The following is a 72,089-nucleotide window of genomic DNA, read 5'->3' on the forward strand; positions in this document are numbered from 1 at the left end:
CTTCCTCCCTCTTATGCCCAGCTCTGGTTAGGAACACTTCAAACAAGACTACCCCTGCTCCAGAACCACATGCTTCACTCTGTGACTAGTCAAAACTCATAGACTCTTGTTGTCAAAGCCCAGCACAAGACTACACCCTTTGGAGAGTGGCACAGGCTAATCTGAGCCCATGAGCCCTCTGACCTGGTGATGGTAATAGACATACAAGTCCAGGAAGTGCAGAGAGTCCCAAACAAGATAAACCCAGTAAAGTTCACACCAAGACACATCATAATGAAAATGCCAAAGCTAAAAGACAAAGAGAGAATCTTAAAAGTACCAAGAGAAAAGCAGTTAGTTACCTACAAGGAAGCTCCCATAAGACTGTCAGCTGATTTCTCAACAGAATCTTTGTGGGTCAGAAGAGATTGGCATAAAATATTCAAAGTGACAAAAAGCAAGGACCTACAACCAACATTACTTTACCAAGTAAGGCTATATCACTTAGAATTAAAGGACAGATAAAGAGCTTCCTAGACAAGAAAAAGCTAAAGGAGTTCATCAACAACAAACAAGTATTACAAGAATAAAAAGAGACTTCAAGAAAAAAGAGAGATAAAAAATGAATAATAAAATGGTAATAACTACATTCCTATCAATAATTACTTTAAATGTGATAGATTAAATGCTATAATCAAAGGACAGAGGGTAGCTGAATGGATGAAAAAAACACAAGACCCATACATATGCTGCCTACAAAAGACCCACTTCAGATGGAAAGACACACACAAACTAAAGTAAAGAGATGGAAAAAGACAGTTCATGCAAATGGAACTGAAAAAATGCTAGGCTAGCAATACTTAGAGAAAATAGACTTTAAAACAAAAGCTATAATAAAAGACAAAGAAGGGCCCAGCAATTATACCTCTGGGTATTTCTCTGAATAAACCCAAAACACTAATTCAAAAAGACATATGCGAGATGGCAGCGGAGTAGGCGGATGCACAGACACCCAGCTCTCAACACCAAACTGGAATACAAATCAATTTAGAAAAAATCAGCATGAAAAACCAACACTGAACTGCAAGAACAGCTCTCAAAAACCAAGGAGCAAAGAGGAAGCCACAATAATCCTGGTAAGGAGTGCCTGAATCTCCTCTGCTTACAGGAAGGGAAGGAGGGGGGTGAGGCTGAGAGCCCAGAGAGGATTTCACAGAGGAAAAAGAGCAGAAACTACTGCTCACAGCCACTTACCTGGCGACCAGGGAGCAAGGTGGGTTAAAAAGACCAGCTTATCTCCCAAGTGGAAAAGACAGGGAGAGGGACAGACTGTGAGGGGCTAAGGTATGCAAGAAACAAAATAAAAAAGCTGACTCATTCGTGCTGGAGGCGGCCATAGCTGGGGGAGGGACTGAACCTTTCACAAAACAGAGCTGAAGTGCTTCCGGATCAGAGATCTCCGGACATCTATCCAGCTCCAATCAGCACAACAAGACACAGCTGAAAACAAGAAGTGGGGAGGAGGGGCAGTAACTCAGGTCTCCATGGAGATCTGAGATACACCTCCCCCTACTGAAGCTGAGAGAAAAAACCCTGCCCCCAGTGAGATTAGTTGGAGGAAGAGACCTTCAGCGTCTCAGGTTACACCCACAGCATTCCTGGATACAGTTTCAAGGAAGCCCCCTGCTGAGATCAGTTAACAAGACTATCACCTGTTAAGAAAACAAACAAATCAAGACTTCAAAGCTGCCCAAATCCGAAAGTGGATTACAAATAATAGCTGATACCAACCCATGAAGACCTAAAAATAACACAATTGAAAACTGGAGGCAGACAACACCAAGCCTAGACTCAATCAACTCTACAAATAAAAAAAAAGAAGAAGAAGATGAGAAAACAAAGGAGTGCAATCCAAATGAAACCACAAGAGACACTTTCGAGAGATGAACTGAGTGATATGGAAATAATCAAACTTCCAGATGCGGAGTTCAAAATAATGATTGTAAGGATGCTTAGGGATCTTAGAACAACAATGGAGGGGGAGTTTGAAAACCTAAATAAAGAAATAGCAAGTATAAAAAAGAATCAGTTGGAGACGACAAATACAATATCAGAAATAAAGACCACAATGGAAGGAATTAAAAACAGGATAGATAGAGCAGAGGATCGAATCAGCGAGTTAGAAGACAACTGGAATGAAGGCATGAAAGCAGAGAAGAAAAGAGAAAAAAGACTCAAAAAGTCAGAGGAAACTCTTAGAGAGCTCTGTGACAACATGAAGAGAAATAACATCCGCATCATAGGGGTTCCTGAAGAAGAAGAAAAAGAACAAGGGATAGAGACTTTGTTCAATCATATCATAGCTGAAAACTTCCCTAAATTAATGCAAGAGAAACTCTCACAAATCCAAAAAGCACAGAGGACTCCATTAAAGAGAAACCCAAAGAAACCTACACCAAGACACATCATAATTAAAATACCAAAGCTAAGCGATAAAGAGAAAATATTAAAAGCTGCAAGAGAAAAAAAAGTTATCACCTACAAAGGAGCCCCCATAAGGATGACATCTGACTTCTCAACAGAAACACTTGAGGCCAGAAGGGAATGGCAAGAAATATTCAAAGTAATGCAGAACAAGAACCTACAACCAAGACTACTTTATCCAGCAAGGCTATCGTTTAAAATTGAAGGAGAAATAAAAAGCTTCCCAGACAAAGAACAACTCAAGGAATTCATTACAACCAAACCAATGCTGCAGGAAATATTAAGGGGCCTGGTGTAAACAGATAAAGTGGGAAAAGAATACAGAAAAAAAAAAAAGAAAAAGGAATGCACCTTTAAAGAAGAAAATGGCAATAAACAACTACATATCAATAATAACCTTAAATGTAAATGGATTAAATGATCCAATCAAAAGACATAGGGTAGCTGCGTGGATAAGAAAACAGGACCTATACATATGTTGTCTACAAGAGACACACCTTAGAACAAAAGACACACACAGATTGAAGGTAAAAGGATGGAAAAAAATGTTTCATGCAAATGGAAATGAAAAAAAGCTGGGGTAGCAATACTTATATCAGACAAATTGGACTTTAAAACAAAGGATATAGTAAGAGATAAAGAAGGCCACTACATAATGATAAAGGGAGTAATCCAACAGGAAGATATAACTATTATAAATATCTATGCACCTAATATAGGAGCACCCAAATATATAAAACAAACTTTGATGGATTTAAAGGGCGAGATCAACAGCAATACTATAATAGTAGGGGATTTCAATACCCCACTAACATCACTAGATAGATCCTCAAGAAAGAAAATTAACAAAGAAACAGCAGACTTATTGGAAACACTAGATCAACTCGATTTAATAGATATCTTCAGAACCTTTCACCCTAAAGCAGCAGAATATACATTCTTTTCAAGTGCTCATGGTACATTCTCTAGGATAGACCACATGTTAGGGCACAAAAGTGCTCTCAACAAATTTAAGAAGACTGAAATCATATCAAGCACTTTCTCCGATCACAACGGCATGAAACTAGAAATGAATCACAGCAGAAAAGCTCAAAAATTCTCAAACACATGGAAACTAAATAGCAGGGTGTTAAATAATGAATGGATTAAGAATGAGATCAAAGAAGAAATAAAGAAATTCCTAGAAACGAATGACAATGAGCATACAACAACTCAAAATTTATGGGACACAGCGAAAGCAGTGCTGAGAGGGAAGTTCATAGCACTACAGGCACATTTTCAGAAGCTAGAAAAAGCTCAAATAAACAACTTAACCCTGCATCTAAAAGAATTAGAAAAAGAACAGCAAGTAAAGCCCAAATGTAGTAGAAGGAAGGAAATAATAAAGATCAGAGCAGAAATAAATGACATAGAGGCTAAAGAAACAATACAGAGGATCAATGAAACTAGGAGCTGGTTCTTTGAAAAGGTAAACAAGATTGATGCACCTTTAAGTAGACTCACCAAGAAAAAGAGAGAGAGGACTCAAATAAATAAAATTAGAAATGAGAGAGGAGAAATAACAACTGACACAACAGAAATACAAAATATTGTAAGAAAATACTATGAAGAACTGTATGCCAAAAAACTAGACAACCTAGATGAAATGGACAAATTCCTTGAAACATACAATCTTCCAAAAATCAATCTGGAAGAATCAGAAAACTTAAACAGACCAATTACACCAAAGGAGATCGAAACAGTTATCAAAAAACTCCCAACAAAGAAAAGTCCGGGGCCCGATGGCTTCACAAGGGAATTCTACCAAATATTCAAAGAAGAACTAACTCCTATCCTTCTCAAACTATTTCAAAAAATTCAAGAGGAAGGAAGACTTCCAAACTCCTTTTATGAGGCGAGCATAATTCTGATTCCAAAACCAGGCAAAGACCACACAAAGAAAGAAAATTATAGGCCAATATCTCTGATGAATATAGATGCTAAAATCCTCAACAAAATATTAGCAAACCGGATCCAACAATATATGGAAAAAATCATACACCATGATCAAGTGGGATTTATTCTGGGGAGGCAAGGCTGGTACAATATTTGTAAATCAATCAATGTGATTCATCACATAAACAAAAAGGAGAAAAACCATATGATAATTTCAATAGATGCAGAAAAAGCATTTGATAAAATCCAGCACCCATTCATGATCAAAACTTTCAGCAAAGTGGGAATACAGGGAACATACCTCAACATGATAAAAGCCATCTATGAGAAACCCACAGCCAACATCATACTCAATGGGCAAAAATTAAAAGCAATCCCCTTAAGATCAGGAACAAGGCAGGGGTGCCCCCTTTCACCACTCTTATTTAACATAGTCCTGGAAGTCCTAGCCACAGCAATCAGACAAGAAGAAGAAATAAAAGGCATTCAAGTTGGAAAAGAAGAAATAAAACTATCATTATTTGCAGATGATATGATATTGTATATAGAAAACCTTAAAGTCTCAGTCAAAAAACTACTGGACCTGATAAATAAATTCAGCAAAGTGGCAGGATATAAAATCAATACTCAGAAATCAGAAGCATTTTTATACACCAACAATGAACAGTCAGAAAGAGAAATTAAGGAAACAATCCCCTTCACAATTACAACCAAAAAAATAAAGTACCTAGGAGTAAACTTAACCAAGGAGACTAAAGACTTGTACTCGGAAAATTACAAAACATTGATAAAAGAAATCAAGGAAGATACTAACAAGTGGAAGCATATACCGTGCTCATGGTTAGGAAAAATAAACATCATTAAAATGTCTATATTACCCAAAGCAATTTATAAATTCAATGCAATACCAATTAAAATACCAATGACATACTTCAAAGATATAGAACACATATTCCAAAAATTTATATGGAACCAAAAAAGGACACGAATAGCCTCAGCAATCTTAAAAAAGAAGAATAAAGTGGGAGGTATCACACTTCCTGATATCAAGTTATACTACAAGTCCATTGTACTCAAAACAGCCTGATACTGGCATAAGAACAGGCATATAGGTCAATGGAATAGAACAGAGAACCCAGAAATAAACCCACGGTTCTATGGACAACTGATATTTGACAAAGGAGGTAAGGAAATACAATGGAGTAAAGACAGCCTCTTTAACAAATGGTGTTGGGAAAATTGGACAGCTACCTGCAAAAAAATGAAACTAGATCACCAGCTTACACCACTCACAAAAATAAACTCAAAATGGATAAAAGACTTGAATGTAGGCCGTGAAACCATAAGCATCTTAGAAGAAAACATAGGCAGTAAGCTCTCCGACATCTCTCGGAGCAATATATTTGCTGATTTATCTCCACGGGGAAGTGAAATAAAAGACAGGATAAACAAATGGGACTATATCAAACTAAAAAGCTTTTGCACAGCTAAAGACAACAAGAACAGAATAAAAAGACAAACTACACAATGGGAGAACATATTTGACAATACGTCTGATAAGGGGTTAATAACCAAAATTTATAAAGAACTTGTAAAACTCAACACCAGGAAGACAAACAACCCAATCCAAAAATGGGCAAAAGAGATGAATAGACACTTCTCCAAAGAGGACGTACAGATGGCCAATAGGCATATGAAAAAATGCTCAACATCACTAATCATTAGAGAAATGCAAATTAAAACCACAATGAGATATCACCTTACACCAGTCAGAATGGCGCTTATCAACAAAACAACACAGAATAAGTGCTGGCGAGGATGTGGAGAAAAGGGGACCCTCCTGCACTGCTGGTGGGAATGCAGACTGGTGCAGCCACTGTGGAAAACAGTATGGAGATTCCTCAAAAAACTGAAAATCGAACCACCTTTTGACCCAGCTATCCCACTTTTAGGAATATACCCCAAGGACACCATAGAACGGCTCGAAAAGGAGAAATGCACCCGCATGTTTGTGGCAGCATTGTTCACAATAGCGAAGATCTGGAAACAGCCCAAGTGTCCGTCAGAGGACGAGTGGATTAAAAAACTTTGGTACATATATACTATGGAATACTACTCAGCCATAAGAAATGATGACATCGGATCATTTACAATAACATGGATGGACCTTGATAACATTATACGGAGTGAAATAAGTAAATCAGAAAAAAAACTGAGATGAATCCATACATAGAAGGGACATAAAAATGAGACTCAGAGACATGAACAAGAATGTGATGGCAACAGGGGCGGGGGGGTTGGGGGAGGGGGAAGGGGGTGAAGAAGGAGAGAGGGGTTAGGGGAGGGGAGGGGCACAAAGAAAACCAGATAGAAGGTGACAGAAGACAATTTAACTTTGCGGGAGGGGTATACAGCACAATCAAATGTCAAAATAATCTAGAGATATTTTCTCTCAACATATGTACCCTGATTTATCAATGTCACTGCATTAAATTTAATAAAAAAATATTAATATTAAAAAAAAAGACATATGCATCTCTACCTTCACTGCAGCATTATTTACAATAGTCAAGATATGGAAGCAAGCTGGGTCTCTATTGACAGACAAATGGATAAAGATGTGATACATGTCTACAGTGCAATATTGCTCGGCCATAAAAAAAAAACACTGAAGTCTTACCATTTGTGACAACATGGATGGACCTAGAGCAGTGGTTCTCAACCTGTGGGTCGCGACCCAGGCAGGGGTTGAACGACCAAAACACAGGGGTCGCCTAAAGCCATCAGAAATACATATTTTATTTAAAAATGTATTGTATAATAAATATGTATTTCCGATGGCTTTAGGCGACCCCTGTGTTTTGGGCATTCAACCCCTGCCGGGGTCGCGACCCACAGGTTGAGAACCGCTGACCTAGAGGATATTATGCTAAGTGAAATCAGAAAGAGAAACACAAATGCCTTGGTTTTACTTGTATGTAGACTATAAAAATAAATTAATTAAAAAACAAAACAGAAACAAACTTAGACACAGAGAACATTTTGATGGTCGTCAGATGGGAGGGTGGTTAGGAGGATGAGTGAAAAAGTGAGCGTCCACTGATTGTTCCAGAAGAAATGATGCTTCTCTGTATCCTTACCCATCCAAGCCCCATCAGTAAGCATGGACTAAGCGGTACTACGAAGCATCACTTCCGAGCAAACTGGGGCAATCTTTGCAGTTCGCTCCCAAGAGGAAAGCCATATCTAAAGCATGTTGAATATTCCTGAACCCTAACAGGCGCCTCTCCCACTTTTCACAGATAGTAACTCATCTCAGGCAATCCTGTCCTTAGATATACACATTCTTGTCAGTTTATCTCTCATTTGCCCCTTTTGGTTGCTTTGGGAAACCCTCCTGTTCTCTAAATGGGATCATATGAATGACCAGTTGCATCAGGGATTCCAAAGCAGTATTTTAAGGTCCATTTATAAAGCTGTGTTTAGAAGGGGAAAAAGTAGAATTCAAGTGTGGAAGAAAAAAATACAATCAGGAACTTTTTATTTTGAAACTTGAACCAAGCAGACAAAGTTATTGCTCTTAGTTTGGTTGATTCTATAAATCTTGATCAATGTTCAACGTAACCTAAAAGCAAAATAAAAAGTAAATATGTTTTAATACATTTAGAACTATGGACATGTATGAGCCAAAGAAAAAAGAATTTAGATAGTTTCTATGTGACTATGTAACCAAAGATTTTTCATAATTTCAAATAAAATCCAAATCAATATATTATAATAACTGTGTTCACTATGAATTTATAACTCATCCTTTCTTCTACTTCTCTTGCTATCCTCTGTTGATATCCTAATCCTTCTTGCAGGAGTCTTCTTCCTGTACCCATCCCTTAAATGCTGGCATTTCTAATGGTTTCATCCTGAGCGCCCCCACCTTTATTCTGCATGCTTTCCTAGGTGCCTACAGGCTTCACTTAGCATATATGCCCATATATGCCCATGACTGCTAAAGTCCCATATCCTGCCCAGATCTCTCTTCTGTCCTTCACACCTGGCTTTTGTACCTCAAGGGGCCTTTAGCTATTTTCACCGGCATGTCTGAGAGTCACCTGAAACTCAACATGTTCACAACTGAAGCCATTGTTTGCACAAAATCTCTCTTCTTATGTTCCTCATCTCAATACATGGTAAAACTCAAAAATGATCCAGCAGCCCAAGGCAGGTATCTGGGCATCATCCTTGATTTCTTTCTCTCTCTCATCCTCCCAGTGAGTATCTAATCCACTCAGTTCTACCCATTTCTGCCGTCTGCACCCTGGCCCTAGCCCCAGACTGGGATAACCTCCTAAGTGGTCTACTGTTTCCACTCCTGCCCATTTAAATCCTCCCTCCACTTTCTAAAATCACACACCTAATACTTAAACCCTTTCAATGACTCCCACTGCACTTCAACCCAAAATCCCTAGAGGACACAGAGAGCCCAGTGTGATCTGGCCTGTAGCACACTTCCAGCCCCACACCACTCTCCCACTCCATGCAACCCATCACCAGTGCTGACTGCTTCAGTTCCTTGGAAGCATCTTTCTGTGTCCTTCTGGGTGGATCTCAGGCTGATTTCTTAAATGTGCCTTGGAGACATACCCAGCAGGTCAGCTTTCCCCACTGCCCTCTCAGAATGCCCCCACAAACACACATACAAAGGGCAGCACTCAATTGTTTATTGTTTTCTTTAGAGAGAGAGACAGGGACAGAGAGAGGGACAGATAGGGACAGACAGGCAGAAAGGCAGAGAGATGAGAAGCATCAAGTCTTCATTGTGGCTTCTTAGCTGTGGCTCCTTAGTTGTTCACTGATTGCTTTCTCATATATGCTTTGACCGGGGGCAAGGTGGGGGAGCTACAGCAGAGCGAGTGCCACCTTGCTTAAACCATTGACCTTTGGGCTCAAGCCAACAACCTTGGGGTCATGTCTATGACCCCATGCTCAAGCCAGCAACCCCATGCTCAAGCTGGTGAGCCCATGCTCAAGCCAGATGAGTCCGTGCTCAAGCCAGCAACCTTGGGGTTTCGAACCTGGGTTCTCCATATCCCAGTCCAATGCTCTATCTACTGTGCCACCACCTGGTCAGGCCCAATCTGTTTTGTTCACTGGTATTTTCCAGCACCCTGCAGAGAACCAAAACATTTAATAAAACATTTTCCACTGACTGATTAGCACCCAGTCCTTCCAGCCTCCACTTTCCGAACAGCTTTTAAAAGCACCATTTGCTGCTGCAGGCCGTCAAGGTAATCTCTGTGTAGATTACCACATAGTTTCCTTCTCAAACCCATCACTCTATTCTCTTCTATACGCTGTAGCCAGATGGCCTTTCTAAACTGAAGCTTTGATCATGTTGGCCGCTACTGCCTTTATTTATTTATTTAATTTTTATTAACTTTAATTTATTGTGTTAATATGAATTCAAGAGTCCCACACAATATAACACCCTCACCACCAACCACATGCCCCCCATTATACCCACTTTGTCACCCTCCCCCTAGTCCCCCTTCCCTCTGTCCTGTTATCTGTATCTCTGTGTTATGTATATATAATTTCACTAATCCCTTCAATTTCTCTGATCCCATCCTCTTATCCCCCTTCCCTTTGACAGCTGTCTTTCTACTCCCTGTGACCCCACCTCTGCCTCTATTCCATTCACTGTGTTCATTAGGTTCCACATATAAGTGAGATTATGTGATATTTGTCTTTCTCTGCCTGGCTTATTTCACTTAGCATAATAGTCTCCAGGTCCATCCATGCCATCACAAAAGGTAAGATTTCCTTCTTTTTCACAGCCATGTAGTATTCCATTGTGTATATGTACCACAGCTTTTTAATCCACTCGTCCACTGATGGACACTTGGGCTGTTTCCAGATCTTGGCTATTGTAAACAATGCTGCCATAAACATGGAGGTGCATTTCTTCTTTTGAATCAGTGATTTGGTATTCATAGGATATATTCCTAAAAGTGGGACAGCTGGGTCAAAGGGCAGTTCCAGTTTTAATTTTCTGAGGAATCTCCATACTGTTTTCACAGTGGCTGCATAAGTCTGTATTCCCACCAGAAGTGCAGGAGAGTTCCCTTTTCTTCACACCATCACCAGCATTTATTGTGTGTTGATTTGTTAATGAGTGTCATTCTGACAGGTGTGAGGTGGTATCTCATTATGGTTTTAATTGCTGTTCTCTGATGATTAGTGACATTGAACATTTTTTCATATGCCTATCGGCCATCTGTATGTCCTCTTTGGAGAAGTGTCTATTCAGTTCCTTTGCCCATTTTTTATTGATCTTTTGCCTTCCTGATGTTGAGTTTTAAAAGTTCTTTATAACCCTGGCCGGTTGGCTCAGCGGTAGAGATCAGCTGGACATGTGGAAGTCCTGGGTTTGATTCTGGGCCAGGGCACACAGGAGAAGCACCTATCTGTTTCACCCCACTCCTTTCTCTTTCTCTCTCTCTTCCCCTCCCACAGCCAAGGCTCCATTGGAGCAAAGTTGGCCTGGGCACTGAGGATGGCTCTGTGGCTTCTGCCTCAGAAACTAGAATGGCTCCATTGCAATGGAACTACGACCCAGAGGGGCCGAGCATCGCCCCATGGTGGGCATGCCGGGTGGATACCAGTCAGGTACATGTGGGAGTCTGTCTCTCTGACTTCCCCTGTTTCTCACTTTGGAAAAATACAAAAAAAAATCAATTGACCATAAAGGCATGGGTTTATTTCTGTGTTCTCTGTTCTGTTCCATTGACCTGTATGCCTGCTCTTATGCCAGTACCAAGCTCTTTTGATTACAATGGCCTTGTAGGATAACTTGATATCAGGAAGTGTGATACCTCTCACTTTATTCTTCATTTTAAAGATTACTGAGGCTATTCGGGTTCTTTTTTGGTTCCATATAAATTTTTGGAATATTTATTCTATATCTTTGAAGTATGCCACTGATATTTTAATAGGAATTGTATTAAATCTATAGATTGCTTTGGGTAGTATAAACATTTTAAAGATGTTTATTCTTCCTATCCATGAACACAGTATATGCTTCCACTTGTTTGTATCTTCCTTGATTTCTTTTTTCAATGTCATAATTTTCCGAGTGCAAGCCTCTTACCTCCTTGGTTAAATTTATTCCTAGGTACTTTTTTTTTGTTGTTCCAATAGTGAAGGGGATTGTTTCCTTAATTTCTCTTTCTGACTTTTATTGTTGGTGTATAAAAATGCCACTAATTTCTGAATATTAATTTTATATCCTGGCACCTTGCCAAATTCATTTATCAGGTCTAGTAGTTTTTTTAATGAAACTTTAGGATTTTCTATGTACAGTATCCTGTCTTCAGCATATAATGATAGTTTTACTTCTTCTTTTCCAATTTGGATGCCTTTTATTTCTCCTTCTTGTCTTATTGCTGTGGCTAGGACTTCCAGAACTATGTTGAATAAGAGTGGTGAAAGGGGGAACCCCTGCCTTGTTCTGATCTTAAGGGGAATGCTTTTAATTTTTGCCCATTGAGTATGATGTTGGATGTTGATTTGTCATAGATGGCCTTTATCATGTTGAGATAAGTTCCCTGTATTCCCACTTTGCTGAGAGTTTTGATCACAAATGGGTGCTGGATTTTATCAAATGCTTTTTCTACATCTATTGATATAGTCATGTGTTTTTTTTGTGTGTGTGTATTTTTCTGAAATTAGAAGCTAGGAGGCAGTCAGACAGACTCCTGCATGTGCCCGACCAGGATCCACCCAGCATGCCCACCAGGGGGTGATGCTCTGCCCATCTGGGGCATTGCTCTGTTGTGGCCAGATTCATTCTAGTGCCTGAGGCAAAGGCCATGGAGCCATCCTCAGCACCCGGGCCAACTTTGCTCCAATGAAGCCTTGTCTATAGGAGGGGAAGAGAGAGACAGAAAGGAGAGGGGGAAGGGTGGAGAAGCAGATGGGCATTTCTCCTGTGTGCCCTGGCTGAGAATTGAACCCAGGACTTCCACACACCAGTTGGACACTCTACTGCTGAGCTAGCCGGCCAGAGCCTATAATCATGTGATTTTTATCCTTTCTTTTGTTTATGTGATGAATCATATTTATTCATTTGTGAATATTGTACCAGCCTTGCCTTTCTAAAATAAATCCCACTTGATCATGATGTATGACCTTTTTGATGTATTGCTGGATCCAGTTTGCTAATATTTTGTTGAGAATTTTAGCATCTATGTTCATCAGGGATATTGGCCTTTAGTTTTCTTTCTTTGTAGTATATTTACCTGGTTTTGAAATGAGGACAATGTTTGCCTCATAAAAGGAGCCTGTAAGTCTTCCCTCCTCTTGAATTTTTTGAAATAGCTTGAGAAGGATGGGTGTTCTTTGAATGTTTGGTAAAATTTGCCTGTGAAGCCATCTGGTCCAGGACTTTTTGTTTGCTGGAAGTTTTTTGATAACTGCTTCTATTTCATTTGTTGTAATTGGTTTGTTTAGGTTTTCTGATTCTTCTCAATTGAGTCTTGGAAAATTGTATATTTTTAAGAATTTATCCATTTTGCCTAGGTTGTCCGATTTTTTGGCATATAGATCTTCATAGTATTTTCTTACAGTCCTTTGTATTTCTGCAGTGTCAGTTGTTACTTCCCCACTTTTATTTCTAATCTTATTTATTTGGGTCCTTTCTCTTTTTTTCTTGATGAGTCTGGTTAAGTGTTCATCAATCTTGATTACCTTTTCAAAGAACCAGCTCTTGGTTTCATTTATCTTTTGTATCATTTTTTAGTCTCTACGTCATTTAATTCCACTCTGATCTTTACTATTTCCTTCCTTCTACTTCCTCTGGGATTTATTTGTTGTTCTTTTTCTAGTTCTTTTAGGTGCATGATTAAGTTTTTTATTTGAGCCTTTTCTTGCTTCTTAAGGTATGCCTGTAATGCTATGAACTTCCCTCTCAGGACTGCTTTTGCTGTGTCCTATAGATTTTGAGTTATTGTATGTTCATTTTCATTTGTTTCAAGGAAATTTTTTATTTCTTCCTTGATCTCATTGTTAATCCATTCATTATTTAATAACATGCTATTTAGCTTCCAAGTGTTTCAATGTTTTTCAGTTTTTCTATTATAGTTGATTTCTAGTTTCATGGCATTTCTACTGCCTTTAGATAAAATCAAATCATCTGAGCACAGATTATAAGTTCTTTCACAGGTCGGCCTCTACCTTGCCCCTACCTGTCTCATCTTCCCTGCTTCATATTCTCCATAGTCCTCCCTAGCGGGTCTTCACACTGGCTCTGCTCTTAGCCCCACCTCCCACTGAGGACAAGTAACCAACTCCATTTAGGAAGCCTTCAGGAGCAAGGTTCCTCAACTGAGAGGCTGTCCGACTTGTCAGTGCACACTGACTATGATGACCAAATGTACCTGTCTTCTAGGACAGTCCTGGTTTACATCTGCTAGCCTGAGTCATTATCATTAGCTCCTCCTTCCACTCTCAAACATACTGGTTTGGACAATAAATTGCCTGCTTACTTTAACAATGACTATTGCTTGTTCAGTCATCTGTTGCTCCTATAGACAAGGTAAAAAACTGTTTCATTTACAACAGGGTCAGGCACAGTGCTTGGCACATAGAAAACACTGTATGTTTCTTAAATAAAAACATTTAGAATCTGCGAAAGCATATGCTGCCATTAAGATTCTTATTTGGTTCCAGTGTTTGCTATTGAGAACCAAAATGTTGGCCCCCAAATTTAAAGATTATGTAGTTAATCAAATAATTTTAAAGCACATATTTTGAAAATATCAAAACCTAACTCCAAAATACATATCTCGCCCTCTGCACAAGACACCATACTGTTACCCCGACATGGGACTTCTGCCTCTGTCTCGTCAGCACTGATACATTTGGAGGAAGTCCAACAAGTGCCCTCCCTCACCCTGTGGCTGGCCATACATGTCCACAGAAGAGCAGAGGGCCAAATAAGGATTTGGTCAGCTCCCTGTCAGGGAACTGGTTTTCTTTCTATGAAGCAAAAGACCCATTTGCCAACCAACCCTGGCCTCCTGTGTACAAGGCTTTCCTAAAGTAAAAAATCTGGTTTTCATAAAACACTCTCCTAAAGATACTTACATCAGATAGCATTGACTCATCAAGCTCTTCCACTCTGCTCAGGTTAGGGGCCCCGTATCGATCACTAATCTCAGCTAGTGTCTTGCTCAATTCTGTTACCGTGTCCTACAATTGTAAAATTCATGTTTACTTTTAGATGAATTCAAAATTAATATTCATTTTCTTTCCATTTTGATAAAAAATTTCCAAATTACAACACTAAAATTCAGCATTGTTAATTAATGAAATGAACCATTACCTGTTAATGACACGAGAATTCTAGGAATAAATGTTAAAACCTGCTTTAAAAACACATCCAGAAATTTAAAATATGTCATTATAAGTAAGTAATCATGTGGCCAATATCTCACAATATTCTGGGTTTTAAAAATAGAAACATAGGCGCTGGCTGGTGGCTCAGCGGATAGAGCGTTGGTCCGGCATATGGACGTCCCAGTTTCAATTCTTGGTCAGGGCACACATGAGAAGTGGCCATCTGCTTCTCCCCTGCTCCTTCTTCCCCAGTGGCTCAATTGGTTTGAGTGTGGCCCCAGGCACTGAGGATAGCTCCGTTGGAGCACATCAGCCTCATGTGCTAAAAATAGCTCAGTACTTGAGCATTGGCCCCAGATAGGGTTGCTGGGTGGATCCCAGTTGGGGCCTATGCAGGAGTCTGCCTCACTATCTCAACTCCTCTCACCTAAAAAGAAATACAAACACAAACTGAATATCCAATATTTATTCATTTTGAAATTTTGCTTTAAAATGTAGAGCACATTATATTTGTGACCTGTTGTTACTAGTATATATATTTGGGCTATCAAGTTGTGTGTTTTTTTTTTCTTTTTTTGTATTTTTCTGAAGCTGGAAACAGGGAGAGACAGTCAGACAGACTCCTGCATGCGCCTGACCGGGATCCACCCGGCATGCCCACCAGGGGCGACGCTCTGCCCCTCCGGGGCGTCGCTCTGTTCCGACCAGAGCCACTCTAGCGCCTGGGGCAGAGGCCAAGGAGCCATCCCCAGTGCCCGGGCCATCTTTGCTCCAATGGAGCCTCGGCTATGGCTGCGGGAGGGGAAGAGAGAGACAGAGAGGAAGGAGAGGGGGAGGGGTGGAGAAGCAGATGGGCGCTTCTCCTGTGTGCCCTGGCCGGGAATCAAACCCGGGACTTCTGCATGCCAGGCCAACGCTCTACCACTGAGCCAACCAGCCAGGGCCTGGACTATCAGTTTTGATAATCTCCTTATTAAACACTTAGCAACTAATGTATCAAAATTAAGCTTTACATTCCAGGATACTCAGTTATTTCACATAACATAGAATAACTTTTTCTTCTCACCTCTGTATATGAAGTATCTTCATCCTTAGCTGTATGTTCCATTTTCATTCTCATCTCCTATAATATATAAAAAAGAAAAATACTTTGAATATACTTTTAATTTTGATTACATGTTTAATTTTCAAGCATTTTTATTTTTATATAATACTATGATCAATTTAACAGTGAAAATGTTACCACTCCTAACCCTTTGAGTAGTACGAATGTTCATGTATGTCCTTGTGCCTCCTGACAATTCAGAGTATGATCTTACAAAAAAATTTATTTTAAAAATGTATAAGCCAACATTTTAAAAAATGGTTAGCAAACAAACATGATTTTAACAAAACTGTAACTGAAACTAATTTTATATTTTGAAAAAAAACCTTCAGCAAGCATGAAAAAAACTCACTACTCAAAGGGTTAAATGAGTGATGTGAATACAATTAATACAAAACTGCCAATCAGTCTCTTTTTTTTTTCTTTCTTTCTTTATTTTTTGGTGAGAGAAGGGGAGGCAGAGAGACAGACTTCAGCATGTGCCCTGACAAGGGTCCACCTGGCAAGCCCACTAGAGGGCAATGCTCTGCCCATCTAGGTCCACTGATCAGTTGCAACTAGAGCCATTTTTTAGCTCCTGAGGCAGAGGTCATGAAGCCATCCTCAGAACCCTAGGCCAACTCACTTGAGCCAATCAAACCATGACTACAAGAGGGAAAGAGAAAGAGACAGAGAGAGAGAAGAGGGAAGGGTGAAAAAATAGATGGTCGCTTCTCCTGTGTGCCCTGACTGGAAGTTGAACCCAGGACTTCCACATGCCAGGCTGACACTCTACCACTGAGCCAACTGGCCAGGGCAATTAGTCTCATTTAATACTCTATGCTAATAGAAGACAACCATGTTTTGTTTATAATTAAATACAATTTAAAAAATAATAAAATGAGCTGAAACATCAAACCTGAAGCCAAATTATTAGCAAATATGAGAAGTGACAAAACAAAAATTTTAATAAACTCTTAAGAGATTTTACAGAGAACTTGCAGTTAAGTAGAACCGTACACATAGTAAGAAAGAGGTAAACACCTCTGAAAGAATTAATCTGGCCCAAGTCACTATCCAATGCACAAACCCTCTCATGTTCCTGAGCAATGCCCTCTATAATACTCTGAGCACATCAGAGGCCTTGTTCTGAATGTGAAAACATTATTCTAACCAACCAAGCCTCTTTGTGGCCTCTATCTCTTCATTCTAGAGCAGCAGGGTAACCTAACTGATCCTCAGTTGATTCATTTTGGCTGCTCAAAGATTAGTGATCATGTGACCACATAAATGATCATCGTAATTATAGGGGACATATATGGTATATTTCTCAAGGTTATTTTATTCTTCTGCAACAGCTCAACCTACCACCACATGGCTGTAGTAGGAAAGTCCATGTTCTAATGGGACCCTTTCTTTCAGCCAACAGATGAATATGTGACAGAAATTAAGCCAGTCAGAATTCCTCAAGATGCTTTTCTTAACTGAAACCAAACAAGGGAATCCACTCCTCTCAGATGGTAGGAGCCACAACATTATGAAACCCATAAGCTTTTAAGGGCCATGGCCCTCACCCCTATGGAGCAGACCAGACAGACCATTGAGAGAGAGACAGAGACAAACTAAGAGCCAGAGAACAGCAGAGGCAAGAACGTGGGTAGCATTTGTGCTGTAGTAATATAATGTTATAGTCATCAAATATAGAGAAATATAAAAAATATGGAAGATATATAAAAGTAATTAAGATATAATATTAAAATTAAGTAAGGAAATTAAATAAAGTTATGCCATCAAGGTAGGAATTAATATAGTGTATACAAATATGGTAAACAGACTGACTTTCAAGCAGAGCCCTGTTAGTGAGTGTGTGAAGTTATACATAGATAAGAAGTGGCTTTACGTCATAACTCTGTAAATCAACATAAACAAGAAGCTTCCCTAGAAACACCTTAAAAGTGGCTTGATGTAACTTTTCAGTGGATTAACATAAAAAGGGCTTCCTGCAAGAAACTTCCAAAAAGATGGTTTGAGGTGATAATCCTGTAGATCAGGGGTCGGGAACCTATGGCTCGCATGCCAGATGTGGCTCTTTTGATGGCTGCATCTGGCTCGCAGACAAATCTTTAATAATAATAAAAAAATAACGTTAAAAATATAAAACATTCTCATGTATTACAATCCATTCATTTCCTACCGCTCATGTTCATGATTGTGGGTGGCTGGAGCCACTCACAGCTGTCCTCTGGAACAACACCAAATTTTTATTGGATAATACATAATGTACACAGGTCATTGTGAGGTCAGGAAGTAAACTTCCCTCCTCTTAATCAAGTAGTCATCTAGCTAATTGCAGAAACCCTACTGACGAAGAAGATGGCTAAAAGAAAAAAGGTTGAGGAGTATCGTACTTTTCAGCAGAAATGGACAGAGGAATTCGCCTTTGTGGAGAGAGCAGGTTCTGCAGTGTGTCTAATATGCAATGATAAAATTGCATCAATGAAACAGTCAAATATAAAGCAGCACTTCGACACATGCCATACTACATTTGCATTGAAATATCCAGCAGGGGACAGCAGGAAGAAAGCATGTCAAGAGCTACTGTGCAGAGTGCAAGCTAGTCAGCAGCAACTCTCTGTTTGGACCCAACAAGGTGACTGAAATTCAGCTAGCTTTGCTGCTGCTTTAGCAAGTGTGAGAAACAGGAAGCCATTCACAGATGGGGAGTATGCCAAAACTTGATGTTGCTAATGAACTTTTTGATTACTTTTCGGATAAAGACAAGATAATCAAACGAGTAAAAGACATGCCTCTGTCGGCAAGAACTGTTCACGATTGTACTATCATGATGGCAAATCAAATTGAGGAAACATAAGTGAAGGACATAAATGCAGCACCATTCTTTTCTCTCGCTTTGGATGAGCAACAGATGTAAGCCATTTATCCCAGTTCAGCGTGATTGCATGGTATGCTGTAGGTGACACATTACATAAGGAAAGTCTTGCTGTTTTGCCTATGAAAGAGACAACAAGAGGGGAGGATTTATTCAAGTCTTTCACTGAGTTCGCTAAAGAAACAAATCTACCGGTGGATACACTTATATTGGTGTGTACTGATGGTGCTCCGTGCATGGTGGGGAAAAACAGAGGATTCGTAGCGCTTCTTCGTAAACATGAAAAGAGACTCATCCTAAGTTTTCACTGCATCCTACATCAGGAGGCACTTTGTGCTCAGATGTGTGGCGAGCGGCTTGGTGAGGTGATGTCACTGGTCATTCGGGTGGTCGACTTTATTGTTGCCTGAGCTTTAAATGATCGCCAGTTTAAAACACTGCTGGATGAAGTTGGGAATAATTATCCTGGTCTGCTTCTGCACAGCAATGTGCGTTGGTTGTCAAGAGGGAAGGTGCTCAGCCGTTTTGCAGCTTGTATGAGTGAAATCTGGACTTTTCTTGAAATGAAAAACATCGAGAATCCTGAGTTAGCTAACACTGAGTGGCTCCTGAAGTTCTACTATCTTGTGGACATGACTGAACATCTGAACCAGCTCAATGTGAAAATGCAAGGTGTTGGAAATACATTTTATCCCTTCAACAAGCAGTGTTTGCATTTGAAAACAAGCTGGAACTCTTCATCACAGACATTGAAACAGGTCGTTAACTACACTTTGAAAAACTGAGAGTTTAAAGATGCATGCACAGCAAGTGACCCTGCTCAACACCTTGATCTTCAGCAGCTAGTGGGCTTCACATCTAATCTCCTGCAGTCATTCAAAGCACACTTTGGAGAATTTTGTGAGCACTCGTCTTTTTAAGTTCATCACCCATCCACACGAGTGTGCAGTGGACAGTGCCGACCTGAATTACATCCCCAGTGTTTCCATCAGAGATTTTGAGCTATAAGCTGCTGACCTGAAGGCCTCAACCATGTGGGTGAATAAGTTCAAGTCACTGAATGAAGATTTGGAAAGACTTGCATGACAGCAAGCAGAGTTGGCGAGCAAACACAAGTGGGGAGAAATGAAAAAACTTCAACCTGCGGACCAGCTGATTGTCAAAACTTGAAACGCACTTCCCGTCACATACCACACACTGCAGCATGTGAGTATTGCTTTACTGACAATGTTTGGCTCTACGTATGCATGTGAGCAGTCTTTCTCACACCTAAAGAACGTTAAGACCAACCTCCAATCACGTTTAACAGATGGAAGTCTCAACGCCTGCATGAAGCTTAACCTCACCATGTATCAACCAGACTACAAAGCCATCAGCAAAACCATGCAGCACCAGAAGTCACATTAATGGTAAGAAGTATTTTATTCATTATTGGTTAGCAACAGCATAACAACATTATTAAAAATAATTCAGAGACTTATTGTACTTTAAAAGTGTTGTTCTTACATAAAATGCACACATTTATTTGTATTTGGTGTTAAATATATTGTATGGCTCTCACGAAATTACATTTTAAAATATGTGGCATTCATGGCTCTCTCAGCCAAAAAGTTCCTGACCCCTACTGTAGGTTGACTCCTGTTAGAAGGCATTGGCCAGAAAAGGTACTAAGCTGAGGGGCCCCCTGCTGCAGTAGTCACCCAGACTCCAACATTGATCTGGACTGTCTCCACACCGCTCTGAGCTTTGACCAAAAACAGCCAAGAGGATCACGCCGATGGGGCCCCTTTAAGCTGTACCCAGGCATGCCAAAAAGATTTGTGAGGAATAAATTGCCTGTGTGATTCTTGCAACTAACTTTGTGTGTTGGTCTCGTGTCTTTCCTCCGGTGGCAGCTAGTGTCGGCACTGGTAAAAAGAATCCTCATAGCCACCTCAAGAGTAGTCTCGAAGAGGCTGCCAGCCTGCTGAGAAGCAGCAGGAGTGTCCCACTGCACGGGGAAGTCGAATCAGGGATGCCTGATCGACATAGAGCATGGGCTCTACTGGGACAGTTTGGTTCTTGTGCTCCCAAGGGTCTGAAAGGCCCAACTGTACCAGAGCCCTTCACAATTTAGTTATCAAACCCTTTCTTCAACCCAGGATCCTTCCAGTAAGCTTTCTTTCACAAATGATAGTTTAAGTTGTATCTCTGCAGCCACCAGAAGGCCAGGGCAAAAAGACACAAATGGACTCATGTCTAAGCAATGGGTAAGACAGGGTGTTGGGCAAACAAGTGTGTTAGTTTTGCTAGTTTGTACTTGAACCACATGTGTATAGTCTAAGTACGCTGCCGGTGCTTGCCCTCAGGGCAGCAGATTGTAAATTGCAGCTTGCCTGCTGCCTTTGGGAGGGGCCATTGTTTGCTATTGTTTGCCAGGGAAGGGATTTTTCTCGTGGCCTGTTTTGCTTGTGAGCCCTGAAAGAGAGAGAAGCGGCTTCCCCTGCCTGCTTGCTCATCTGCAGTTGCGAGACTCTAATAAACAGAATGGCCCACTATCCTCCGTGAACCTGCATGGCCACGGCACCCGGCCTTACACTGGGGTACTTTACAGGAGAGAGCTGAGGGGTGATAAGCCAGTGGAAATGGATTGCTGAAGTTATTATGGCTCTAGTCATAAGGTCCGATGATGCCTGCAGATAGTAAATTACAAGTGTAACCCTAGGGAGCCACTAAACAGAGTCCAATCCCTCCTACAAATTATAGACTTTAAAACTTTCAAATATAGTGTGAACCCTGAGAAAAGAAAAGATAATCTACTTAGAAGGGCTCCTGGTGGCTAACTGGGCTCACATTTTAAAAAACAGAGCCTAGCCACCATTTCTGCACAGGGCCCTTTCAAGCAAAGTGCACTTCACGGAGAAGCCAGTTCTGAACTGTCTGCCTGCACTGTGTTTCTGCCTCTGAGCCAGCCCTTATAAAGGAGTTGCTGGAATCCTATTTCAACCAGTCGGACTGAGGCTTTCCCCATCCCATCAGAGCAGCTCAGAACATTCAGAGCAGCTCTATTCTGACCAACCAGGACAGTGCCTTTTGGGCCAATAAAACTATTGATATGAAGTTTTGGAGTCCTCATTTGTGTGAGGACAGACCAATCAGGGACCAGGGGCTGTGACTTCTATCCGTATAAGCCAGCTACTCTCTTGCTGGGAGAGTGCATTTCCCCTTTCCACCTAAGAGTGAAGACTGCATCTTCCTGGCTGAGCTGAAACACTGAAGATATCTCTCCAAAGCAGAGTGAGGCAAAAGCAGACCACTGCAGAGTGGAACTGACCAATGTAGCACAAAGCCGACTGGCATGGAGCAGAGCAGAGCTATATAGCTGGAGAGAGGGCTGGCCCCAGAGCTGTTCCACAGCCCTGCGGTATCACAATTGAGTTATTTTGCACTGAATAAAGTTTCCTTCTTCACCACACTGCAAATTGGGAATTCTTGTCATTGCTGATTGAGGGCAAACAACCATTGCTTGCCAACAGCAATCAGGCATTTCGATAAAAAATACTTTCAATTTTCTTACCATTTTGATCACTGTTTTCCTGATGCTTTTTTTCTTCTTCCTTTGTTTTATATCACTGAATCTCACTGAAGAGAAAGGTGGGCGGTATGCATTTACAGTATTTGTGTGTGTGTGTGTGTGTGTGTGTGTGTGTGTGTGCATGCAAGTATATCCATCTTCCTTATTATACTCAAACTAAGATAGCATCAGCAACTGTATATTTTAAAACTATATACTAGCCTGACAGGCGGTGGCACAGTGGATAGAGTGTTGGGCTGGGATGCGGAGGACCCAGGTTTGAGCTTGAGTGTGGGCTCATCGGGTTTGAGCAAGGCTCATAGAGTTAGAGCAAGGTTCACTAGCTTGAGCCCAAGGTCGCTGGCTTGAGCAAGGGGTCACTCGGTCTGCTGTAGCCCCACCCCACCCCCATCAAGGCACATATGAGAAATCAATCAATGAACGAACAACACTAAGGAACCACAATGAAGAATTGATGTTTCTCATCTCTCTCCCTTCCTGTTGGTCTGTCCCTGTCTGTCCCTCTCTCTGACTTTCTCTGTCTCTGCAAAAACAAACAAACAAACAACAAAACAAAAACAAAACTATATACTATAAGGCTTTGATTTTATCCTTTAAAAAAATTTTTTTATTCAATTGATCCTTCCAACTTTTAAAAGATTATTTCATATAATGATGCTCTCACAAGCTATTAATAAACATATTCTATAAAACTTCCTTCTGTTTTTATTTTAAATTATGGAATAGGAGGATAACATTTATATAATAGATACTGGCTATAAACATACTATATGAAATATCCTCTTGAAAAGTGTAACTCGGTCATTGAAAAGTTTGGTCTATATTATACATCCTTTTGAGATACTAGGAAACATTGGCCAAACTAGAGGCTTGACATATTATACAGACACAGTAAATGAAGATGGACTTTTTAAGTTACTGTACCGTTTACTTAACACAAGACATTAAAAATCCATAGTAATAACATTTGAAATATAAATTATTGTCGATAATACATGACACATGAAAAAAAGAGATGCACCCCTGTGTCAAAGATCAGAATTATTCCCAATATTATGAAGAAAACCTTCAACATCAACCACCATAATTAGAAATAACAATCTCTTAAATAAAATGTTGATATCTCACTATTAGAACTACTATCATCACTATTATAAAACTGCACAGAAAGCAGTTTTGCACACACTAAGATAGCATCTTATTTGATCCTTAAAATGACCCAATGAGATATTGCTAATAATATTATACTGTTATCTCTATTTTTCAAAAAGATAAACTAAGACTAAAAAGCTTCTAAGAATTATTTAAGTCACACAACCAATGTGTGTCAGGTCCTTAAACTATGAATCCAATGATAAAACCTCTAAAAAAACCAGCTTGGGAATTCTAAGAAGTTTTATCGATAAATATAACAGACATTTATAAAACTTCAAATTACCTTCTCTAATTGTTCTTGAGCTCTCCGTAGTTCTTCTATTCTCTGTCTCTCTTTTTCTTGCATTTCCAACTCCAGCTGGAAGGCCAGCTGTTGCTGAATATTCAGGAAAAAAGTAAGTGATGTTAGATCAATTGCAAGGAATTAACTCTATCACTTTGACCTGTCTCAGGATATTTCAGTTTACACCCACCTAAATTTCAGAATCTTACAAAAATAAATGATCAAAACCACTTAATACTTTAGCTTTTACAAATATTCTCTGAAATATAAAATAAAAAAAGAAGCTTCTTCAACTGCTAATTGTTGAAAAGCACAATTGGTACAAAAGCAAGTCATTTTCTCTGTTCTTGAAGCAACAAATGAGATTGCAATAATTTTTTCATATATCGATACAATCTCGTTAAGCATAGAAGGATGGTCTTCAAACAACCAAAACTTCTTTACAGAGAGTGGATGAGGAAATCCTAACTATATTATCTGAAAGCATTGATAATCAACAATATATTTGGTTCCAATTCAACATATATGCCACACTAGCATAGAGATCAACAAACTAAATTCTGTGGGCCAGATCTGCCCCAGCTCTGTACTGCCCACAAGCTAAGAACGGTTTTTACATTTTTTAATGGTTGGAAAATATCAAAGAATAATATTAATAATAATTGTGTGAAATTAGAATATCAGTGTCTATAAATAAAGTTGTATTGAAATATTGTCTTGGTCACTTGCTTGACTACTTTTGGACTAAAACAGCACAGCTGAGTAGTTGTAACACAAACCATAGGTGGTGCTCTCATCACTTTCCATCACTGCTCAGCACACTAGGCATCACAGTGACATCATTTTAACTGGATGTTTTGCAGTGTCACAATGCTACAATACCCCAACATTTATTTATTTTTAATCAGTGCGCTCTCATTATGTAAAAACAAGAAGTGGATTTTGAATGTTGCCCTTTTAAGACACAGTGGAGAGTGGATTATTGGATTATCAAATTAAGTGACAAAGGTTATTTTTTAAGCAGTAGACACTATACTGAAAAAAATACAATAAATATCAATATTGCCAGATTAAGTACCATCACAATACTATCAACTCATATGAAAACAAAGGTCAGAAGTATTTAAAAAGTTAAAACAATTACAGTGGTCCCTTGTTTATCGCGGGGATTAGGTTTTAGAACCTCTCACAATAGGCAAAAATCCGCAAAATAGCGAACTTATATTTACTTTATTATTTATATACAGTGGTACCTTGAGATACAATTTAATTTGTTCTGTAACTGAGCTTGTAAGTCAGTCAACTCGTATATCAAACTGCTGATACTGGACCTGTGCGCCAACGCACCAACTAGCTGCAGCTTCCAGAATCACGACTCGTATCTCAGAATTTCGCTTGAGTCATGTGTGTGCTATCATGGGGCCAAAGAAAGTGAGTGTAAAGGACAGTGGTGAGAAGAAGAAGAGAATGATGTCGATAGAAGTAAAACAAGAAATAAAGGAAAAACATGAGCGTGGTGTACGAGTGATTGAACTGGCAAGGCTGTACGACCGCAATACATCTACAATTTGTACCATCCTTAAACAAAAGGATGCCATCAAAAGCACAAACCCAGTGAAAGGAACTACAATTCTGTCCCAATTAAGGACAAATATCCATGAAGAAATGGAGAAGCTTCTGCTGGTGTGGGTGAAAAAGAAAGAGCTGGCAGGAGATACAGTGACAGAGATTGTAATATGCGAAAAGGCACATATTATTTACGGCGACTTGAAGAAGAAAAAACCATCAAGCTCAAAAGAGGCAGCAGAAGATACATTTAAGGCAAGTCACGGCTGGTTTGAAAAGTTCAAGAAGAGATCTGGCATCCACTCGGTGGTGAGGCATGATGAAGCTGCGAGTGCTGACGTTAAGGCAGCTGAGAAGTATAAGTATATCACACGTTTTGCTGCGCTTATCGCAAAGGAAGGCTACATCCCCCAACAAGTGTTCAACTGTGACAAAATAGGATTGTTTTGGGAAAAAATGCCCCAGAGGACTTTCATCACTGCAGAGGAGAAGAAGCTTCCAGGCCATAATCCTGTGAAGGACAGTCTGACCCTTGCATTGTGTGCAAATGCTAGCGGTGACTGTATAGTAAAGCCACTGCTAGTGTATCATTCCAAAAATCCTCAAGCCTTTAAGACTCACAAGATTCTTAAAGAAAAACTGCAGGTTATGTGGTGCACCAATGCTAGGGCATGGGTAACGCAGCAGTTTTTTATTGAATGGGTAAATCTCGTCTTTGGTCCTGCAGTGAAGAAATATCTTCAAGAAAATAAACTACCGACCTATGAAAGCATTACTAATCCTTGATAATGCTCCAGCCCACCCACCTGGTCTTGGAGATGACATTCTCGATGAGTTCAAATTCATGAAAGTCCTCTACCTCCCACTCAACACGACTTCAATCTTGCAAGCTATGGATCAGCGGGTCATTTCCAACTTTAAAAAGCTTTACACAAAGCACTTGTTCCGCTGCTGCTTTGAGGTGACTGAGAATACAAATCTAACCCTTCGAGAGTTTTGGAAAGATCACTACAACATCGTGATATGTTTACACATTATTGACTTGGCATGGCAAGAGGTTACAAGAAGAACCTTGAACTTGTCATGGAAAAAGTTATGGCCTGATGTTGTTGCAGACAGGGACTTCGAAGGATTCGAACCAGAGACTAAGACTAAGGTAGAAGCGTTGGAGGAGATTGTGTCCCTCGGAAAGTCGATGGGTCTGGAGGTAGATGAGGGTGACATAAACAAGCTTGTTGAGCAGGTGTCCCCAAACTATGGCCCATGGGCCACATGCAGCCCCCTGAGGCCATTTATCTGGCCCCCACCACACTTCTGAAAGGGGCACTTCTTTCATTGGTGGTCAGTAAGAAGAGCACTATATGTGGCAGCCCTCCAATGGTCTGAGGGACAGTGAACTGGCCCCCTGTGTAAAAAGTTTGGGGACCCCTCTCATTGAGGAACATGAGAAGGAACTCTCAACTGAGGAGTTGAAGGAGCTACAGATGATGCAACATACAGAGCTTCTGCAAGAGATTAGTAGTGAGGAGGAGGTAGAGTCAGAGGAAGTGATTTCTACAAGTGAAATTAAAGACATGCTGGCAATGTGGGAGAAGCTTTCAAGTTTCATTGAAAAGAAACACCCAGAAAAAGTTCCAACTGGTCGTGCTTTAGCACTTTTTAATGACACTTGTTTGTCACATTTCCATAACATTTTAAAAGGCAGACAAAAGCAAACCTCTTTGAATAGATTTTTATTCAAAAGTCCTGCAAGTGAAAGTGCCAAAAGTGCAGCCAAAAAGGCAAAAACAGGTGATGATTAAATGAAAAACACATAATATTAAGCTTAGGTTAAGTTTAAAGTTAAGAAAGTGCATTTTTTTACAATTAAGTTTTTGTGGTTTCATTTTAAGTAAAGAAAGTGCGGTTTTAGTTTTGTTTAAAGTAAATGCAGTTTTAGTTTACATTTAGTGTTAAGAAAGTGCAGTTTTAGTTTACGTATCTACAGTGCCTGCATCCCTTCCTCCCTCCCTCCTCTTCTGCCATTCACCTCTGTTAGCCGCACTCGTCTGTCTCCAAGGTAAGAATGCAGCACTAAATAACACTTTTTTCTTTTATTTCATATATTTTGTTATGCATTGGTAAAGTATACATGTGTGTTTCTTAATGAAAAACATGTCTTTTTCATAATATAGGATGGATTGGGGATGTTTCAGAGGGCTGGAACGAATTAAATCTATTTCAGTTATTTTAAATGGGAGAAATTTGTTTGATATACGAGTTGACTGGCTTACAAGCTCGGTTACAGAACAAATTAAACTCGTATCTTAAGGTACCACCGTATACAGAACACAGTGCTCTGGTTGGTCACCTTCCATCCAGCAGCCAATAGTGTTCCCTGTACGATCTCACGTGGGCAAACTAGCTCAAGTGGAAGCAGCCGTAGCTGCATTTTCCATACAGGGGAGTCTTTGTCTACCCATCTGCTGTAGACTGCATATTTTTTTTATTTAATATTATTTTAATATTTTAAAAATATTTTTATATTATTTTCAATTTTTTAGGTTAGAAAATGCTTATTTTACCTCAAAAATGATTAAAATAATAAATACATAAAAATACCTATATACCACAAAATCCTGCGATACAAAATTAGATATTTACAATTTAAAAATCCGCAATATAGTGAGACCATGAAAAGTGAACCGTGATATGGCGAGGGATGACTGTATTTCATCACAACAGAATTTCTTCACACAAATTAAAAATAAAAATGAGGCTGCAACAAAAGTAAGTTTTCAAGTAGCTCATTTGTTAGCCAAGCAAAGAAACACATTTTCCAAATGTGCTTTAATTAAAACAGGTTTGATTTCAGTATCCAGAAGAAAACAAGCTTATTTAACAGTCTTAGCCTTTGGGTGAGAACAGTTAGTTGCTCACAGAGATGATAACATTGAGAGCAATATCAATAGTCAATCAAATACAAGGTAATTCTGCGTGGTTTCCCTTGGCTTTTGATGAGTGGAAAAAGGTTCCCAACACTGCTCAGCAATTTTCTGCTCAGTCTGAAGTGACTGAAAAATCAGCCTCTAGGAATAGTCTTAATGGGACAACTAAAAGCAATGATATTTACAAAGAAGTTGAGAAACATTAATTCGGTACAACCAGAAGTGAAATCTGCTAAGATATGTTACAACAAATGATGACAAAAATATGCGTGGAACAGAAAAAAGCCTAATCAGACATATTTCCGAAGCCTGTGAAATTAGTGTTTAAAGCCTATTGTATTATTCAACAGTAGCTTCTCTGCAGAAAATACTCTATCATGTGTATTGGGCCAGCAGCGTCAACAGTGTCCTTCATTCACTCTTATGAACTTAACCATCATCAGCTATGTGAATTTTTGTCAGAAACAGAAGCTAAACAAATCTTGACTTCCCCTACCACAAGGCAGTTTCATGACTTAACAGTGGTAATGTTTTATTGTAAACTTTTTAGCTCAGGGCCAAGATTGAAATTTTTCTGAATGGGAAGACCCATTCTCAACCACTATTATCAAAGATTAAATGGCTCTGGAAATTAGCTTTTTTGCTACAGGCTTAATAATTTTTTAAAAATCAGTTCAAAAAAAAAAATCAGTTCATCCTAAAATTATAAGGCAAAACAGAGCTTACATGTAAAACTTACATTGCAGAACGATTATTGCAACAATTAATGTTTGAATCACAATGCCAAGCTGCTTTATAGGCTTCCAGAGCTGTCAAAACTCAAACAAGGTCCTAGCTCTCCATTCCCACACAAAGGAGTGGCAGATATACTCTCCAAGCTCACACTACAGTTCCAGAGTGTTGTTAGGCCACGATGTAAGGGACATTTCCATATTCAGAATCCATTTAACTGTGCAATTGAGAAGCTTGTGCTAACCTTCAACTGGGAGTGATTCATATACAATAACATACTAAAAAGCAAATATCAAGAGGAAAATCTAATAGAATTCTACAAATACCTTCCAGGAGCTGAACATGCTCAGAATTACATGCACAGGAACTGATACACGTACGTGGCAGGGCTCAAGTGTGAAGGGATACTTTCAAGGATGAGCACATAAAACCTCATTTCAGCTCAGCAATCACAGATAAACATTTTCAATCAATGTTGATGATAGGGAACATTAACTTTGAATGCCAACAAGTGAAATACTATCTTTAAAAATAAATTTAATTCTTCTCAGTAGTAAGCCTATATTACAAAAAAAATTCTATTCAAATATTATTTCATGGCCTGACCTGTGGTGGCGCAGTGGATAAAGCATCGACCTGGAAATGCTGAGGTCGCCGGTTCGAAACCCTAGGTTTGCCTGGTCAAGGCACATATGGGAGTTGATGCTTCCAGCTCCTCCTCCCTTCTTTCTCTCTGTCTCTCTCTCCTCTCTCTCTGTCTCTCTCTCTCTCTCTGTCTCTCTCCCTCTCTCTCTCCTCTCTAAAAATGAATATATAAAATAAAAAAAACAAATATTATTTCATCAATAAAACATTTGTGAAAATTTGTTTTCTTTTTTGCTATATCTACATAATATACCTACATAATATCCTGTTTTGCCTCTAGAGTTTGCCAACTCCAGCCAGAAAATAATTTCTCACCATCAATGCAGCACTACCTCATAAACAAACTAATATACTCATCTCAGTAAGAGCATTTTAAAACTATGTTTTTAAAAATAATACATTTTAACAAATAGAGATAAGAAATTGTGATTAATATTTATTCACAAAGGGCTGTTGCATTCCTATATTATCGCCACTAAGATAGGTAGCCAAAATTCAGGAACATACCATTCAATCAACTTTCAGACATTGGTGGAGGGATTGAAATAACTCTAATCTCTCAATAATAATGCAAAGTGCAGTTGTTAAATACCAACCACACTGGTCGACATAACCAGTTTCTTAACATGCTCAGAAAATTTTCAAAATCCAATTCCTTTCTTCACACAAAGAAAGAAAAATCATTAGAAAGGTATTCAAACAAAAAAAAACAGCTTTTACTTCCAAAATAAGCTCTTAAGTAGAAAACAATAAAAATACTCCCCTGTTCACAAGGACATGGACTTGCTGGAGAGTACCTAAATTTTCAAGAAATTTCAAGCATGTATTATCACTATGAGAACAACTACTCTTGGAATCAACAGCTAGGTGACCAGAGTCCTGAAACTCCAGCTCACTTGATCCAGGGGACACAGGGGAAGCCTCTCTGTTTCTCTTCATCTCAGCCTCACTCTCTTAAGCTTTTCTCTGCTGGTCCCTCTCTGCACATCTCTTCCCTTTCTCTCATCTTTGCCCACCAATCCACTTCTTACCCGGCCATAAAATCTTTTGCAGAAAATCACTATATCTTTCACTCCCAATACAATGCTTAGGATTCGACTGCTTTATGCTGGTTAATATGACACAGCTAGAGAAAGGTCTGATATTTAGTATTGACAAGTTTTATCTAAGTCAAGTCAAGTCGATGAGCTAAGGAAAGCTAGGTATCTCTACCTTTATGGTATAACTTGTCTTGGGGAAGGAGAACTGCTGAGAAGTTATCGTTACTCTGATAGACAGGGGATAGACACCAGTCACAGGAGCTGCAAAGAGGAAGGGCAGCAGCCATGTGCCTGTTTGGATGATTGTTTTACATCCAACTCAACACTTTGCAACTTCCCCACAAGACTAAGCCAAATGACTAAAAACTGATGACTCAGAAACCGTAAAGTTTCAACAGCTCTATCCATCTAATGTTCTACCCGGTATCAAGAATGAAAGATTAGATTAAAAAGCTATTTTCCATGTCTATACAGTATTTAAGTTTTTATTTACACATGCAAAAAGTTGGCTTCTTTCCCTTTTTTAAATGTGTAACTTGAGTTGAGACTGTAGAGTTAAGTATTATATGGTAGAACTATAGGAGTGACTTAAATTTAGTTGAGAATCTCTCCTAAAATTAAATTAGTCCAGAAGCCTCTCTGGAACTTTCCCCAATCTAGTTATACTCCATGACTCATCCCTCCAAACAGTCTCTTACCAACATCTTCAGCTCCCTGACCCTGCTACCCCAAACCCCCTTCAGTCAGAGGGTCTTCTGCCACATCTTCACTCAGCTATCTAGATCTAAGTGCAGAAAATCACATAACCACAAAACTGAATCAGATGGAAGCTTTATAAATGTTTGATCTCGACATCAGGGTACTCAATGCTACCAAATAACATTAAGTTGCCATTCTCCAAAGCCACCATTTCCAACCCTTCACCGCTCTCCCTATACCTCTTATTTTAACACCTCATTCTTGAAAGAGGATCATGGCCCCTACTTCATAAAGAGGAAACAGTTACACAGAGATAGCTTTCAACTTTGTGCCACAAAACCGATGCACTCACATGCACCAGTGCCATCCTCTCCTCTTTCTTTGAATCAAGGACTCACCAAAGTGCCCTTTCACTTGCCTAACCTATGTTCCAGACTCAGTTTCCTTTTTTCTCCATGGAAAGCTGACTCTAGAAATTATCCCCTCTATTTCTTAACATCAACCACTATGTTCCTTTAAATAAACAAACAAACAAAAAACTCCTTCCCTGAAAATCTGCTTGAAAGCATTACCCACACTGACCATCTCCCCTGCTATATACCCCGTGCTCACACTGTTCCCACCAGTCATCACGAGCAGCCTTGAATGAGCACTCTGCAGTCCTGCTCTCACTCAACCAGCAATGTACATGGCTGACCGCTGCCACACTCTCAGGGAGAGAGAACACGCTCTCTGCGTTTCCCTCCTGCCTCACTGAGGCTGCTTCTCCAGCAAAGACAACACTTATATGAAGATATAAGAATAACACACCTGGCCATGGCCAGTTTTCTCAGTGGATAGAGTGTCAGCCTGGTGTATGAACGTCCCAGTTTCAATTCCTGGTCAGGGCACACATGAAAAATTATCATCTGCTTCTTTCCCTCTCCCTCTCCCCCTACTCTCCCTCTTCCCCTCTGGCAGCCAGTGCCTTGACTAATCCGAGCATCAGCCTCAAGCACTGAGGATAGCTTGGCTGGTCTGAGCATCAGCCTCAGGCACTAAGGATAGCTCGGTTGATTCGAGCATTGGCCCCAGACGGGAGCTGCCAGGTGGATCCTGGTCAAGGCACATGTGGCAGTCTGTCACTCTTTCTCCTCTTCTCTAACTTAAAAAAAAAAAAAAATAAAGAATACCACATGAGTAACCAGAGATGGGAAATTTTTCAACATTTGCGTTGCACCACACTGAGGTTGACACTGCTAATTCCAGTCAGCTAGGAACTCTCATACTTGTCTCACCTGCTGAAACATGAGTTCCTCTGCTTTGAGCCTCTCCATCATTTCCTGCTCCATGAGAGCTAGTTCTCTTTCACGCTCCAAGTCGGCCCTTTCCCTCTGTCTCTAGCATTGTTTGAAAAAATATCACATGACTAATTAGAAGATAAAACAACTTGTAAAAACAATTTGGAAAGCATCTTAATCACCAACAATAGGAAAATGGTTAAGCAAATTATAGTCTATCCATTTGAAAACTTTATAACAATTTGGGGAAATATGTGTTTTATTTGACAGAGTACATAATTAAAATTATACATTGAGTAGGATCATAATTATGTTTAACAAAACCTACAGGTAAATGTGTAGAAAAACGACTAGAATAGCTAAAAAACTAAATAGAGGTCTTCTTTGGGAATTTTCTTCTTTCTACTTTTTCATGTTGTCCAAGTTTTTGTTTGTTAAACACATTATTTTTATAATAGAAATAATAATGTTGAACTCTTAAAAAGCAGACAAATGGGCCTAATTATTTTACTCTTCTAAATTTCTAAAAGAAGATCCATACTTACCAGTTCCTCCATGGTCACATTATCCTTATACTTGTAAATCCACAATGCTAAATATTCTATTGGATCCGCTGGGCGAATTCTTGCCACTTCTGCAAGACCTTGAGTTAGACATGTCCCAACATGCATTTGAAGATACACTGACTCCATTTCTAACTCCTAACTTTTAAAAGATAAATGTTCTTCCATTAATGCAGGAAAATTTCAATTGAGGCACAATAAAAGTAGAGTTCAGTGAGGCCAACAAAGCATAATATCCTGTCTCTAGTCACAGGCACCTCACATCAGGGATGGCACAAGCAAGCTGGCCCAGGAAACTTCTAATGGTTTCCAAAAAAGGTGCCACAGAAGTCACTACAACTAAAAGTTTCCAAAGCCTAAAGCACCCTCAAATCCAAGAGTCAGAAAAGGGATATAGTCATTACTGACTGTGAGAGCAATATGCCAAGCAAAGCATGTTTCACTTAATCCTCACAACACACCTGAAAAATGGATGTCATTATCCCCATTGTGTGGGCACAAAGAGTGTAAGTGAACCACAGTCCCGGACCACACAGGGGACATACCCACTCCTGATTCCAGACTCGTTACCCTAATGTACATACTAAGCTGCTCCTCCCAACCCATGGGACTCATTTTTAGAAAATATCACATAGTCCACCTCAAAAAAAGTCCATGAATTGCCAAGTCCAGAGGAAAAAAAATTGAACTTTCAAAGAATAGCCTATAAAGCTCCTGACACTCTAGCCCCAATTTTCTTTCGAGTCTCACCTCCAAACAACTCTTCAACCTCCTGCATACCCTGGGCTTTAACTATACTGAACATCCTGCCACTCTGCTGATCACATCTTGCACATTTCTACTTCCATGACTTTTGTACACGATGAAGCCTCCTCCCTCTCAGCTTGGCAAATGTCTCCTCACCTGCAAGATATAATCTCTCATTCCCTGAGCTTTCCCAGGCAAGACTAAGAAGCTCCTTCTTCCCCAAGCAGCTCACACAGCACTTGTCACACTGTCTGTATGTGCATGTCTGTCTCCCACTAGAAGGTCCTTTAGATCCCCAAAGAGAGTTTTAATCACAGGGCTGACACAACTGGTTCTCACTGTGGCAAGTGAATGAGTTTCTGCACTCTCCCAGGAATTTCCCAATCTGTTAGTTATAAAGATGGACAGGAATAACTTTAGATCAGATTTTTTTTAAAGAAAGAAATGTAGCACCCACTATATCTAACATGCTATGAAAAAATGAATCACCCTTAAATTATCCTTAAGGAATTCAGACTCTCCTGGATATGTATAATATATGCATATATACATATATATGTATATATTTCAATTACAGTTGACATTCATTACATTATTTCAGGTGTATAGTATAGTTGTTAGACAATTATATAATAATTTACAGTGATCCCTCTCCCCAGGTAATTCTAGTACCCATCTGGCACCATAAATATTTATTAGGTAAAATTGACTATATTCCCTGTGCTTCACTTTACAGTTATTTTGTAACTACTAATTTGTACTTCTTAATCTCTTCACCTTCACCATGCCCCTCAAACCCCTCCCATCTGGTATATGTATGTGTATGCACACACACACACACACACACATACATATATGTATGTATACACACACAGATACTAAGTATCTATTATATATCAGACATTAGCAAATATAGGGGGTAGAATGCCAGTGTGTCTAGACCTGTCCCTGGACAAATGCATCCAACATTTTGCAGAAATTTTCTAAAACAGTGACTAGAGGGTAATGATAAAGGAAATAAGTCAGACACAGAGAGACAAATACCATATGGTTTCACTTATATGTGGAATCTAAAAAATAAACAAAAATCAAACTCACAGAAAGAGATCACACTGATGGTTGCCAGAAGGGAGCAGGGGGCAGATGAAAAAAGTGAAGGGGAACAGGGTCAATAATATCGTGACAGATGATTACTAGACTTAGCGTGGCAATCACATTGTAGAGTATATAAATGTTGAGTTACTATATCACACACTGAAATTAATATTATATTGCAACTACAAAGTTTTTTTTAAAAAATTACCTCCTGAGATTCATCTGTAGACCCTAATATTCTCTCTCATATTATGGTAGTGAAAGTACAAAATGGTATAAGCCCTACAGAGAGGAATTTAGCAATATCTAGAAAATTACGTATGTATTTACCCTTTGACAATCTTACTTCTGGAATCCTATCTCACAGAAATATGAGATCAAATAAAGCACATGGTTATTTTGCACCAGTACTTAGAGTACCCAAACTGGAGTCTCATCCAAATGTTCATCATTAAGGGACTGATGAGATACAGCAACATAGTGGGTGACTGTGCAGATATAAAAGGGAATGAGGAAGATCTCTAAACTATCATTAGGACATAGTGTGAAGTGAAAAAAAGCATGGTGTAGAAATTGTATCTAGTATGCCATCTTTTGTATTAGCAACAGCAGTGGGGGAAAGGAATGTGTATGTGTGTGTAGGTAAACTAAAACTCTAAAAGATGCCACAAATGAACCTGATTCCTTATTAAGCTCTTATTGGTGTCTTAACACAAAGAGAAAAGAATTATTACAACCGAGTTTGGAACACGGTATGTTCACTGTACTTTTTCAATGGGATATGCTCTAAAGACAAAAAATAACATTGACAACTCAATATTATTTGAATTGGACTAAGATTTAAATGGGGAGGGGGAGCGTGTTACAGATTCTTGCTGCTGTTCCTTGAAGATAACACACGGGAAGGGGACCGTGGTCCTTCAGAGAGAAACCTCTGTCCTCTTAAGTGTAGGGCCCCTTCGAGGGTCAGTCTCAGACCTATGGGCACCGCATTATGGGAGGACCCAGGTGAGGCTTGTTTCCTTGCCTGACACGTTTCCTGTCCATAAAATCGCTATAATACCCATCTCACGAAGGCTGTTGTAGGGGATGTTCTTTTTCCTATAAGAAAGCCCCTTTATACAGAATCAGCTGCCTCAAGCCTGGAGTTGTTACAAGAAATAAAGAGAGGTCCCTTGCCCAATCCTGGGAGAAAGCCGGCGGACGGAGTGGGAAAGGAGGGGACACCAGTACGGTTGCCCGGTTTAGCAAATAAAAACAGAAACCCAGTTAAACTTGAATTTCAGGTAAATAAGGAATATTTATTATACTATACTTGTCCTAAAAGTTATTCCTTATTTTCTGAAATGCTCGTTTAACTGGGCGTCCCGTGTTTCACCTAGCAACCCTTGACTCTGGGCGCTTGGCTCCTTTCCCATCCCGGTTCTGCCGAGTGTCCCCGCTGCCGGTCACCTTGGAGGAGGAGGAGGAGGAAGGAGTTCGCCCCAGAGGCGCCTACCCAGCCTAGACGCTGAAATAACCCTCGCGGGGCTCGGAGAGCCTGGGCGTCGCCTGACCCCCCACACCGCTCTAAGATCAACAGCCCGAAACCCGGCCCGGCCCAGTCAAGCCCGAGCAACCGTTATCCCAAACTGCGCCTGCTCTTTGCGTGCGCACACCCGGCGCACGCGCCAACCTTCCGCCCGCGAGTCGCGTCCTGTCGCTAGGCAACGAGCAGGCGCGCTCCGGGTGCGAAAGAAGAGGAAGCAAACAGCAAATGGCACGGTGAGGTGAGCGGACCGTGCGTGGCGGGGAGGGAGAGAACGCGTGGCCGAGAGGAGGGGCTGCGAGGAAAGAGCCGACTTGCAACCTACAGGGTGCGAGGGCAGGGGGATGCAGAAGAGAGAAATTTGCGGGCGGGTAGGCCCGCGCGTCCTGGGAGAAATAAAGGGTCAGCGGGGTCACGGGAGGAGCCTCTGGACACCCACCGCCATCAAGATCCCTGGCCAGCCCTGGCCGGTTGGCTCAGCGGTAGAGCGTCGGCCTAGCGTGCGGAGGACCCGGGTTCGATTCCCGGCCAGGGCACACAGGAGAAGCGCCCATTTGCTTCTCCACCCCTCCGCCGCGCTTTCCTCTCTGTCTCTCTCTTCCTCTCCCGCAGCCAAGGCTCCATTGGAGCAAAGATGGCCCGGGCGCTGGGGATGGCTCTGTGGTCTCTGCCCCAGGCGCTAGAGTGGCTCTGGTCGCAACATGGCGACGTCCAGGATGGGCAGAGCATCGCCCCCTGGTGGGCAGAGCGTCGCCCCTGGTGGGCGTGCCGGGTGGATCCCGGTCGGGCGCATGCGGGAGTCTGTCTGACTGTCTCTCCCTGTTTCCAGCTTCATAAAAAATTAAAAAAAAAAAAAAAAAAAAAAAAGATCCCTGGCCAGAGGAGGCAATCGCTTCAAACTCCATGGCCCTATGTTTTCACTACTTAGCACCTTTGCATTTGCTGGCGATCTCTGCCTGGTTCCTTTCAGAATCAGGTCAGGTGCCCCTACCTCCGGGAAGCCGTCCAGCCCGTCAGCAGGCCAAAGCCATTGCCCTCTTCCCTGGCTTAGTTTTGTGTACAAGTACTCTGTTAGAATTTCCTATGCTCTATTTTAATTCATGTGCAGGACAGCGCTCGGGTCATAAGTGTCAGAGTGGGCACTGACAGGTGGAAGAAAGCATGAGTGTGTGTGTGTGTGTGTGTGTGTGTGTGTGTGTGTGTGTGTTTAAAAGATTTTATTTATTGATACTGAGAGAGAGAGGAGACAGAGAAGTGAGGCAGAAGCCCCACTTGGAGTGGTTGCTTCTGATATGTGCCTTGCTTAACTGGGCAAGCCTAGGGTTTTGAAGTGGGGAGGGGACCTCAGCATTCTAGTTCCATGCTTTATCCACTGCATCAGCACAGGTCAAGCATAAGCTTTTGCTTGGGCTCACAAGCATCAGAGCCCTAGCTGTTTAAGTCATGAACTATTTACTGAGCACCTACTGTGCACCTTGCTGTGTGCCTACTGTGAATAGATTATGAACAAAGACAATCTCCATGCTTATTGATCTGCTTATATAGTGCAAGTCCGTGGGCAAGAGGGGCCAGTGTAAGCAGACCCTCCAGGGGCTCTGGGAAACTCTGAAGAATACCTCCATCCCCAGTGGTGAATGTGCCCTGAGTTGGCTGTAAAAGGCATCCCTTTGCCCCCTCCTTCTCCAAGCCTCACATTGTGGTTCTTCATTGTGGCTCAACTGTCTTTTCAGCAAGTCAACAATATTTTATTGAAACCATTGTTGAAAAATGTGCAAATTGGAGCATATGCTTTCTTCAGAAAGGGTTTGCCACACACACAGTGTGGCAGTCACCCAAGGACTGGGGGTGGAGAGACACTCTGGCAATGCAAAAGTGACGATTCTACCTTTCGGGAAGGGCAGTTCTATAGTGATAAAGGCAAAGTAAGTTTGTAACTGCAAATCACCTGAGAGTTTTGTTAAACTGTAGACTTAGTCTGTAGGCCTAGGGTGGGACCTGAAAATCTGCATTTCAGCCAACCCCCAGGTGATGCAGTGCTGCTGATCATGGACCACCCTTGAGTAGATGGGGGGCAGAAGATAGTTTATCCAGTCTGACCTGTGGTGGCACAGTGGATAAAGTGTCGACCTGGAACGCTGAGGTCACTGGTTCGAAACCCTGGGCTTGCCTGGTCACATATGGGAGTCTTTGCTTCCTGCTTCTCTTTTCACCCCCCTCCCTTTTCTCTAAAATGAATTTTAAAAAAAAGAAGATAGTTTATCCAGGTGTATGGGTTCAGGTGGGCCACAGGTTGGCAGAACAAGACAATGCACACCCCCATTACCATCCTCCACCACTACTCATGGTGGGGAAGGGGAAGGAAACTTTACCCTCAAGGTTCTTTCAGCTGGTCTAATAATTAATTAAACATAATATAGATTTAAAAAGTAAATGACCAAATTTAATTACATATGTATGGGAATCCTGCATACATGAGAGAGTCAAATCCCACATATATGAGAGGTTGACAGACAGGGAAAATGAGCTTTATATGGCATTCTGATCTGAGGATCACCTTTTAGACTTCAGAAGGTAATTGAAGGGCACTAAGGAAAGCAGATGTTCTATAATTAGAAGTTTTCCCTTCCCTATGCATAGGTTAAAAAATGTTATCTCTGATAATCTCTTATTTTGGACAAAGCTCCTGATTCAAATTTTCCTAGGTAGTGTGTAGGTAGGGGCACAGGATATTCTGTCTTGAGCCCAAAGGATCTTAGTTGCCTTTAGCTCAGAACAATTCACGTATCATAGAGGCACATCTTGGAGTGACTCATTCTGAATACACCAAACTTCAAACACATTTATTTTACAGTTTTTGAAGTCAGAAATCCAAATTGAGTCTTACAGGGCTAAAAACAAAGCGTGGGCAGGGCTGGTTCCCTCTGGAGGCTTTAGAGAATCGTGTCCTTGCCTCTTCCTGCTTCTGGAGGCTACCCACGTTCCTTGGCTCATGGTCCTGAATCACATCAGCTCTTCTCCCTCTCCTTTCATCATCACATCTCTATCTGACCATACTGGATAATCCAGATAATCTTCCCAAATCAAAATCTTTAATCATACCTGCAGAGTCTTTGCCGTATAAGGTAACATATTGTGTAGGTTCCAGGTATTAGGACTTGAACACCATTGGGAGCCATTATTCAGCCCTACCACACTGTGTACTTCCTAAAATCAAGGACATTTTCTCACTCATATTTCAATTACAAAATCAGGAAATTTGACCTTGATGCAATTCTATTATATAATCTACAATTCACATTTAGTTTATCCAGTTTTCCTAATAATGTCCTTTATAGAAATTTTCTTTTCCCACTCCAGATCCAGTCCAAGATCATGTAATAGTTATGCCTTTTTGGCCTCGTCTGATGTGGAGTGTGGTTCCTCATCTTTTTTTGACTTTCATTAGAGTTCAGTCAGTTGTAGCCTCTCTCAATTTGGCTTTGTTTGATGTTTCCTTAGTCAGGTTCAAGTTTCGCATTTGGGGCAGGAATCCACAAAAATGTATTATACCCCACTAAGAAGTGTATTACATCAGGAAACATGTGATGTCACTGTTCCTTATTGGTGATTTTTATCAATACTTTACTCACTTGGTTAAGGTTGCATTGGCCAGGTTTTAGCACTATCAAGTGTCTGTATTTCCTATTGAACTTAATATGTAATTTTTTTTTTGTATTTTTCTGAAGTGAGAAGCAGGGAGGCAGAGAGACAGGCTCTCACATGCACCCGACCGGGATCCACCTGGCATGCCCACTAGGGGGCAATGCTCCATTGGAACCGGAGCCATTCTAGTGCCTGAGGCGGAGGCCATGGAGCCGTCCTCAGCTCCCGGGCCAACTTTGCTCTAATGGAGCCTTGGCTGCAGGAGGGGAAGAGAGATATAGAGAGAAAAGGGAGGGGGAGAGGTGGAGAAGCAGATGGGCACTTCTCCTGTGTGCCCTGACAGGGAATCGAACCTGGGACTTCCACATGCCGGGCTGATGCTTTACCACTGAGCCAACCGTCTAGGGCTTAATATGTAATTTGTAGTGAGAAACTTTGAAACTATATAAATATCCTATTCTTTGTCAAATATTCACCAAATTTTAGTATTCATTGATGATTCTGCCTTGATTCAGTTACATTACGATGGTTATACAATGGTGATATTTTTTAAAACTCCATCATTCTTTCCATATTTATTAGTTGGCATTCTACTTGCTGTCCTCCCATTCACTTATTTATTTTTATACAGAATCATGGATTCTTATTTTACTCAATTGGTTATAATCCATTACAGTCATTAGGTATTTTGATGATTAAATTGCCCCTGATTTGGCCAGTAGCATCTCCTTCAAGCTGCCTTCTGTGTCCTCAACCATTTTATTTTTCAACATTTTCTTCCTGGGACAACAAAATGTTCCACGTTTATTAGATTCAACCTTGGAATTAGCCATTTCTCCAAGGAGCTCTGATTCTTTTTAAGTGGTGACAGCTGTTTAGACAAGTTCTGTGTGCTCAGTGGGCTTATTGCTACTGAAGTGTTCTTGCTTCTAGGCCTTTGCAGTGAGAAGAGCTATGAAATGTGTATTTTTTATATTCATATCTATGTATCTATCTTTCCTTCCTTCAATTGAAAATATGCCTCCAGAAAATGTTAAGCCTGGATCGAAGCCTTTATTAGTCACTTTATTATTAACTCTTATGTAGTTAAAACATGTAAACTTCAGGAAGATGGAGTTGGTCAGGAACAGGCCAGATTTTATGCCATTTTACATCACAGTCTTCCACCAGAATGACTAATGTTTATTAAACATGATGTGCCAGGCTTAGCGCTTTATATGTCATTATTGCCTTTAATTCTCACAATCATGAGGCACATACCTTTGTTACTCTGTTTTACAGATGAGAAAACCAAGGCTCACAGAGACGGGTGACTTGCTGAAGGCCACACAGCTCATAAATAGCAGAAACTGTACTGGAACTTGGCCCATCGCTCCTGGAGTCTGCAATTGTGCCGCTGCACTACACCACTTCTCACTGGGGCCTAACTCAGGCTAGACTGCCCAGCTCTTGAAATCTGATTGATAGCAAATCCAGGAACATCAGCTCAACCTAAAGTAATTTGTTGCTTAAAATATAGAGAATGGAATATTATTGTGTTAAGTGTTGGCAGAGCCACTGCTCAGCAGTAGTGACAATGCTAGCATTTTCCCTCTCTCTTCTCGCCAGGGCTTCTCAGTGGCCCCTGTGAAATAAGCAAGCCTGTCTTACCTATGTCATAGATGACTGTTGCTACCAACTTCACAATAGCACAGCTTGTTGGGTGTTCAGAGCCTCTCTCTGAACCCATGTTTGCTCAGTTATTTCCTCTCCACTCAAAGGTAGAAATATGTGGGTAAGGGAGGCCTGAGCCACCCTTAACCTCCAATCCAAGTAGATGTCATGCCTGCACCTCCAGGACTTATTGTCTGACCTAGGAGAGCTTTAGGAAAAAGTCCATTTGAATGTAAGAGTTATTGGCATATGTGTATTGGAACATATTTATTGATTCTTTAGGGAAGGGTGGGATCCAGAAACATCTCCTATCCTGAAGTGAATCCTTATTGGTTAGAATGTGTCTATTTTTTAAAGTCAAATTAGATTTGCAAAATAGTGTAACTCTTCTGATGCACCAAGTCCACAGGATGGAAACTGACTACCTGAAGAGGTGCTTTGGAAATTGCCTCGCCCAGGCACTGGCAGAGGTGGCAGAGCTTCGGCCCAGTGACCCTATAGAGTACCTGGCTCACTGGCTCTACCATTACAGGCAAATCACTAAAGCAGAAGAAGAGGTATGTGTGCGTGCATGTGTGTGCGCGTGTGTGTGTGTGTGTGTGTGCGCGCGCGCGCGCGCACTTGTGTAGGGCTTTCCAGCTTTCCCAGAGTAATTTGAAATCCAAGGCTGAATTCTGGAGCTGGACTGGGCATTTGTGGTTTATTCAGCATGGTGGGGTGGGGGGCGGCTTAGGCCCAGGTGTCCTAGAAGCACAGGAAGTCTAGTGAGACTGAAGAAGGAATCCAGCCTTTGCTGGATAGCTCAGTTGGTTAGAGCATCATCTCAAAGTGCAGAGGTTATCAGTCCAGTCTCCAGTCAGGGCACATGCAGGAACACAGCAATGTTCCTCTCTCTCTCTCTCTCTCTTTCCTTTCTTCTCTCTAAAATCAATAAAATAAAAATTTTAAAAAAAGAAGGAATCCATCTCACAGGGGTGACGGAGTGGTGGGTTTGGAGCTACCAGCAGGCTGAGTTTATTACGGGAGAGACTCTGGAGGGCTGAGGGGCCTGAGGCCAATCCCAGTGCCAGAGGCCCTTGTATGTGCTTCTCAGGGACTGATCCATTCATCTCTGTCACATCACCCCAGGATAAGCAGGAGAAGGCCCAGGAAGGAAGAATACGATAATAGCCTCAAGGAAGCCAAAATGACAGAAATGCTGAAACAAGAAGAGTATCAAATTCAATAGGAGTGTGGAAAGTCTCACCAGGTAGGGAGGAGGCCGAGCTCAGCATTGACCACACACGTCCATGATAGATACCAGGAAATCCACAGTGAGCCTGGTCACAGTGCAAAGCATACGGAGGCCCCCATTAGCTCACTTTTTCCTCTGTGCTTATATGTAAACCAACCTTATTGACAATAATTCTTGTCAATGAGAAAAGAAATTGCTTAAAGGCAATTCCAGGTCCCTGGCCAGTTGGCTCAGTGGTAGAGCATCGGCCAGTGTGTGGATGTCTTGGGTTCAATTCCCAGTCAAGCCACACCAGGGAAGCAGCCATCTGCTTTTCCACCCCTCCCTTCTGCCTTCTCTTTCTCTTTCTCTCTCTCATCTTCTCCCACAGCCTTGGCCCAGTTGGTTCAAGTGCATCAGCCCCAGGTGAAGGATGGTTCCATGGAGGCTCCATGTCAGGCACTAAAAATAGCTTGGTTGGGAGCATGGCCCCAGATGGGCAGAGCATCATCAGCCCCAGACGGGGGCTCCTGGGTGGATCTCGGTCTGGTCGCATGTGGGAGTTTGTCTCTTTATCTCCCCTCCTCTCACTTGGAAAAGAAAAGAAAAATTAAAAATAAGTAAATCAGTTCCATTTTAGATTTTAGGAAATACCTTAGATGTTAGTGGTTTTAAAAATCAAATTTTTAAAAAATCTAATATGTCACTTAGAATAAGTATATTTTTATTCAGGATCCTTTGAGCCCTTTTCAAAAATTATTAAATATTTTTCAGAAGCAAAATATGGTTATCATATACTTCAGATACATTATTTTATTTACACTATACTATTTACTTAAAAGTATCTTTTTGTTGTATGCTATTTATTTTTATGTGTCAAGCGACAGCCACAAATGCCACCTCTGTAATGCTATTATCATGTGTATAATAACTTCGAATAGTTGGAAATAACAGTATTCATTCATCTAACAAGCATATCTTCATCTCCATAATTTTTGCCACAATCTTCTGGAAAATATATTATTCTGTATATTCTACAATGTACATGATATCCATATAGGAAATTGACTTACTGGCTTGATATCTGACATCTTTGTAACTATCACTATATCTCGTGCATTAAATGCACTTTTATAATTAACTAGCTTTTGCTAGTTTCCAAAGACCACTTTGATGAAAATATTAGGCTTATTTACATTTATACGAATATGCTCAGCTTTTCTCATAAAAAAAATAGATTTTTTTAAAAGTCTGGATGTTTCATAAATAAATCAAAATGAAGATGGTTTTATACTGTTGTTACACAATAGTCTAAGTGAGCCCTTCCACCGGAATATTCTTAGAACAGTTGTTAGGAGATAGTAGAGGTGAGATCATTAGGCACAAGTTTGCATCACCTTACTGTCTACTCAAATACCCTTTTTAAAAAATTTTTTAAATGTTATTTATTATTAAGTGAGAGGCAGGGAGGCAGGGAGGCAGAGAGACAGACTCTAGCAGGCGCCCAGCCGGGATCCACCTGGCAAGCCCTCTACTGAACAGTGCTCTGCCCATCTGGGTCATTGCTCTGTTGTTCAGCACCCAAACTATTTTAGCACCTGAGGCAAGGCTATGGAGCTATCCTTAGCACCTGGGGCCAACTTGCTTGAACTGTGGCTGCAGGAGGAGAACAGCGAGGAGAGAGACAGAGAGAGACAGACAGACAGACAGCGAGCAAGGGAGCGGGAGGGGTAGAGAAGCAGATGGTTGCTTCTCCTTTGTGCCCTGACCAGGAACTGAACCCAGGACTTCTACACACTGGGCCAATGCTCAACTACTGAGCCAACTGGCCAGGGCCTCAAATCCTTTTCTAACTACATGCTTCACTGTTAATAGAAAGACTCCCCAAACCCCATCCTGCTTTTATAGTGCCTTTATTAAGGAAAACTTTGCTTACATCAATACTTTGGATTATCCCCTTGTGTTGCACTCAAGGAATCATGCCTTGTAACAATATTTCCTAGCAAGATTTAGATGAATAATATGTATGCTATTATGGGGGTCCTCGGGTAATGACACAGTTCCATTCCTATGCCAATGACGGAACACGAATTTTGGTGTAAGTTGAAACACACCCTAGCCTAAGTCACCTATCCTAACACAGTTGTAAAATAATAATTTAGAACATAAAAACAAAACTCAGCCACAGAAAAAGGAAAAGGACATAAATATAGGAGCCATGATAAGGGCCAAAACATCACCAAACAAAGCAACACAAATGGAACACTTGTGCTTTTAACAGTCCAAAATAGCATAGGTAAGTGTACTGGAGGACGCCAACCCCTCGCTCACATGCCGCGTCACTGCGTATTCTCCACTGCACACAACCAAACTAGTTCACTCAGGTAGTCGTAAGTATGATGCTATTAGCATAAGCTTAAACACTCCCGTCTCAATTGTTTATATGGGAGTGAGTGTCACAAACTCGAAATGTTGTATGTCGAGACTGTCGTAACCTGAAGAACCCCTGTATTTGGCCAAGAGTGAGACAAAAGTGATTGTAAGGGGAGATCTGAGTTTTCAGTTTTAGGAAAGAGTTCATATGCAAGTTGTAGTTATGGAAATTGATTCCCTTTGTGAGAATAACATAAAGAGAACCCAACAGTGATCTAAAACAAAACTGAATGTATTGCTTCCTTGGCCAAGGAGAGCCATGTCATTCAAGTGCAAGTTACTCTGCTAGTATAAATTTAAAAAGCTTGATATCTGACATCTTTGTAACTATCATTAAAGGGCAAAGAGGTGGGGGTACATCAAATAAGACAAGATTCTAAATTCTGGTTTCTTGGTGACTAAGGTGAGTTGCAGACTATTCCCTGCTACAGATCACCTTCAAATTTTGTGTCATAAGTGCTATAAAAACCTAATCTTAAACAGACCCTGGATGGATTGCATAAAGTTTCAGCAGACATGCTGATTTAACTGATTGGCTTATACATACATACTAAAAGCTCTGCAAGATTTTCCTTAATGTCTTAAAGCAGGGGTCGGGAACCTATGGCTCGTGAGCCAGATGTGGCTCTTTTGATGGCTGCATCTGGCTCGCAGACAAATCTTTAATTAAAAAAATAATAACGTTAAAAATATAAAACATTCTCATGTATTACAATCCATTCATTTTCTACCGCTCATGTTCATAGTTGGGGGTGGCTGGAGCCAATCACAGCTATCCTCCGGAACGACACCAAATTTTTATTGGATAATGCGTAATGTACACGGGTCATTGTGAGGTCAGGAAGTAAACTTCCTTTTAATCAAGTAGTCATCTAGCTAATTGCAGAAACCCTTTTGATGAAGAAGATGGCTAAAAGAAAGAAGGTTGAGGAGTATTGTACTTTTCCGCAGGAATGGACAGAGGAATTCGCCTTTGTGGAGAGAGCAGGTTCTGCAGTGTGTCTAATATGCAATGATAAAATTGCATAGATGAAATGGTCAAATATAAAGTGGCACTTCGGCACACGCCATACTACATTTGCATCGAAATATCCAGTGGGGGACAGCAGGAAGAAAGCATGTCAAGACCTACTGTGCAGAGTGCAAGCTAGTTAGCAGCAACTCCGTGTTTGGACCCAACAAGGTGACTGGAATTCAACTAGCTTTGCTGGTGCTTTAGCAGTTGTGAGAAACGGAAAGCCATTCACAGATGGGGAGTGTGCCAAAACACTCATGCTTGATGTTGCCAATGAACTTGACAACTTTTTGGATAAAGACTAGATAATTGGGCCCTGGCCGGTTGGCTCAGCGGTAGAGCGTCGGCCTGGCGTGCAGGAGTCCCGGGTTCGATTCCCGGCCAGGGCACACAGGAGAAGTGCCATCTGCTTCTTCACCCCTCCCCCTCTCCTTCCTCTCTGTCTCTCTCTTCTGCTCCCACAGCCAAAGCTCCATTGGAGCAAAGATGGCCTGGGTGCTGGGGATGGCTCTGTGGCCTCTGCCTCAAGCGCTAGATTGGCTCTGGATGCAACAGAGCAACGCCCCAGAGGGGCAGAACATCGCCCCCTGGTGGGCATGCCGGGTGGATCCCAGTCGGGCGCATGTGGGAGTCTGTCTGACTGCCTCCCCGTTTCCAGCTTCAGAAAAATGAAAATAAAATAAAATAAAATAAAATAAAAGACTAGATAATTGAATGAATAAAAAACATGCCTCTGTCAGCAAGAACTGTTCACGATTGTACCATCATGATGGCAAATCAAATTGAGGAAACACAAGTGAAGGACATAAATGCAGCACCTTTCTTTTCTCTCGCTTTGGATGAGTCAACAGATGTAAGGCATTTATCCCAGTTCAGCGTGATTGCAAGGTATGCTGTCGGTGACACACTGTGAGGAAAGTCTTGCTGTTTTGCCTATGAAAGAGACAAGAGGGGAGGATTCATTCAAGTCTTTCACTGAGTTCACTAAAGGAAAAAATCTACCAATAGATAAACTTATTTCGGTGTATACTGATGGTGTTCCATGCATGGTGGGGAAAAACAGAGGATTCTTAGTGCTTCTTTGTGAACATGAAAAGAGACCCATCCTGTTTTCATTGCATCCTACATCAGGAGGTGCTTGGTGTTCAGATGTTTGGTGAGAAGCTTGGTGAGGTGATGTTGCTGGTCATTCAGGTGGTCAACTTTATTGTTGCCTGAGCTTTAAATGATCACCAGTTTAAAACACTGCTGGATGAAGTTGGGAATAATTATCCTGGTCTGCTTCTGCACAGCAATGTGCATTGGTTGTCAAGAGGGAAGGTGCTCAGCCATTTCACGGCTTGTCTGAGTGAAATCCGACTTTTCTTAAAATGAAAAATGTTGAGCATCCTGAGTTAGCTAACACTGAGTGGCTCCTGAAGTTCTACTATCTCGTGGACATTACTGAACATCTGAACCAGCTCAATGTGAAAATGCAAGGTGTTGGAAATACAATCTTATCCCTTCAACTAGCAGTGTTTGCATTTGAAAACAAGCTGGAACTCTTCATCACAGACATTGAAACAGGTCGTTTACTACACTTTGAAAAACTGGGTGAGTTTAGAGATGCATACACAGCAAGTGACCCTGCTCAACATCTTGATCTCCAGCAGCTAGTGGGTTTCACATCTAATCTCCTGCAGTCATTCAAAGTGCACTTTGGAGAATTTCATGAGCACTCTCATCTTTTTAAGTTCATCACCCCTTCACACGAGTGTGCAGTGGACAGCGCTGACCTGAGTTACATCCCCAGTGTCTCCATCAGAGATTTTGAGCTATAAGCTGCTGACCTGAAGGCCTCAGACATGTGGCTGAATAAGTTTAAGTCACTCAATGAAGATTTGGAAAGACTTGCATGACAGCAAGCAGAGTTGGTGAGCAAACACAAGTGGGGAGAAATGAAAAAAACTTCAACCCATGGACCAACTGATTGCCAAAACCTGGAACACTCTTCCCGTCACATACCACACACTGCAGCATATGAGTATTGCTGTACTGACAATGTTTGGCTCTACATATGCATGTGAGCAGACTTTCTCACATCTAAAGAACGTTAAGACCAACCTACAATCACGTTTAATGGATGGAAGTCTCAACGCCTGCATGAAGCTTAACCTCACCACATATCAACCAGACTACAAAGCCATCAGCAAAACCATGCAGCACCAGAAGTCACATTAATGGTAGGAAGTATATTATTCATCATTGGTTAGAAGCAGCACAGCATAACAACATTATTAAAAAGAATTCAGAGACTTATTGTACTTTAAAAGTGTTGGTCTTACATAAAATGCACACATTTACTTGTATTTAGTGTTAAACATATTGTATGGCTCTCATGGAATTACATTTTAAAATATGTGGCGTTCATGGCTCTCTCAGCCAAAAAGGTTCCCAACCCCTGTGTTAGACTGTTAGTTATTGTCTCATAGGTCAATGAGACTGTCCACTTTGTTTTCAATCTTTTTTTCTTTGTGCCTCAGTTTGGATGATTTCTATTGAGCTGTGTCCAAATTTACTGCCCCTTTTCTTCTGCAACCTCTGACATTCCATTTAGGGATTTAATAATTTATTTCATTTTGAATATTGTTCTTTTTAATTCTAGAATTTCTATCTGGTTCCTTTTTATAATTTCCATTTTCTCTGCTGATACATACCCTGTCTTTTCACTCATTGTGTTCATTTTTCTCCTTTAAATTTTTGAAAATATTTTAATAGCTGTTTTAAGTCCTTATCTGCTAATTCCATCATCTGTGTCATATTGAGGTCTGTTACAATTAAGTTCTTTTTCTTTAGATTATTGTCCACATTGTCCCCCTTCCCGTGTCTAATAATTACTGTGTGCTGAGCACTGCAGGTGAGGCTTTGTGGCATCGAGACTGTGTTCCCCTCTCTAGGTGCCTAGTGTCATTCTGGCAGGCAGTTAAATAATTGCTGAACCATCTTGACCTGTCAGACTTTTGTTTTATGTTTTGCTGAAACAAGTCTGTTTCCATTTGGTTCTTAGTCTTGAGCGTGAAAGTGGAAATATTGGCATACCAAGTGTGCTTTAGTCTCTGCTAAGGACTTATCTGCTTTTTTGTTTTCTATGTAGCCACCGAGAGCTGTAGCTAGTTCCACAAAGACCAAATTCAAGCAGGAGAAAACAAAACTCCTTGAAAAGGAGGCCTCGGAGCAGGAATGCCTGCCAGATACATCCATTGTAATTCCAGGAATGCCTCAACAGACACCCTCTGCTGACCCACCTGACCAGATGGATAGGAATGCTGGAACTTCACAGGAGATAAATTGCTAGGCTTTTCAGCACAGTGAAGACCAGTGCTCCTGAAATGCATCCTGGTTCCAGATCCCCTCCCCAGATCTACCTCAGAAGGTAGATAATTCTAGTGATGGTTCTCTCAAAACTGAAGGTGAAGGAAAAACGGCCATCCAGAAGAGCTCTAACCTCCTGAAGGTGAGAGCTACGTGAACAAAACCAAGATCTGAGGGGCTGGAAGTAGGTATCTGCAGGGACTCTCCAGCCCAAGTCCTGTTCTGACAGCCCTAAACATTCTCTAATCATATGAAAATTAGTTATAAGATAAAATGAACTCATAATAAGGATTTAAAATAAGTGACCAAACTGATGAGATGTTTTCTTCTTATGTCATCATTTTATTTTTTTGAGATGAGACAGTGAAAACATAGCCTTCTCATGTGTTCATGTCTTCACTTTACTAAACGTTGAAGTCGGGTCCCTCAGAGTGTTACACCTGTCCTACAGTGTAACACAACAGGTATTTTGAAACAGCTCCAGTGTCAGTAAAACTCAAAAGTTGGAACATTTTTCAAAATTATTTTCCATCTATAATCATTCAAATATCATCTATGTTACTGACTTAAGATTTATATCTTTAATCAAGATTTTCTTGAATTTGACTTCCTGCTCAACATCTGCTTGAATGACCAATAAACATCTCAAAACTTAACTCATTCAGCCTGACCAGGCAGTGGCTCAATAGATCAGACTGGGATGTGGAGGACCCAGGTTCAAAACCCCGAGGTCGCCAGCTTGAGCGCAGGCTCATCTGGTTTAAGCAAGGCTCACCAGCTTGAGCCCAAGGTCACTGGCTTGAGCAAGGGGTCACTCGCTCTGCTGGAGCCCTCTGGTCAAGTCATATGAGAAAGCAATCAATGAACAACTAAGGTGCCGCAGCGAAGAATTGATATTTTTCATCTCCCTGCCTATCTGTCTGTCCCTATCTATCCTTCTCTCTGACTCTCTCTCTGTCTCTGTCAGAAAAAAACCCCAACAAACTTACTCAAATAGAACCTCTGATATTCTTCCTGAACCATTCTTCCTTCTAATTCCTCAGGTCAGAACTCTTGGTTTCATCTTTTACTCTTTTATTTTTTGGTCACCCTACATCATGTCTGTTGGCTTTCCATTTAAAATAAAACCAGAACTCACCCACCATGAATGCCCAAGTCACAGTTATCTTTTGCCTATATTGTTACAACAGCCATCTCATTCCCTTGATCTTCTCTGGTGTATGTTCATTACAGAAGCCAGGATGATCTCAGTCAAATATGAGTCAGATCACGTCGAATAGCAGCTGCTATCTCAGTCACAGAAACGTCCCAGGACCCATCTGCGACCTGCAGACTCTGTGAGACCTGCTTCCCCATGTCCTGCGCTCTCTGTATTGGCTGGCCTCTCTACTTCAGACACACTGACCACGCACAGTCCCACCTCACAACTCCTGCTTTCTTCTTTCTCTTCTCTGCCTGGAATGCTCCCATCTGCCCATACCCCTCCATTTCTTCAGATTGTCTTTTCCTTCAGGTCTTTCTCAAAAGTTGCCTTTCCCTATTTATTTTTTGTGTTTATTACCTGCAAAACTTAGCATAATGCAGTACGTAGGCCAGACATGGCCAACAGTTTTTGCCTCCAGGCCAGATTAGAAAGAAAACTTTTTTCACAGGCCAGACAAAATATTAAAATTAAAAAATGTTAAATATAAAAATGATTCATTTAAGTAAACAAAATTTTATTCTGTAATTTGTTTATGAATAAATATAAGAATAAAAAACACTTTTAATATACAATATTATTTTAATAAAAATATAATTATATTCTGTATAATATCCAAACTGTATCACAATCAATTGAAACAATATTTAATTAATAGAATGAGCTTGAAGGGGTTATATCACAAAACAATTATTTCGTTTTACAAACAGCCTGAACATGTTTTTAGCTATCAACTGCAGCTACTGTCGATGCTACAATGCCACTTGATTCACACTTGACATAAAAATAACGAATTATTTGACCTTGGGTGTGCACTGGCAAACTCCACCTAAAAGAATGTGGGTTTCACATCACCGCTAAACGTCAAAACTGTTCATATTGAGTACAGACGAGTACAAAAGTTGTAAATCTTTATAATGGAATTGTTTTAAAAAAAATAAAGAAGTATTGCAAATCCATTCGACCAATTATTGGAAGTTAGCCCTAGATTAGTCACACACGGAATTCTTTTCCGCGTATCACTATCTTCTTAAATATCTTGATTTCCAAAAATCAAAGACACTTCCGCTTCTGTGTAGCTGAGATTTTAAAGTAGTGGAGAATATTAAAAACTTAATTGCGGGCCGCCTAAACTCATTACATGGGCCGGATCTGGCCCTCAGGCCATATGTTGGCCATGCCTGACATAGGCTATACCATCAGTTACATACAGGATGAAATTAAGTGTGTCATAAGTGGGAAAGATTTTCCTCAGCTACAACATAAAAGGGAAGGTGGTCCCAATCATTCCGAAGTAAATCTCTTAAGACCAAAAAAGGAGCTCTTCTTTGACACCTTAGCAGTATTTGTACATTTACCCTAGGAAAACAGCCTCATTTTTCCTTCAAAAGTTACCTTTCACCTGACCAGGCAGTGGCACAGTGGATAGAGCATCGACCTTGGACACAGAGGTCCCAAAGTTGCTGGCTAGAGTGCTGGTTCACCAGCTTGAGTTCAGAGTCACCAGCATGAGCATGGGATCATCGACACTATCCCAAGGTCACTGGCTCAGCTTGAGCCTCCCCGCCCCCAGTCAAGGCATATATGAAAAGTAATCAATGAACAACTAAAGGGACACAGCTTTGAGTTGATGCTTTTCATCTCTCTCTCTTCCTCTCTCTCTCTTTCACAAAAAAATAAATAAATAAAGTCTACTTTTCAATGAGGCCTTTTCTGGCCATAATACACACATACACACACACACACACACACACACACACACACACACACATCCTATCTGTACTTCATATATTTAGATATCTATAAATAGATATTCTATCTATACTTGCTATATACTGTATACATGTTATATGAACTTCATATATATGCATACACACACATCTAATACCCTCTTCCCAGTCTCCTTCAGTAGAATGTGAGCTTCATGAAGACAGGGATTTTATCTTTATTTTTGTATCCCCAGCACCTCAAACAGTGCTAGCACACAAAAGGTGCCCAATACATATCTGTCAAATATGTGAATGAAGGAGATGAACTTGTACAAGGGCTGGAAACTCATAGCAAACATGAAAATGGCAGGCTAGCCATTTTTGATTGGCAAAAGGCCAATTGAGAAAGCTATCAGTGAACAACTAAGGAGCCACAATGAAGAATTGATGCTTCTCATCCCTCTCCCTTGTCTGTCTGTCCGGGTCTGTCCCTCCCTCTATCTCTCTCTCTGTCTCTGTCACAGAAAAAATTATTACCTGTTTCATCATGGTGACAGCAGAGCATTAAGCCAAGGGTGCTGTATTTCAAGATGCAAGTGCTGTGCAACTGTGCAGGTCACACACTCATGAAGCCAATCCCGCTCCAGCCAAGCTGCTGTCCATAGGGAGTATCTGAGTGGACCTTCAATGGGCAGCTCAAGTACATTAAAGGTCATACAACTAGTCTCTCAAGGATAGGTGAGATCTCCCACTGCCCTTCTCCAACACACACACACACACACACACACACACACACACACACACCAATCCAAGGCTGCCACGGGACTCCCCATGTGCTAAGCTTGAGAAAAATGCTCAGAACTTTGGAACCTGCTGCAACTCTGTGTCCTCTTTTCGTCTCATGGTTGTAGGTGGCTAGCCCAGGCCAGAGACAGAAATCGCCTCAGAGCCCCAGAGAGTGAAAGGGGTTCTAACTATCATCCATGGGCATTATGATCTGAACAGGCTGCTAAGGACTAACCTAGTAATCGAATACCATTTAAAATAGTGTTTCTAAAGAAAACACCTTCTTGTCTCAGGAGAAGAGAGGTGGAAGCATGTTATAAACAATAATTCATTTTAATGTTGGGGAGTGCCTGTCGTCTAGACCACCCAGAGTCTCTGCATTTAATGACTACATCATGCTGCCTCATGAAATGTAAGAAATAATTTAAAAGTAAACTCAAAAACTTGGTCACTAATAGGATGAAGAGGGTAGAGGTGGAGAAAATCCAAGATGGCTGCTGGGTTTCTAGCTTGAATCACATGAATGGATGGAGGTGGCTTTTCCTGTAATCAAGACACAGGAGGAAGAGCAGATGTGGGCATGTCAAATATGCAGTGCCTGTGAAAGGGACAGGCAGGTTGATGCCACAAGAGAGGGCAGCTCGAGCTACTGTCCCTTCATGGGAGCCCCAGGGAAGTCCAAAGACCCCAGTCCAGCCCTATCTTTACTGCAAGATGCCAACATGGGAGGTAAATTTTGCTATATATCATCTGAAGGGGCTTCAGAATATTTAAATTTCAGCTCTGAAAAAGGTAAGCTGTTCATTTCCAAGTTTTATTATCTTTTAATTAAATTTACTGGGATGACATTGGTTAATAGGATCATATAGGTTTCAAGTATACATTTCTGTGATATTTAATCTGTATATCACACTGTGTGCCCACCACTCAAAGTCATATCGTTCCGTCACCATATATTTGGCCCCTTCACCCTTTACTACCCCCACCTGCTTCCCTCTGGCAACCACATACTGTTGTCTGTGTCTATGAGTTTCAGTTTTATATCCCACATATGAATGAAATCATATGGTTCTTAGCTTTTTCTGACTTATTTTGCTTAGCATAATATTCTCAAGGTCTGTCCATGTTGTTGCAAATGGCAGTATTTCATCTTTTCTTGGGGCTGGGTCTATCTTCAACGCTTGTTATTACTTGCCTTGTTGATAATAGCTATTGTAATAGGTGTGAGGTTATATCGCATTGTGGTTTTCTTGTTGATTTTAGTGAAAGAAGGAGAGGTAGAGTAGGGGAGAGAGAGAGAAAGAGAGAGAAAGAGGAACATAGATCTGTTCTTGTATGTGCCCTGACCAGGGATCAAACTGGCAACCTCTGCACTTTGGAAGAATGCTCTAACCCAGTGGCCCCCAATCCTTTTTGGACCACGGACCGGTTTAATGTCAGAAAATACTTTCACGGACTGGCCTTTAGATGGGACGGATAAATGTATCACGTGACCAAGACAAACGTCAAGAACGTCTTAGACTGATGTAACAGAGGGAATCTGGTCATTTTTTAAAAATAAAACATCATTCAGACTTAAATATAAATAAAATGGAAATAATGTAAATTATTTATTCTTTCTCTGCAGACCAGTACCAAATGGCCCACAGACCGGGACCACTGCTCTAACAAACTGATCTATCTGGCCAGGACTCTCATTGTAGTTTTGATTTACATTTCTGTAATAGCCAGTGAAGTTGGACATCGTTTCATATATCTGTTGGCCATTTGTACATCTTCTTGTAAGAGGTTGTACAGAGAAAGAAAACTCTCATATACTGTTTAGTAGAATGTAAATTGATTACAGCCACTATGGAAAACAGGACAGAGGCTCCTCAAAACATTAAGAATAGAGTTACCATATGACCCAGCAATCCCTTTTTTAGGTATCTACCTGACAAATTTGAAAACATTTACTCATAAAGCTACTGGTACCCTTATGTTCATTGCAGCATTATTTATGTTGATCAAGACATGAAAACAACCTAAATGTCCCTTGGAGAATGATTGGATAAAGAAGATGTGGTGCATATATACTCTGGAATATTACTCAGCCATAAAAAAGATGAACCACTGCCATTTGTGACAGACTGGGGAGAGAGGCTGCTGGTGACAGTGGCTCTCAATGAGAAACCAGTGATATAATTAATCAGAACTATTTGTGCCTGTGGAAACCATGAGTTCATGCTGGTACTCAGAAAGAACAAACAACATGTGTACTAGAGCGGCACTTCTCACGATTTAATGGGCATAAGTCACCTGTGAAGCTAGTCAACTGGCCAGTTCCAAGTCACTAGATCTGGGGTGGGCCTGAGGTTCTTCATTTCTAACCTGCAGATTCTACATTCTATCCAAACTGCTAGTCCACAGGCCACACTTCAAATAGTTAAATGCTAGAACAGAGTTTCTCGAACTTGCAAAATTGATATTTTGGACATTCCTTGTTGTGACGAGCTATCTTGTATGTTGTGAGATGTTTGGCAGCACTCATGGCCTCTGCTTACTCATTGATGGCAGCACACACACATACACCCTGGCTAAACAACCAAAAATGTCTCTAGACAGTTCACAATGTTCCCTGGGAGTAGGGTGACCAACTGTCCCAGTTTCCCTGGGACTGGGGAGTTTTCCAGTACACTGTATATTAGTGCTAACATCAGGAAAGCCCTGAGGAAACTGGGGATGGTGGTCACCTGTGGGGCAGCTGTGCTAGGCTTGCTCGCTGGTGTACCGGCTACAAGCACTTTGCTTGGTTAGGCCGTGAGCACCTGGCAGAGACATGTGTGTGGCCTACATAGGCTATGAGTGTGCTCAGGGGGATTGCAGATGCGCAGATTGCCTGCCCGCCACTGTGAGAGGCCGTTTTGCTGTTTCTTTGCCTGAAAACTGATTTTCCCCTGTCTGTGTGCTCGTCTGCCAATGTGAGACGATTAAACAGAATGGCCCAACGCTTTCCGGCTCCACACTTTCTCTACCATCTGCCCGAATCTAATGTGGACCTGCCTGGCCATGGTGGTAGCCACTGGCATTACATCACCTTACCTCGGGTACAAAATTGCCTTCACTTGAGACCACTGTGCTAGAGCAGAGTCCAATCTTCTAATGGGAGTTAATTAGTAGCCACTTTCTTTTATTAAAAAAAATGGTGGGGTTGCCTGACCAGTTGTGGCACAGTGGATAGAGTGTTAACTTGGGACACTGAAGTCCCAGGTTTGAAACCCCAAGATTTCTTGCCTGAGCATGGGCTTGCTAACTTGAGCATGAGGTCGCCAACTTGAGCACAGGATGATCATCATGGGGCACAGGGGAAGGGTGGGAGCTGAAGCCCAAAACCTGTCAGCAGCCAAACATCGGGGTGGGAATGAAGCCACACTCCCCTAAAGAGGGTAAAACGAGGAAACTGAGTGTCCTTGAGACACTCAATCTCTTGGGAAAGCTCTCCAGGCAGTGTGAGGTCGAAAGCTCTCCAGGCAGTGTGAGGTCATCAGTGCAAATCTGCACAGTGGGAAGGCATGCTGCCAGGCCACCCAGACAGCTGAAAAAGGCCAGGAGACCCCAGTCCTGGCACAGAAGCAAAGAGAGAAGTGTGGGAAGCTTGACCTCTACCTGGGAACTGTTATGTTTTAGATGCCACAGTCTGTGTGAAGTAAGTGGTAACCTTTGTCTACTTTAAAGCATTCCATGCTGTTAGGCTCAGTATTTGATTATACTGAGGAATATGTTATTTAATCAATAGCTACTAACGGTCATTACATTGTTTCTAGGTTTGGTTTTATTGTTGTTGTTTTATTACTAAAAAAATGTTACAGTGAACTTTCCTGCACAGATCTTTGTAAATCTCTGTGAATTGCTAAATTAAAAGATACCATTGACCCTTGAACAACATGGGGGTTAAAGATGCTGATCCTCTACACAGATAATCCACCTATAAATAACTTTGACTCCCCCAAAAGTTTACTAATAGCCTACTGTTGACCAGAAGCTTTACCAGTAACAATTAATACATATTTTGTATATTATATGTATCATATACTATATTCTTAAGATAAAACAAACAAGAGAAATGAAATGTTATTAAGAGAAAATCATAAAGAAGAGAAAATTCATTTACCGTGTATATTGAAAAAATCCAAGTATAATATAAGTGGACCCACACAGTCCAAACCCATGTTGTTCAAGGGTTAACTGTATTTGCATTTTGAGGGGCAAAAGACGTGAACAAACATTTCACCAAAAAGTATGTGCACATGACAAACAAGCACATGAACATATGTTCAACATCATTAGCCATTGGGGAAATGTGAATTAAAATCACAATGATACCTCGCTACACACCCCATCAGAATGGTTACAGTTAAAAAGTAGTGACAACACCAATGCTGGCGAGGATGAGGGGAAACTGGATAACTCATGTTTAGTTGATGGGAATGTAAAATGGTACAGTTACTGTTGTAGTAATATAATGTTATAGTAATTAAATATATAGAAATATAAAAAACAAAAATGTGGAAGATATATAAAAGTAATTAAGATAAAATATTAAAAATAAGGAAATTAAATAAAGGTATGCCATCTGAATAGGAATTAATATAGTGTGTGCATGAAGTTATACATAGATAAGAAGTGGCTTGATGTCATAACTTTGTAAGTTAACATAAATAAGAACATCTTAAGAAGTGATTTGATGTAACATTTCAGTAGATTAACATAAAAGGGGCTCCCTGTGAGGAACTCCCAAAAAGGTGGTTTGAGGTGATAATCCTGTAGATTGACACCTGTTAGAAGGCGTTGGTCAGAAAAGGTACTACAGCTGAGGGGCCCGCTGCTGATGTAGTCACTCAGACTCCAGCATGAACGAGGGCTGTCTCCACACGACTCTGAGCTTTGACCAAAGACAGCCAAGAGGAGCACACCGACGGGGCCCCTTTAAGCTGTACCCAGGCATGCCAAAAGGATTTGTGAGTAATAAATTGCCTGTGTGATTCGTGCAACTAATTTGTGTGTCGGTTGTGTTTTTCCTCCTGTGGCAGTTAGTGTCAGCGCTGATCAATAGCATCCTCATAGCTGCTCAAGAGTAGTCTCGAAGGGGCTGCCAGCCCTGCTGATAAGCAGGAGTATCCCACTGTGCAGGGAAGTCGAATCACAACGTCTGATTGATGTAGAGCAGGGGTCCCCAAACTTTTTACACAGGGGGCCAGTTCACTGTCCCTCAGACCGTTGGAGGGCCGGACTATAAAAAAAAACTATGAACAAATCCCTATGCACACTGCACATATCTTATTTTAAAGTAAAAAAACAAAACGGGAACAAATACAATATTTAAAATAAAGAACAAGTAAATTTAAACCAACAAACTGACCAGTATTTCAATGGGAACTATGGGTTTGCTTTTGGCTAATGAGATGGTCAATGTGCTCCTCTCAATGACCACCAATGAAAGAGGTGCTTCTTCCAGAAGTGCGGCGGGGGCTGGTAGTTTGGGGACCCCTGATGTAGAGCTTGGGCTGTACTGAGACAATTACTGCAAAACTTGTAGTTTCTTCTAAAAGTAAATATGCAACTATTGCATGACTCAGCACTTGTTCTCTTGGGCACTTTTCCCAGAAAAATTAAAACTTATGCTTACATATAAATCTGTATGCAAATATTTATAAAAACTTTATTCCAAATAGGCGAAAACTGGAAATAACCCAAATATTCTTTAGTGGGTGGAGAGTTAAACTGTGGTACATCTGTACCATGCACTCTGCATCTGAATCTGAAGAAAATTATGCTGAATGAAAAAATCTAATCCCCAAAGGTTTCATATAATACTATGTGCTTTCTTTTATATAATGTTCTTGAAATGATAAAATTACAGAAATAAAGACTAGCTTAGTGATTGCCAAGGTTAGGGACAGGGGCTAGGGAAGGAGGGAGATGGATGTAGTGATAGAATTGTTCTATATTTTGATTGTGGTAGTGGATATATGAACCTATACATCTGAAAAACATTGCTTAGAATTAAATACACACACACACACACACACACACACACACACACATAGAAACACAAATAAGTACAACTGGGGAAATCTGAATTAGACTGGTGGATTGTATCAGTGTCAGTATTATAGTTGTTCTATAGTTTTTTAAGCTGTTATCATTTGGGGAAACTAGTCAAGGGTACATAGGATCTCTATTATTTCATACGACTGCATGTAAATCATGATCTCAAAATGTTTAATTTTTTAAAGTTGATAAAATTCTTGCCTTTTATACAGTCCATTTCCAAATATCCTCAATCATCACAAAAATGTACTTTAGTTTTTATTTATTTTTCATTATTCATTTTAAAAAGAAAATGTTATTTCTAATTGCAATCTATCTTACCAAATGGTTATCTGAAAAGGGTAGATTAATTTACACATTCATATGAAAAAGGTCATTTAAAAAAATACTCTTGCCACCTTACTTATATTTTCTGCCAATCTAATATATGAAAAAAGTAGAGTTGTTTTTTTTAATTCAGTGAGAGGAGGGGAGGCAGAGAGACAGACTCCCACATGCACCCTGCCCAGGATCTACCTGGAAAGCCCACTTAAGGGGTGACGCTCTGCCCATCTGGGGCATTGCTTCAATGCTCAGCAACTGAGCTCTTCTTAGTACCTAAGGCAGAGGCCATTGAGCCATCCTCAGTGCCCAGGGCCACTCGCTTCAATCGATCCATGGCTGCAGTAGGGAAAGAAAGAGAGAGAGAGAGAGAGAGAAGTAAGAGGAAGAGAAGTGGAGAAGCAGATGGGTGCTTCTCCTGTGTGCCCTGACCAGGAATTGAACCTGGGACATTCACACACTGGGCTGATGCTCTACCACTGAGCTCACCAGCCAGAACCAGAGATCTTTATGTATATTCTAGATACAGAACCCTGAGCATATATATGTTTTGTAAATAAAAACTATTATCCCCACTTAATGAAGAAACTGAGACACAAAGACATTAGGTAGCCTACCTGAGTCTATGTGGCTAGAAGGAGAGGTCAGTGTTCAAATCCCAACAGTGTGATTCCATAATGAGAGTCTGAATGCACTCATCAGTAGTATCCTCAGAAGAGAAGCTGCAGAAATCAGATGGTCAAGGGCACTTGGCTCAGGCAGATCAACTCATCCCTCTCCCAGTGGAGATGGTCCTACCCTGCAGTGCAGAACAAACCAAGTCATGACTGGTTACCATACTGTCACAGGCTTGACAGAGGGCTAGCCTTGCCCAGAAACTGAAAATGGCAAAATAAAATGATCAAGTCCCCCCTCCCTCCCCAGGGCTCTTTCAAGTTCACTACCAATGCTTGTGCTTTTCCCTTCTGATGGACACATTCTTTCAAAAGAGAGCTGAATGCCTGCACTTAGGGTGTAGTCATTCTCTCCTCTCTCTCTAAGGTAGCATCATTATCTCACTTCTGACCGAGTTTGTTTTGCTCTTATTGAGCAACTGAGACTATCTTATTTTCCTCATCTCCTTGTTCATATGGTTGGCAGCTCCCTTCACCTGCCCTCTCTACCCATTAAGGGTAGCTGTGATGGGCAGGATGAGTAAGGGTTTCAGTTCTGAGCAGGTGGGAGATGTTGAAGGACCACAGCAGGGAGAGATGATGGCAGAAACAAAGGCAGGTGAAAGACCCCTGTAAAGCCAGAAGCCAGGGCCACCATGATCACAGCCGCCTGGCCCATGCAGGTTCACATTGGATTCGGACAGTCGGTAAAGAAACAATGGAGCCAAAAACTGGTGGGCCATCTTCTTAATTCTAGCTTGCACCCGGCGGGCAAGTAAAAACACACACTGGGCTCCAAAACCCACTCACATTCAGTGCTCACAAAGCCACTGACTTATCCGAGTTTCCTAGAATCAAAGGTTTCTAGCTCACCAGCCTTATTCTCCTCAGTTCCCCATCTCCTTCCTTATCCCAGATACAAACTCTACACAAACTGGCTTCTCACTCAGCACTTCGCCATCTTGGCTGCTTCTCCTGGCCACATGGCCTCTTTCTGCTCTCTGCTCTGCTCCCTCTGCTCTCTCATGCTAATCATCCCAGGAACCAAGAGCGTAAGCTCCTGTTCTGCCCCCATTTTATAGTGTAGATTCATAACCTTTAATCCAATATACAAAATAGGGAAGTCTCTAATACAAAGTCACTTCTCTGAGGCATGATTGGATTGTACTGCCCCACATCAAAAAGGGTAGGAAAGGCCTAATCCCAATACCAAGCCCCAGGCTACAAGGATTCTGCCTGCCTTTAGCCCACCCCAACACACATTAATATCACCTGGGCGACGGCCTCCTCGTGGGCAGCGGGCAGCGTCAACTTTAACAAAGTGAGCATAATACATTTTATCTGCCCAACAAACAGACATAGGTAAAAAGCATTATCTTAGTTAATAATAATAATTGATTTATGTTGGATATTTAATATATACCAGGCACTATGATAAGCTCTTAATTACATTATCGTATTTAATTCTCACAATACTCCAAGAGGTGGGCATTTAATAATCCCCAGGTATGGATGAGGTAACAAGGTTCAAAACTTAATGACTAGTCTGAAGTCAGACAACCAGAAGGTGGCACTCAGGTCTGTCAGCAGCCCACACACATAACCACCAGACTGCGACTGTAAGGTCGGTGGATGGGGCATAGTCATGTGGGGAACTCAGACCCGCCTACTTTGGCTGGGACCGCCCACAATCAAGCCCGCCAAAGGAAGCTTCCCAGGAACCATTTGGAAAGAAGTGATCCTCTGCCAGCCAGTGAAATTTCACCACGTCATAGTAGCTCCACTTCCCTAGAGGGACCCTTCAAATATCTGCCATGCGGTTTAATCTTTGCAACTTCCCTAGCCTCCATGTTTCTTTCCTCGGGGCCAGGGAACCTTGCCGGGCGGGGTGTGCGCTCTGTACTCAATAAAGCCGTTTATTATTCCACACTTTGCTGCTCTGGCCCTCTTCCTTCCTTCTCGGCGGGGAAAAATACCTTACAGCGACCAAATGCTCTCTCATAAAGGTCTCATTCACCTGTCCATGAGCATTCTGCTTCAAGTCAGTTTTAGTCTTCTCCTTACCTCTTAGGTGAAATAAAATATTCAAAGAACTTTCAAATGATCATTGTTATCCAGAAGCATTTAAACTCACTCATGCATATTTTATTTTCTTGATTATCAGCCAAAATTAACCAAGGCTGCAAGCAGTTACAATCTCAAACAGGATACTTCAAAATTCATGTTAGGTCTTTTAAGATGTTGTTATAACCATATAATGGATAAAGTTTATGTTAAAGTCCTTCCCAGTGACAGAATTGTATCTTCCAGTGAAAACATTCTTCTGAATAATTACTACTGAGTGATACCATTATTATCTTTCTATAGATAGTAACTATTTTTTCAAACGGTTGTGTTGTAAGGTACCAAAAAGCTGAAAATTGATATTGATATTCTGGGAGGAAAGGTCAGGCTTTCCTATCAAGCTTTCCTGTCCTGTCCCTCCTTTAGGGAGGAAAGGGAGAAGAATGTAGAAGTTTCTGGCTTGCAAGAATAATAGGTCATTCAGTTTTAAATCTAAAATAAAGGTTAACCTAGAGACTTCTTCTCTTTCAATAGGAGGCAGGATTTACATACCACCCTACATTGATTGTAGTTCCTCCCTTTCCTGGAATCTTGAGGGTAAAATACCTCTAGGCTAGTGAGGGAAGAGGAACCCTGAAAGGTTTGTAAACATCTTTGATTGTGTTACCTTGAAAGTCTTAATGTTTCTGTGTATCCCCTAAACAAATGTTGCCAGCCTATGCCATGATGCCATGCTCTCCCTGCACGTGTGTGATCAAGGGTATATAAGCAGCCCTTAACTATTTTGGGGGCTGCACGATTTGGGCCTGCAGATGCCCCGTATCAGCCATATGCGGCTGGCATATTTGAAATTCCTCCTCTAATAAAACTCTTCAAAATTCATCTGGACTGGGTGTCTCTACGTGAACTTGATGAAATGAGGTACAGTGCCTTTCAGAATCTGGGGTGCAGTACTTTATAACAGTTGAATAATATCCTATGGGGAAATAAATCACCTTTTTCTAGCTTTAGGAAGGGAGTAAGAAGAATGACTTTTGTGGAAACAAATATAAAAGCTGTGATATTACAACCAAATCTTTTCAGAATATGAGAATAAAATGGCTATAGCAACTAAAAAGATATAGCTCTAAGAAGATGCTTGTCAGCAAAGAGAAACTAGCAAGAGATTTTTTCTGGCAGGATTAAAATTTATGATCTGTGTTAAGAGTCAATGCTTGAGCCAGCAGATGCTCCAGGGTGGATTATGGCTGAGTCATAACATGTATTTCATATTGGTAAAAGGAAGATTCTCTAGGTGTTTCTGCTTTCCTGCTTGAGTTCTATTTGTCAAGAAGAAACTTCTTCTGATGCCATTCAACAAAAGGCAAGTCCAAATGTCACAGAGGGAAGAGAATCTCAGTGAGTGTTTCCAGAAAGCAGACTTCAGAAGCCACGATCAGAAGTCATGCGGGCACTAGATGGGCTCTATTGCGTCTGCTGTCCTTGACAGTCAAGGTCAAAAGAAATCTATCCCAAAGAAATTATTAGAAAAGAAAAAAATTTTTCATTTGCCATCGTGAAAAAGGATGAGTCCCCTGAAATGAAATTACAGGATCCAAAGGTGTCTCTGTCTGAAAACATCACACTTGTAGAGAAGTTCAGCTGAAGTGAAATGGAATAATTAAAAATATCAGGAGAAATACAGTTCATATATAGGTGTTATCGGGGTGAAAATTGCTCCACAAAAGGTACCAGAAAAGAAAGAGCCCATATTATAATGGAGAAACTGATGAGCCATAATTGCCCCTAGGGATGAAACCCACAGCTCTTTCAGCCAGGCTACAATTACCTCCTCTCTCCCACCCCAAGTCACCATTTTAGGGACCATGCTGGGCCAGAATGAAAAACCTCCAGGTCATTTGTCTATAGAAATTAACTACATGGACACAACTAGATGAGGAGAGAGACTGCTAAAATTATCACCAGGAAAGGTAAAATGTTCAGATGAGCCTGGCCAAGGAAAAACCCTCCTAAATAATGATCAACAGGAAGCAATTTTTTGAGAAAGGCTAGTCAGAGAAAAATTCCTCAGTATTCATCACTGTCACAATCAGTACATAAAATCAGTTTTTATGAGACTCCTCAAAAATCAGTTGCTGAGTAAAGAGAGTCCATGAATAAAATGAGCCACAAAATAATTAGTTCAGGAAAGACCCTTGAAGGCCTGAGAACCTTGGTTAAAGCTATTCAAGGCAAGGCTCTTCAAAAAGCAATGCTTAAAATATATGTAAATCAGGGATAGTCAACCTTTTTATACCTACTGCCCACTTTTGTATCTGTTAGTAGTAAAATTTTCTAACCACCCACCAGTTCCACAGTAATGGTGATTTATAAAGTAGGAAAGTAACTTTACTTTATAAAATTTATAAAGCAGAGTTACAGCAAGTTAAAGCATATAATAATAATTACTTACCAAGTATTTTATGTTGGATTTTCGCTAAGTTTGGCAGAATAAATCTTTATAAAACAACATACTATCGTTAAATCTATCTTTTTATTTATACTTTGGTTGCTCCGCTACTGCCCACCATGAAAGCTAGAACCCCACTAGTGGGCAGTAGGGACCAGGTTGACTACCACTAATGTAAAAGAAAATCTATATAATACATATTTAATATAGAATTTTAATTTAATAATTTTATTAAACGTATTTGGGGCAGCTGTGCTGGGCTTGCTGGCAGGGTTACCAGCTGCAAGCACATTGCCTGATTGGTGTGTGGGTGCATAGCAGTGCCGTGTATGTATGGCCTATATAAGGCTATGGGGGCTTGCATTCAGGGGGATTGTGGATGAGCAGATTGCCTGCCCCCCCACTGTGAGGGGCCATTTTGCTGTTTGTTTGCCTGAGAGGCCGTTCCCCTGCCTGTGTGCTTTTCCGCCATTGTGAGACTTTATTAAATGGAATGGCCCTAACACTTTCTGGCTCTGCAGTTTCTTTACCATCTGCTGGAATCTAATGTGGACCTGCCTGGCTTCAACCACCAGCATTACAACATATATAATAAGTATGAACATAAAGTTGGCTCATTATATACTGCTCACAAACATTAGAGGACATTTTATCAATTTATATTCATTTTTAAATATCCCCTAATGTTTGTGAGCAGTATATTTGAGCTCATTAAAAAAAAAAAAAATAAGGGCAAAAAAAAAAAGGGATAAGGGCACATTTACTCTAGTGACATCAATGGATAGCTCATCAATGGAAAAATGGAACTGGGACCCAGTTGCTAAAGCAGCCTTTTCAGGGAGATTACTGTGTAGAAAAGAGATTGACCCACAAATGATTCTTCACACTTATTCAGGAGCATTTGAGTCAAATTGACAGAGAAATCCAGGAGAAAATTCCCCAAAAAATTCTGGTCTGGGAGATGCACTTCCAGTGCTACTTTTAGAACATAATTACTGAGAAATGCCCTTTGAAAGAGAAGCTCCCACCAATAGGATTAGTCAGAGAGATGTTCAAAAAGCTTACACAGAAAATAATGCCTAAAGATCAAGATGTTCCGAACAAAACCTCAAAAGAATTTGACTATGAAGGATAACTTGTTGACTCAGAGAGAAATGATAAAACTAAGCAAATGTTGAAATTAGGCAGCATTAAACCCAAGTGTAAGGGTGAGCCTCAAGGCAGGGTTTTTCAGGATTACTCCCAGGAGCCTCCAGGTTTACGGAAGAGGTTCTGTCGGGAAGTGGTCCTGAGAATGTGGCTTCAGGAGCATTAATGTTTATCTCTGAGTCCCTTAAAAACAGAACATCAGAAGAATTATTTCATTTTCATGGGTAAAGCTACTAAATAAACAACCCTAAATAAAGAACAAATTTCTCAGCAAATGTTACCACAGATAATAGTATAAAAGCCTAGTAAAATAATGCCATCTAGAGATAAAAATATTCAGGTATAAGATTAGTCAAGATAAAAGTCTTCCATGCAATTCTTTTTTAAAAATTTTTATTTATTGATTTTAAAAAGAGGATGGAGGAAGAGAAAGAGAAACATCAATGTATTGTTCCACTTATTGATGTAGTCATTGGATGATTCTTGTATATGCCCTGACTGGGGATTGAACCCACAACCTCAATGTGTCAGAATGACACTCTAATAAACTGGGTTACCAGGCCAAGATACCAAGCTATTCTTTAGGAGACAAACAAGTAGTGAATACCTTGAACCAGGGCAATTCTCCCCAGCAAATGCTGTCAGAAAGTCTATGGAAAAGATCTGTCTCAGTGAAATTCCCTGGCAAACACTATCCAAGGGAAGAAAATCTTTCGAGAAATATAGTGTTGGGTAAACAAGTGTGTTTAGGTTTGCTTGCTTGTATTTTGCATTGGCATGAGCAGGGCAGTGCTATGTGTGTAGTCTGTGGAAGGCTGCAGGTGTTGCCCTTAGGGCAGCAGATGGCAAATTGAGGATTGCCTGCCTCCATGGGGAGGGGGCGATTGTTCGCTATTGTTTGCTGAAGAAGGGGTTTTCCCCCAGATTGTTTTGGCTGGAGAGGAGAGAGAGAGAGAGAGTGCTTAGGGCAGGCATGAACAACAGTTTTTGCCCCCGGGCCAGACTAGAAAGAAAACTTTTTTCACAGGCTGGACAAAATATTAAAATTAAAAAATGTTAAATAAAAAAATGATTCATTTAAATAAACAAAATTTTATTATGTAATTTGTTTATGAATAAATGTAAGTGAGTGAAAAACATTTTTAATATACAATATTATTTTAATAAATATTTTAATAAAAATATAATTATATAACCTATAAATATCCAAACTGTATCACAATCAATTGAAACAAAATTTAATTAATAGAATGAGCTTGTGTTGTAAGTACCATACCCCAGATGCTGAAAAGTACTGTACCTCATTTCTGCAGGTTTACATAGAGACACCAAGTCCAGATGAGTTTTGAAGGGTTTTATTAAAGGAGGAGATTTATTAAATATGCTAGCAGCATATAGCTGACATGGAACATTTGCAGAACCAAATCGTGTGCGCCAAATACATCTCAGGGGTTGGTTATATACCCTTGATCACACACAGGCTGGAGAGAGCATGACATCATGGCACAAGCTTACAACATTTGTTTAGGGGATACACAAAAACATTAAGACTTTCAAGGTAAAACAATCAAAGACATTTACAATCTTTCAGAGTTCATCTTCCCTCCTTTCCCTAGAGGTATGTTACTCTCAGGATTCCAGGAAGGGGAAAGAACTTCAATCAATGTAGGGTGGTATGTAAATTATGTCTCCCACTGAAAGAGAAGAAGTTTCTCAGTTAACCTTTATTTTAATTTTAAAACTAAATGACCCATTGTCCTTGCAAGCCAGAAACTTCTATATTCTTCTCCCTCCCCTCCCCAAAGGAAGGACAGGACAGGAAAGCCTGACCTTTCCTCCTAGAATATCAATATTTTGCAGTTTTTTGGTACCTTACTACAATCCCCACTGGTTTTATATCCTAAGTCAAATCCTTGACTTAATTTACTGAAGAGCATGAGGCTGTTGTGTAGGAATATTAACTTATAACATGTAACAGATATTTAACAGACAGCATTAATAACAATATGGTTCATTAAAGAAACAAATGTTACCAATCAATTTTCTATAAATTGCACAAATCTTTTTGCAACTTACATAAAATTAACTGGCTTTTGTAACAATTTACTTTTAGTCAGAACTTTTAATTTTAGAACCTTTAACCTTTAATGACAATTAAGCTGGCTTTTGTTTTACCCTAGTTTCCCTTTTTCCCAAAAGTCTGATTAAAAGGGAGTCCTTAGTGAGTTTCTTCATGCATTAACCATATGTAGACCAACCAGCTTCTGGTTTGTGGTTGAAATAGGTCATGCCTTCTACCCTGGCAGCAGTGGGAGTGGTGGATGGGAGTCAGAATACCCATCCACATTGGATCCAAGAACAAAGAGAATAAACAATTCACCATTTAAGATTGCCTTCTAGTTTTAAGCCAGAAACCTCTAATTTTTGACACAAAAACTCAAGCCAGGCCTTAAAAACAGACATATTTAAACATTAATCAAAGGCTTTACATACACAGATCACAAATCAAGAAATTTAAATGAGCACGCTTTACTTATTCTAATTTTTCTGACAAAGACAAAGTTCAATATACAAGGGTGGGGTTCCCCCCTGTGGAAAGTACCATACCCCAGATGCTGAAAAGTACCATACCTCACTTATGAGTGAAGGGCTCCCCCTCTGACCAGGTGGTGGCACAGTGGAAGGGCTCCCCCTCGTGGCCTCTCAGGTGCACTCAGGCTGTGGCAACAGAGATTCCTCTATCACACTAATAAACCAGGAGTTTCTAGATAGAAACAATAAAAACAAAGACTGAGATCTCGACAAACACAAAGGTGTCCTGAGACAGAATTGATCAGCTCAGTATCAACTCAATCCCTACTCAGGTCTCTTCCCGAGAACACCACCAAATGTGGCACCACCAAATGTCCCCACTCAGGTCTTTCTCTGAGAGCATAATTAGATGCCTCCGGAAGTTCGGGGTCTCAACTCAGTCCCCACTAATTGTCTTCCTAGAGCACGAACAAATGTGCAAACAAATATAGACATCTCTGAAAGCCCAAGGCAGAACTGGTCAACTCAGTTCTCACTAATTGTCTTTCTAGAGTATGACTAACTGTGCAAATACAAATGGACACCTCTGGAAGCCCACTTTCCAGAGTACAACCAGATGTATCCCAGATTATCCTAAAGCAGGACCCAAAACTCTCCATCAATGTCTCAGTCTTTGGAGAGTCCACTGTAAGAGTTTGACTGCGTCTGATCCTCTAGCAGCAGATCCAAACAGACAGACTAGTTCCAAACAGCAAAGCAGAAGACTGGCCCTACCTGCACACCTCCGGAGTTACAACTCAGTAAAGCAAAGGATTTGCTTTACCTACAAATTTTCAAAGTTACAACTCAGGAAAGCCACAGATCTACCCTACCTACATCCTAGTCCCAAACAAATTCAGTAAAGCAAGAATTCAGAAGAAAGCCAGAATTCAGTAAAGCAAAAGAGCTGCTTTACCTACGTCCTTGATTTCTCTGCCGAATTGTCCAAATTGTAGAATTTGGGAACCAGGAGGCATCTGCTGAAGAACTGTCCGGACCCACAGGAAAACTGTCCGGACTCTCAGGTGGTGCCTCTCCTCAAGACTCAAGTGGGGCCGGACAGCTCCCCAGAGATACCAGCCGATTTGGGTTGTCTCTACCTGGTGACATAACACACTGGAGCCCCATGTTGGGTGCCAAATGTAAAGTACCATACCCCAGATGCTAAAAAGTACTGTACCTCACTTCTGAGGGTTTACATAGAGACACCAAGTCCAGATGAGTTTTGAAGGGTTTTATTAAAGGAGAAGATTTATTAAATATGCTGGCCACATATGGCTGACATGGGGCATTTGCAGACCCAAATCGTGTGTGCCAAATACATCTCAGGGATTGGTTATATACCCTTGATCACACACAGACTGGGGAGAGCATGACATCATGGCACAAGCTTACAACATTTGTTTAGGGGATACGCAAAAACATTAAGACTTTCAAGGTAACACAAAGACATTTACAATCTTTCAGGGTTCATCTTCCCTCCTTTGCCTAGAGGTATGTTACTCTCAAGATTTCAGGAAGGGGGTGGAACTTCAATCAATGTAGGGTGGTATGTAAATTATGTCTCCCATTGAAAGAGAAGAAGTTTCTCAGTTAACCTTTATTTTAGTTTTAAAACTAAATGACCCATTGTCCTTGCAAGCCAGAAACTTCTACATTCTTCTCCCTCCCCTCCCCAAAGGAAGGATGGAACAGGAAAGCCTGACCTTTCCTCCTAGAATATCAATATTAATTTTGCAGCTTTTTGGTACCTTATGTCACTTGAAGGGGTTATATTGCAAATAAAACAATTATTTCATTTCACAAACAGCCTGGACACGTTTTCAGTTATCAACTGCAGCTATTGTCTATGCTACAATGCCACTTGATTCAGCACACTTGACCACAAAAATAACGAATTGTTTGACCTTGGGTGCACACCAGCAAACTCCACCTAAAAGAATGTGGGTTTCACATCACCGCTAAACATCAAACAGTTCATATTGAGTACAGATGAGTACAAAAGTTGTAAATCTTTATAATGGAATTTTTTTTAAAAAATAAAGAAGTATTGCAAATCCATTCAACCAATTATTGGAAGTTAACTCTAGCTTAGTCACACACAGAATTATTTTCCATGTATTACGATCTTCTTAAATATCTCGATTTCCAATAATCAAAAGATGCTTCTGCTTCTGAGTAGCTGAGATTTTAAAGTAGTGGAGAATATTAAAAATTTAATCGTGGGCCGCATAAACTCATTACACGGGCCGGATCTGGCCTGTGGGCCATATGTTGGCCATGCCTGGCTTAGGGGTTTAGGAGCTCTGAGATTTCAGCCCGGCTGTTTGGTTGGGGAGTGCTGAGGCTGGTGGGGGCCTATGAGTCTGAGAGAATCTGTAGGGAGAAAGGGAAGCAATCTTCCCTGCCTGTTTGCTCATCTGCCCTTAAGAGACTTTAATAAATAGAATGGCCCACCATTTTCCGACTCCACAGTTCCATTACCATTGGCCTGAATCCAATGAGAACCTGCATGGTCATGGCAGCAGCCAATGGCCCTACAGATAGCCAGGGAAAAATGTCTTAGGGATCAGGGGGAGTCTGAAGTGAGACCTGGGTGCAAATCCAAGACCTGGCACTTACTAGCTGTGTGGCCATGAGCAAGTTCTCTAACCTCTCTGTGCCCCAGATGCCTGCCTCCTCTAAAATTAGGACACTAATAAGCTTTACCATGTAAAATTGTTTGGGAGTTTCCATGAGGCAATATATATAAGTGCTCAGTGAATAATAGCTACTTGCCCTGTTTCCTCGGCTCAACACTGGCCTATGAAAACCACACAGTGAGGATGATTATCCTTGTTTTGGTAGTTTCATTCTACCTATTAGTTAAAATTCTTCCTTAGATTATTTTTGTCATCCATAGTAGATATGTCATGTGAGCTCACAGAGGATGCCATTGCTGTGCAGTTCCTCTCCTGCTCAGTGAACTTGCTCCCAGGCTTTGCTGTCTGAGGAGTGGTTTGATGGTGCCTGCCACCGAGCGGTCACTGCTCCCTCCACTGTTGTAAAGTACCTGTACCTCAATTCCATGGGTTCACGTAGAGACACAAAGTCCAGATGAATTTTGAAGGGTTTTATTAAAGGAGATTTATTTAATATGCCAGCCACATATGGCTGACAAGGGGCATTTGCAGACTCAAATCGTGTGTGCC

At 40.8% G+C, this 72,089-nt stretch overlaps 2 protein-coding genes across 2 annotated transcripts; one reads left to right on the forward strand and one right to left on the reverse strand.

Moving 5' to 3' along the window:
- Window positions 1-7,993: 7,993 nt before the first annotated feature.
- Window positions 7,994-33,357, reverse strand: DYDC1 (DPY30 domain containing 1). The gene is made up of 6 exons (XM_066243720.1): window positions 33,211-33,357; window positions 32,663-32,764; window positions 23,777-23,869; window positions 15,857-15,913; window positions 14,539-14,643; window positions 7,994-8,023 (listed from the first exon to the last, which is right to left on the reverse strand). Exons 1-6 carry the CDS (start codon window positions 33,355-33,357, stop codon window positions 7,994-7,996), a joined length of 534 nt encoding a protein of 177 aa, XP_066099817.1.
- Window positions 33,358-41,773: 8,416 nt separating this feature from the next.
- DYDC2 (DPY30 domain containing 2) lies at window positions 41,774-50,219 on the forward strand. Its single transcript, XM_066242800.1, is given in 4 exon segments — window positions 41,774-42,450; window positions 43,022-43,041; window positions 43,043-43,142; window positions 49,688-50,219. Coding segments are annotated over 4 exon segments (540 nt in total). The 5' UTR covers window positions 41,774-42,231; the 3' UTR covers window positions 49,889-50,219.
- The last annotated feature ends 21,870 nt before the right edge of the window (window positions 50,220-72,089 follow it).

Source organism: Saccopteryx bilineata, chromosome 9, assembly GCF_036850765.1.
Source record: "Saccopteryx bilineata isolate mSacBil1 chromosome 9, mSacBil1_pri_phased_curated, whole genome shotgun sequence".
In the NCBI taxonomy this organism is placed as follows: Eukaryota; Metazoa; Chordata; class Mammalia; order Chiroptera; family Emballonuridae; genus Saccopteryx; species Saccopteryx bilineata.

Bases quoted from the DNA above. Each gene is read 5' to 3' on its own strand.
- DYDC1 (XM_066243720.1), bottom strand. From the start codon at position 33,357: ATGGAGTCAGTGTATCTTCAAATGCATGTTGGGACATGTCTAACTCAA. The intron at 23,870-32,662 runs GTGAGACAAGTA...CTGAATATTCAG, and splicing joins AGGAACTCATGTTTCAGCAG to CAACAGCTGGCCTTCCAGCT. The intron at 14,644-15,856 runs GTGAGAAGAAAA...TTACAATTGTAG, and splicing joins AAGATACTTCATATACAGAG to GACACGGTAACAGAATTGAG.